This window comes from Solanum lycopersicum, chromosome 12, assembly GCF_036512215.1.
Source record: "Solanum lycopersicum chromosome 12, SLM_r2.1".
Taxonomy (NCBI): Eukaryota; Viridiplantae; Streptophyta; class Magnoliopsida; order Solanales; family Solanaceae; genus Solanum; species Solanum lycopersicum.
The window spans coordinates 7,864,740-7,936,828 of record NC_090811.1 but is presented as its reverse complement, the minus strand read 5'-3'; the positions used below and the strand labels follow the sequence as shown (position 1 = coordinate 7,936,828).

General features: G+C 37.7%; 5 protein-coding genes across 5 annotated transcripts; 3 read left to right on the top strand and 2 right to left on the bottom strand.

Annotated features, from left to right (window-relative positions):
• Positions 1-3,883: 3,883 nt before the first annotated feature.
• Positions 3,884-6,932, top strand: LOC138340192 (uncharacterized). Its single transcript, XM_069291885.1, has 3 exons — positions 3,884-3,983; positions 6,407-6,492; positions 6,618-6,932. Exons 1-3 carry the CDS (start codon positions 3,884-3,886, stop codon positions 6,930-6,932), a joined length of 501 nt encoding a protein of 166 aa, XP_069147986.1.
• Positions 6,933-10,931: 3,999 nt separating this feature from the next.
• Positions 10,932-11,566, top strand: LOC138340191 (uncharacterized mitochondrial protein AtMg00810-like). Its single transcript, XM_069291884.1, has 2 exons — positions 10,932-11,284; positions 11,368-11,566. Exons 1-2 carry the CDS (start codon positions 10,932-10,934, stop codon positions 11,564-11,566), a joined length of 552 nt encoding a protein of 183 aa, XP_069147985.1.
• A 5,358-nt stretch (positions 11,567-16,924) lies between these two features.
• Positions 16,925-17,554, bottom strand: LOC101254363 (mitogen-activated protein kinase kinase kinase 20-like). Its single transcript, XM_004252101.1, has one exon. The coding sequence runs from the start codon at positions 17,552-17,554 to the stop codon at positions 16,925-16,927; it is 630 nt and encodes a 209-aa protein (XP_004252149.1).
• Positions 17,555-33,773: 16,219 nt separating this feature from the next.
• On the bottom strand, positions 33,774-62,096 carry LOC101254064 (mitogen-activated protein kinase kinase kinase 20-like). The gene is made up of 4 exons (XM_069291883.1): positions 61,972-62,096; positions 60,759-60,901; positions 60,375-60,684; positions 33,774-34,002 (listed from the first exon to the last, which is right to left on the bottom strand). Exons 1-4 carry the CDS (start codon positions 62,094-62,096, stop codon positions 33,774-33,776), a joined length of 807 nt encoding a protein of 268 aa, XP_069147984.1.
• A 2,784-nt stretch (positions 62,097-64,880) lies between these two features.
• LOC138340190 (uncharacterized mitochondrial protein AtMg00810-like) lies at positions 64,881-65,449 on the top strand. Its single transcript, XM_069291882.1, has 2 exons — positions 64,881-64,977; positions 65,112-65,449. Exons 1-2 carry the CDS (start codon positions 64,881-64,883, stop codon positions 65,447-65,449), a joined length of 435 nt encoding a protein of 144 aa, XP_069147983.1.
• The last annotated feature ends 6,640 nt before the right edge of the window (positions 65,450-72,089 follow it).

The window sequence follows — 72,089 nt, the reverse complement described above, 5'->3', positions numbered from 1 at the left end:
GCCAATTACTGTTTTTGTCTTATCAAGTAGCCCAAATTTGTAGATCAACTACTAATGCTAGTTTTATTATTTACTCCATTGTAGATATATAATCTGAAAGAAAGACGGTTAACTCATTGTAATATCCAATTCTGTGCAACAAGGTATGCAAGGCTATTCAATTTCCTATTTCTTTGGCATGAATCCAACACTTGTATTACAAAGTAAGCTTTCTACGTGCCCTTGGTAGTGACAGACCCATAGTTGCAGTTCCTACTACAAGAGCATTGAACTGAGTACTCTAATATGAGTTTATTACTAAATGTACGTGCTTACTCTACCAAGTATTAACATAAAAGATTTAAATGTTTTTCATTGTCAAAGTGCCCTTGGCACGTGTTCCCCTTATATAAATCAAAATGATACTAGATTACACATGATACATATGTTTATATGCTGGATATACAAGATTTCCACATCTTGCCAACTTCGATTGTCTATTTCATCATATATATCATCTTTCACATGTTTATATGTTCCCTTTATTGGGTATTACTCCTATTGTGTTAGACTATAATGTTACCTCACAAGATTCCTACTTGCTCTATTGTATATTTTATATTGTACTTTCTTGGAATATGTATCCGTCCTTAAGTTGAATCTGTCCACATTCCCATTTGATTCCATGTTCATATAAACCTTGTATTTGATATTAGTTAGTGAGTATTTGAAATCATATAGAGTTCAAATCTCTTGCTGAATTTTAAATGTATTCACTTGATATGTGCTTCAATTTGAGATGTCAAAATGCTTACTGAGTCATATAAGCTCCTAAGTATTACATTGGTGTCACATTTGCTTCCCACGTCATTGTCATTATCGCAAGTGCATATTTGTATGTCTTCTACTACTGGTCCATAATTCCAAATCTTAACAATGATTATGACCATCAAAACAACAATTTCAAAAGAGTCATGATCTATCAAAAGAACAATCTCAAAAGAATTGTGAACATCAAAACAACAATCTCAAGATTAGTGAATCTAAGTGAAGCAATTTGTATAATTAGGGTGGTAGCCCAGGGCAAAATGTCTTGCATGAGCATATCCCAATTTGTATAGAAGGGTGGCAGTTCAGGGGAGAAAGACTAGCATGGGCATATCCCAATTTGTGAAATTATGAGGACAACATCCCAAGGGTTAAAATGCCTAGCATAAGTCATCTTCTTCTACTACTGATCAGCTGATTGTATCATGCTCTTTATAAAGATTATAACTTACATCAAAGTAAAGAAAATAATTTAACATATATACACAATTCCACAAGTATAATCAAATGTGGTCTCTAATCCTTATCTATTGGTATTTGATTTCACTTGAACTCTCATTTTTCATATGCTTGTATTATGAGTTACATATTCAGTACATTCTTTCGTACTGACGTCCCTTATTGGGGACGCTGCATTTCATGTTGAAGGTACATGTACTTAACTAATATATCTCTCCCACATGATACACAAAAGTTGTTGATGAACTCCATGTTGATTTGGGGCTTTTCCGAGTCTTTACTATGCATATTTTCATAGTGCATTCATAGTTTCACTTGTCACATGTATCGGTTTAGCTATTCTACATGTATTGTATACAAAACTTATCATTATTAAATCTATTTGCACAGTAGTTTATTATCTCATCATAGGTCACTTGTAAAACATGTATTCATATGGTACTTGTTTGTCTCACCTAGGGTTGGGGTGTGACAGTGACTCTCTCCCTAACATGATTTCAAATAAGTTAGAAGAACATTTGCATTTTTTGTTTTGTTAAAACTTTTTGATTATTTTTCATTTGTCTATACAAAAGAGAGCAAAAAATGGGACTTTCCTTCTTCAATGGAGCCATGCATTGAACGCTAAAATCACGTTATGAAAAGCATGAATAAACTTTCAATTCTTTTGGCATGAGTTTGACATGGCCTATGTTATATATATCTATATTCAATTAAAATCTTCATTAAAATTGTTGATTAAATTTTTTACCCTCTATTTAAATATTTTATAATAAATAAAATTGTTAAATATAATTTACTTATATAATTAAATTCCTAATATTTAATACTCCTTCTGTCCCTTTTTATGTGGGACTCTTCCCTTTTTAGTTTGTATGAAAAAAATGTCACCTTACTCTAATTAAAAAGGGATAAGGCACAAGTACCCCCTGTCACCTTACTGTAATTAGAAAGGGATAAGGCACAATACCCCCCTTGACTATGGTCGAAATTCCAGAGCCGCACCTTAACTAAAATAAGGTCCTATTACCCCCCAAACTTTTTTATAATTTTGTACACCTTTTGACTTAAGTTAATGACCAAGAACTATTATGGGTTTTACTTGACATTGGTTTCTCCACCACGACCATCATATAGAAGCCTGACAGTTTTTGTCTATTATAATAGGTAGTTGTAGACTTTTGTAAGGACTTAACTTCCAAGAACACCAAACAAACAAAAAGTCTCAGGTTTTGTAGATTTCTACCTCTTGTTCATTCCCCCTCCCCCTTCCCCTGCTGCCGCATAACAATTCGTCACCACTATCAATGTAAATTTAGGTAGAATTGACGTTATCGGGTGAAAGAGGAATCACCATATTCTTACCAATTCATCCCTCCTCCTCGACTGTTGAGAAATCCATATCTGCTGGCGCCGTTGCCGGATTCCTTGTATCCACATCCTCTTCCTCCTCCTCTTCCTTCATCTCCTCCTACACCTTCTCCAACACGCACCTACCTATATCCCTTTATCCTTCGTCTTTTTCAACCGTCTCAGCCACTGTCTCTCTGCTGATAAATTGGTATGTTCCACTATCCCCTCCTCCATCTTCTCAGCCACGATTTTGTCTGCTTTAATTAGCAGTTGTACCAAATGAGTATTTCCTTTGGGTTATTAACCTCGAGAAAGCATTAAAAACTTGGACAAAGGCATTTAACACTTAATTTCACCTTTGATTTATATGTATCACAAATAGTTTTGCCCAACTTGTTGTAGGATTCTTACCAGTAGTTGGAGCACCATCAAAATCCGCAAGCACAATCAGGTTTTTTATACATTGAAACATACCATTACTTGTTCATGTTATCTCTAGCACCTAAAGATTGCTATAATCTAATGACTCCATGAATTTTTTTATAAAAGAAAAAAGAAAAGAGTCGCAACAATTACAAATTTATTACCACTCCCATTTTTGCTGTCTTCTTTTGATAAGGAACGTTATTTCATTGACTAGAAAGAGATTAAAAGATTACATGTATACAAGAGATGGTAAGAAAAGATAGCAATGCCAGATGGGCACTAGATTGCTATCTTTTCTTACCATCTTGTAGACATGAATTCTCTTGCTCTCTTTCTAGTTAATGAAATGACATTTCTTTTCAAAAAAAGACTACAAAAGCACGAGTGGTAATAAATTTGTGATTGCTTGTGACACTTTTCTCTTTTCTTTTATAAAAAAACTCATGGATTCATCAGATCATAGCAATCTCTTGGTACTGCAGACAACATGAACAAGTAATGTTATTTGTTAGGTATAAAGACCGAGTTGTACTTGCAAATTCCGATGGTGCTCTAACTGCTGGTTTAAAAGCCTAAAACAAGTTGGATAAAATTGTTCGTGATGCATATGAATCACAGGTGAAATTATTGTTTAAATGCCTTCCTCCAAGTTTTTCATTCTTTCTCAAGGTTAATAATCCAAAGTAAAGACTCATTTGGTGCAATTGCTAATTGAAGAAGGTAGAATCGTGGCTGAGAAGGTGGAGGAGGGGACAAAGGCTGATACCGATTTATCATTGGAGAGAACTGTGGCTGACACGGTTTAGAAAAAGATGAAGGAGTAGTGGTGGAGGTAGGAATGGCATCGGAGAAGGTGGATGACGAGACAAAGCAGGAGGATGAGGAGGATGTATACAAGGAATTCGGCGGAGGCAGCGACATATATGGATTTCTCGACAGTGGATGAGGAGCGATGTATTGTAAGGAATATGCAGATCCCTCTTTCACCCAATAACCCTAATTCTTCAAGAATTGAGACATCGATGGTGGTGGAAAATTGCTACGTGCCGGCGCCGGCAGAGTCTACAAGTCCACACCTTTTGTTAGATATGATGTTCTTTGATGTTGAATCCCGATAAGTATCTATGGATTCCTACTATATCAAACAAAAAATGAGGGCTTTTAGAATTTTACATCTATGACATTCTCATCACTGTATCACTTGACATTAGGTTTCTCCGCCACAATCACCACAAAATAATTTTTGCCAACGATGATGTCTCAATTCACATAAAATTTGGGGTACCAGTGAATGAAGGATCGTCATACTTGTACCAATACATTTCTCTTCTTCCACTGTGGAGAAATTTATATTCACCACTTTGTCAGAATTGAAAAGTGTTTGGAAATTACTTGCTCTATTTTTTTGTTAGATATTTGATTTGAAATACCCAATTATTGATTTTGAGAATGCATATATACCATTCTTGATTCGATTCCAACAATGGAAAACAACTAGACTATTTATAATTGATTAATGAATGATTTCACCTAATAACTCTAAAATCTATTTTACACATTTGTTAATTTTAAAAAGAGAGTTAATCGCAATCAAATTTTAAACCCTAATAATTTGTGAAAAAATATTTAAGAAAGGCCTAAGACATGGTAAGTTAGGAACTTATGGAAAATGCACTCATTAGATATGAATTTCCTAAAAGCTTTACAGAGTTGGTAATGATATGTGTAACTTTACCATATTTTACCGTAATAGTAAATGGTGAAGGGCATGAATTTTTTGCTGGCAAGAGAGTTTTACGACAAGGGGATCCAATGTCTCCTATCTGGTTTGTCCTTGTAATGGAGTAGTTGTCTAGGGTCTTAAAGTGCATGAGTTACCTGGCTTTCATTTTCATCCAATGTGTAAGCATCTTAAGTTGAATCGTTTAATCTTTGTCGATGATCTAAATCTCTTGAAAAGGTAACACTAGTTCTGTGGATAGAGTGATGGAAACTTTAACTCATTTTAGTGAAGTAACGAGTTTTGTGGCCAATGTAGATAAATCTAACTTGTTTTTATCTGGAGTAGACGATAGGAACTTGTAGATAATTGTTAGGAATGACTGGGTTCCCTCTAAGACATATTCCAATGAGATATCTTGGGCTTCCGTTGTCCTCCAAGAAGTAGAAGATAGTGGATTCCCAACTTCTAATAGAAAAGATCACTAACCGAATTAAAATTAGTCAGTATAATTCAAATTGGGACTACTATTTTGCTCTTTATAAATAGTTTATAGGGGTTTGTACTCATTCTACCCCAAAGTATTCTCAATGAGGTTGATAGAATTTGTAGGAGCTATCTTTGGGGGAGTAATGAAGAGAGGTGGAAAGTGTCGCATGGAAGAAGATTTGTTATCCATATGAGTTTGGAGGATTGCAGTAATTGGAATGTTGTATCAGTAGACAAATTGTTATTGATAGGAGGCTCTCCTCAAGATGTTTTGATGACTCCTCACAAGTGCAGGGACCCGGTCCTCTGCAGAGTATGAAGAAAACCAGTCTCATCTGCGAAAAGTATAGACAACTCTAAAAAGTTGTCTGCGTCAGGGAGGTTGGTGTAGAGTAGAGTATTTCTCCAATCAAAACCAAATAGGTTGTTTTGTTTGATGGAAAACAAATCTTGATGATATATATCAAACAAAACACAACATATTACTGATTCATTCAAAAAGGGAAAATACTTTCAAACAACAAGATATTGATCAAAAGGCTTTCAGTTCTTCTTGTTAGTTGCTATTTTTATATTTGCTTATCAAATTTTAGGATTCGTTTCGAACTTGATAGAAACGTATCAAACCTTGGTATTTCATTGTAAGTTCTTAAGCTATGGTTAACTTAGGTTCTTACTGAGCACTGTTGTATCTACTCGTGCTTAGCTAAGTATTAAGGTGTATTGCTTAGTGAAGAGACTATAGGGTTAGTCTCTTGTTTTGTTACCAACTTTTACTTTTGCTTGATTGAAGACTAGTGAAAGTGGTTGTTGAAAAGTCATGTTGAGAACATGTCGTGGTTTTACTCTCTTGAGAAAGGAGGTTTCCAAGTAAAAATGATTATTTCTTTTACTTTTTGCTTGTGTTCTTTACTTACTATGCATTAGTGTTACGGGGACCAGGTCCCATTTAAGAAAAGTGGAAGCGTACATTCTAACAATTGGTATCAGAGCTTTATTTTTCACTTTGGTTAACACCAAGAAAAGAAAGATCCTAGAGGAATGACTGCGCACTAAATCTGGAGGAAGGACAATCATCCACAAGACCACCTCGTTTCAATGTTCAATACTATTGGTGTTGGAAAAATTGAATGCATGACTACATTAGTGCAGAGGATTCAGAGTTGTGGGATGTTATCCTGGATGGTCCTTATGTTCCATTTAAGGAGGTGAAGGATGGAAGTCTCACCACCTTCATGGTTAAGACCAGAAAGGAGTTCACTGAGATTGATAGGAAAAAGTATGAAAAGAACTACAAAGAGAAATAATCCTAGTCTGTGGTATTGATGTTGATGAGTATAATAGAATCTCATCTTGTGAATAGGCAAAGAAGATTAGGGATTTTCTTCAAACTACTCATGAAGGAACCAAGAGGGTGAAGAAATCAAAGGTGGAGATGCTTAATACTCAATATGAAAACTTTGTGATGAAGTATGGTGAAACCATTTTTGAAATGAATTCTCGTTTTACTACCATTACAAATGAGCTCAGAGGTTTGGGAGAACCAATTCCTGTGTGCAAGAAGGTCCAAAAAATCCTCAAGGTTCTTTCTAAATCTTGGGAAAGCAGGGTGGATGTAATCACCGAGGCAAAAGATTTGATGGCCTTGCCTATGGACGAGCGTATAGGAAATCTGTAGAGTTATGAGCTATATAGGAAGCAGGGAGGAAGAAGGAAGGATTCAAAGAAAGAAAAGACCATTGCACTAAAATCCTCTCAAAGTGAGATGACTGAAGAAAAAGATGAGATGGTGTACGTGACAAAGAGGTTTCAAAAGACCATAAGAAATATGGAGAATTCAAAAGAAAGTATCAACCAGCAGAGTAGCAACAACAAACGACCTTTGACACAAATGTGGTAAGCCTGGTCATTTTATGAGAGACTGCCTAAGTCAAAAGCCGAAATCTCATAAAGTTAGATATCATAAGAAGGACCTGGTCCCAGAAAATTTTCGAAGGAAGGAACATGCTCACCAGGTTGTAAAAAAGGGCCTTTGTCATATTGGGTGATGATTTGAGTGAGCCAGAGGAAGAAGCAGAAGATCATGATGATGTCTTTGTGATGGCCATTGAAGATGATGCAAACATTTTAATCTCAATCTTCTCCTTAATGGCAAAATCAGATGATGAGGAAGATGCGAACAAGGCTATCTTTGAATTAAAAGATGATCTTGGTAACCTATTTGCTGGAAGCCTGAGGAAATTTGCTGCTCTTCTAATTGACTCTGTAGAAGAGCAATCTACTGAAGCTTAATGTTGACTGAAAAATTAAGTTTTTTGAAAATGAAAATGCAGCTTTTCTAACACATATTTCTGAAATGAGTAGAAGAATAGAGATTTTGGAGTCTAACAACAAAATTTATGAAGAAGAGCCTAGTACCTCTAAAAATGATAAAAGAAAACTTAGCATCTGAGGAAGAACTGGAGGATAACCTTAAAATATCTGAATCTAAGGTAGCTACTTCTCTTGAAACTAATTCTCAGCTAAGAAGAGATCTTAAGAAAATCAAAGAAGAGTTAAGTCATGTTGAATGCCTTGAATCGGACCCGTTACAACCGAAAGAACGGGGGTCTCGCTGCCCGGTCAGCGAGTCGGGGGGTTCAGAAGGGCGACGCGCCCCCTGGCCTGGGGGTCTGGGGAGGGGGAGTCGCCCCCAGCCCGACAGTATACAATGTTGTTGTATTGGGCCCTTAATTATCTTTCAATTCTGTATTTTGGGCCCAAGCCTGTTAGGGCGTAGCTTAGCACTATATAAAGACGCTATGGCAAATCCTATTCTGTATTCTGTTCTTGCCTCTCCATAATAAAACTGCTCCCCCTCTTCCTGTGGACGTAGCCAATTTATTGGTGAACCACATAAATCTGTTGTCTTGTTTTTCACGTTTATATTTTCTTGCATTATCTCGAATTCCGCATAACAAGTCATTCTCTGAAATGGACTGACTCTTTCAAGATCCTTTCGAATCTCCTTAAACAAATTTTCAATGGGAAAAGAGGTCTAAGGAAAAGGAAAATAGAACCACCATATAATCCCCATAACAAATATATGTTTGTGGCTGATAACCTCTTGTGCACCCATTGTGGAAAAATGGACTTTTGAAGGAAAGGTGTGATAAATTGAAGGAGGCTAATGAAAGGCATGTGAAGTTTGTGAAATCAGATAATTGTCAGACTAATAGGGAATGGGGATCTAGTTTTTGTGATCAGTCTGTCAGTCATGACAAACCTATGAAAAAATTATAAAGAGGACCTGGTTCTTGCTACCATTCGGGTAAAACATTTTCATCGCCTTAGACTGGAAAATTTTATTGTTAAGTCTTTTGATAGTTACTGGGAACTCTGTATGAAGTGGGTTCCTAAGACTAACAAGTAACTCTTGTGCACAAGAGAAGAAGGGGTCAGTGCTGGTACATGGATATAGGATGCTCTACGCACATGACAGGGGACACTTCAAACTTTCTCTCTTTGAAGGAACATGAAGGTGGTGGTGTATCTTTTGGAGGCGAAAAGAAAGGTTCTATTCTTGGAATTGGAAGGATAGGGAAGTCTGATAGTAATTTAATCAACAACATACTCTATGTGGAAGAGCTCAAGTATAATCTTTTGAGTATATCTCAGATCTGTGATAGAGTAAATGAAGTCAAGTTCATGGCAGACAATTGCTTCGTTACAAACCGCATAACAGGGAAGGTGGTGATGTCTGCTACAAGAGTAAAGAATATGTATGTAGCAGATCTAGACTCCATCGAAGAAGATGATATTTCGTGTCTAAGTGCTCCAACTGATGAATTTGATCTATGGCATAAATGTCGTGGTCATGTTAGTTCTACTCTTCTCAACAAGCCGGTTGTTGGGGACCTGGTCCGCGGACTTCCCAAGTTGATGTTTACAAATGGTAAAGTTTGTAATGCTTCTGCAAAGGGTAAACAAACAAAGTCTTCATTCAAAGTCAAGAACGGATTCAACACATCAAGACCTCTTGAGCTGCTTCACATAGAATTGTGTGGACCAATCAAAGTGTTGAGCAGAGGAGATAAGAAACTCATTCTTGTTGTTGTTGATGATTTTACCAGGTAGACATGGGTAATGTTTATGAGAACAAAGAATGAGACAGCTAGACAATTAATTATGTTCTTCAAGGCTGTTCAATCAAAGTTAAATTGCAAGATTAGAAGCATCAGATCTGACCATGGCACAGAATTTAAAAAATCTCAGATTGAAAGTTTCTGTGGTGAACATGGAATAAATCACAACTTCTCAGCACTTAGAACTCCTCAGCAAAATGGAGTGGTAGAGATAAAGAACCAAACACTAGTAGAGATTGCAAGAACTGTGCTGATTGACTCTCAACTTGCCATGAATTTCTTGGCTGAAGCAGTTAACACAACGTGTTATATGACCAACATATGTCTTATTAGGTCTCAAATCAAGAAACCCCTTATGAACTATTAAATGATATGAAACCTTTGATAGCTCATCTCAAACTGTTTAGTTGAAATGTTTTATTCTGAACAATGGAAAGAATGATCTTGGAAAGTTTGATGCCAGAAGTGACGAAGGTGCTTTTATGGGATATTCCTCTACCAGTAAGGCGTATGGAGTGTTCAATTAAAGAACTCACTGTGTGGAGGAAAATGTGGATGTCAAATTTGATGAGTTCAGAACAAAGGATGACAATATTGATGATCGTGAAGTGGAAGAGCTGACTGAAGATAATGAGATCACTCAAGGAGTGGAAGTAACTCATGCTGAACCTGTTGATGAGCCTGGTCCTCTCGACATTATTCCAGATATTGGGTCTCATACTTCAAATGAAAGTGAAGGTAATTCTGATGTTGATAGAGAAGAAGAGATTATTAGAAAGGCTGGGTGGAAACATCAATCTTTACATCCACTAGACAATCTAATCTTTCCCCAGGATTCAGGAATTGAAACTAGGTCAAAGGCACGTAACTTGGTTGCATATTCAACGTTCATATCTCTAAATGAACCAAAGAGTATCAAAGAAGCTTTAAAGGATCCTGACTGGCTGGTGTATATGCAAGAGAAGCTTCATCAGTTTGAACGAAGTAAAGTGTAACACCTGGTCCCCCCGGCCATTTGAAAGAACTATTATCAGAACTCAATGGGTATTAAGAAACAAACTTGATGAGTATGGAACTATTGTCAGAAATAAATAAGTCAAGATTGGTGTTGCAAGGTCATAATCAAGAGGAAGGAATCGATTACGAAGAAACCATTGCACCTATTGCAGAAATGAAGGCAATCAGAATTCTAATTGCTTTTGTTGTACACAAAGATTTCAAACTATTTTAGATGGATGTGAAGAGTTCCTTTCGGAATGACAATTTTAAGGAGGAAGTGTATGCTAAGCAGCCTCCAGGCTTTAAAGACTCTGAGTTGCCTGATCATTTACTGAAGTTGGAAAAAGCTTTGTATGGGTTGAAGTAAGCTCCTTGAGTCTGGTATGAGAGGCTATCAAAGTTCTTTTTAACCAATGAGTTAAAAAGAGGTAAGGTAGACAACATTATATTTCTAAAAACTACAGGAAAATTACCGTTGATTGTGAAGGTTTATGTTGATGATATAATTTCTGGAGTAACATCAGATTGTATGCGCCTGGAGTTTTGCTGAGTTGATGAGCTGCGAGCTTGAGATGAGCATGATGGGCGAACTTACATTCTTTCTAGGACTACAGATTAAACAATCCTCTCAAGGGACTTCCATATGCCAAGAGAAATACATCAAAGAGTTGCTCAACAAGTTCAAAATGCTTGATGCAAAAGTTCTAGACATGCCTATGAACATAAGTGTAAGAATTGATAAAGACAAAGCAGGCAAAGAGGTTAAACAAACCATGTATAGAAAGATCATTGGATCACTTCTATATTTGACAGCTAGAAGACCTGATATAATGTTTAGTGTGGGGATGTGCGCTAGATTTCAAGCTGCACCAAAGGAATTACACCTGAAAGCTGCAAAAAGGGTTTTGTGATATCTGAAGGGAATGCAGGACCTGGTCCTTTTCTATCTAATAGGTGACTCATTTGAACTTATTGGTTATGCTGATGCAGATTATGCAGGTTTTGTGGAGGATCAAAAGAGTACCTCAAGAATGGCACATTTCTTGGGATCAGCTCTAATGTCATGGGGAACGAAGAAGCAGAACTCGGTGGTTTTATCTACTGCTTAAGCGGAGTACGTTGCTACTGCTGCATGTTGTGCCCAAATCTTGTGGATCAAGCAACAATTGGAGGATTTTGGGGTTCTTAGAGAGACAATTCTTCTCTTGTGTGACAATATTAGTGCAATGAATATGGCTAAGAATCTAGTTCAACACAAAAGAACGAAACATATTTATGTGAGGCATCACTTCCTGCGAGACAACGTAGAAAAAATGAATGTGTTGATGAGGTTCTGCAGCACTGAGGATCAACTGGCTGACATCTTCATAATGCCAATGGGAAAGGAAATTTTCTTCAAAAATAGACTGAGACTTGGAATGTTTAAGTTCACGTGAATTTTTAACAGGGCTACTCAAGAAACTCCTAATTGATTATTCTTAGGAGGACATGTATGTATGTTTGAATTAACAATGATTACTCGAGAATTCACTATTTGTACCTTACTGCAGGTATACACTAATGGTATAAATAGCTTAATAGATGATTTTACTACACAAAATCGGGCAGACAAAATACGAAGTGGACCTAGTCGCTCATAAGGTTAGTATTATTTCATACTACACTGACAAATGTCTGCATCAATGGCACATGTCCTCGTCTTGTTCATCGCGTCAGTTTTAAAGGTCCTTTCAATTTCAAACAAAGAGTCGGCACTGTTTGAGGACCCAATACTCTTTTGTTTTAAATACCCCATTAACTCCTTAACAATTCATAAAATCTTCTAAGCGTTCTTTTTCTGATCGATTTTTTCTGCAATCTTACTTCTTATTCTCTGTTTCTCAAAATGTCTAAGTCTAATTCTTTGTCACAAGTTCCTATCTCCCCAAAAATCAAAAAACCCAGTTTATTTGATTTCTAAATCCCCATTGTAAAAGAGTCATCTTTGACCCCATGTGTGGAGATAGAACACAGGCTGGGTCTGTGTTGCCTGTGAATCTAGTTGAAGGTGGGTCTGCTCCACCTAGAATGGACAAAGTACCTTGTTCTCCTACACTAGTGTTGTCTGAAGAAAATTCTCATACTTTTGAGGCATAATCAGTTCCTAAACCTACTTCCAAACCAGGGTCTGATGAAATAGATGGTTCATCTATGGTTGTGTTATCCTTGATGTCGCAAAGGTTGTTCGAAGGGGATGTACCTTAGGAAAAGGGACCAGAATCCTGTATTCTCACAGTAGGGGCAGATCGCTAGCGATACAAAGTTTGGCTTCACTTAGGGCTGAATCTTATCCCTCACTGTTGAACAAGACGTTTAGGTCCCCAAAACCGGTCCTCGCTAAAAGTTAACTAATCTTTGACCACACTCCCTAGTTGTTTGATGTGGAATATGAAGGGGGAGGAAGACAAGGAAGAAGTTCCTTTAAGATTGAAAAGGCAAGAAACAAGAGGTAGTAATCTTTCTCTTGCCAGTGGCCCTGACCAAGAGACTGCGGCGGGAAACAATGATAATGTTGTTCATACTCGTGCTGACAGTGATGCAGAAAGGAAAAGAAAAGGGAAAGGGAAGTCGATCAAATCTACTATGAAGGAAGGTAGACAACAATATGACACCCCAAGTGTCACACAAAAGGTTCTGGGTAGTGCCATGTTGGCCAATGCAGTACAGACACAGAAAAAGACGGCAAAGAATTCGAGGGGTGGTTCAAGAGGACCCAGTTATATACCTTGTCCCCATTGAGAATAGTGACTCAAAATCTGAGGAAGTTTCCAAGTATGTGTCAAAGCGAAGAAGGGAGCCAAGGGGTGAAAATGAGAGATTCAATGAGAGTCAAAAGAACTCAAAGAAACCTCTAGTGAAGAAGGTAAAAAAGGTGATAGCCCGGAAGAAGAGAAAATTTGAAGTTTCACTCGTAAAGGGACCTGGTCCCAGTGTAAAGTCTGATGGAACTGACATGACAAGAGAAGAAAGAGTTGAGAAGATGAAATTGCAAAATGTTCTGAATAGTCAAGTGTTTGCTAAAGATATTCTAACAGATCATGGTATGGGAGCTCTTGTTGACTCTGTTACTATCCAAGAATGGGGACATTTGTTCGAACCTCCACTCTCATATCTCCATGAACTAGAGGTTCACGAGTTCTATTACAAAATGGACTTGCTTGTTGAAGGGAGTATTTTTACTTCTGTTAAGAGGGTATCGATAAGTTTGAATGAGGAAATATTGGGGATTATCTTCGATGTGCCTACTATAGAATATGATCTATTGTAGGGTGTAGGCCTTAGACAGTATTCACCTCAATGAAAGCAAAACCTAAGAAGGAACGGGTACCCAAAAAGTACCTCAGGGCGAGTATCAATTGACCTTTGAGTTTGTTAACAAGGTCATGGTGCCTAGGTCGGAGAAACATACAGTTACGTCTATTGCAGATCACTTTCTGATGGAAAAATTAAGTGATCTTGAAGTGATAATCTCCAGGCAATCATGGGTCTAGCATATGCATTGTGTTATGACATGGAAGAAGGGGAATCATGGAATTCCATATGGGTATTTTCTCAATTAGGTGTTCAATCACTTTGAGGTGCCCTTAGGGATGGGAGTACCAGGTACTGTCAAACAAATGTTTTCCAAGTCTACTCTCTAAGATTGTGAGTGCATTGAAGGAGAAGCACCAGGTCGCTCACAAGTTGCAACAGTCCTTGAGCAACAAGTGTTTCTTAAGCGGGAAGTGGATGATCTCACTATTCTCTTGGCTGTTAAGGAAGTTTAAGTGGTCACTCTTAAGTCTGAGCTTCAGAAGGTGATTTCAAGAGGACCTGGTCCTAGTCAGGACAATAGGGAAGAATTAATCAAGTTGAAAGCTCAAATGACCACCTAAAAGCTACGAATGCCTTACTTAGTGAGGAAATTCAAGCTCTCAACAAGTAACTCATTAAGGCAATTGAGGATGCCAATGAGAGAGTGTTTTTGCTTCTTTGAACCCTTAATCCCTCTCTCCCTTCGTGCTAAATGTTTCCTGCTGTGTCTTCCAGTCTAATTGTACTCCTTTCTCTTCAAGTGGCTCGATGTAGTCTTTTGATTAATTTTAAGTGGCCAATATTAATATGATCAAATCATAATTCTGTTTTTATGCACTATTTCTGCGTATTATTATCATGTCTTTTTTATTACATTCACATGTTCGGTGTGGTTATAACCCTGGATTCTCTTATTCTCGTGTGTTGATTTTCGTATGTTTATTGTCCCTCCTTTTCAATGATGTCAAAAGGGGGAAGATTTGTATTAGTCGTTCAACGGTGATGGGAATCCTGGTGTAAGGGGGAATCTATGTAAGGGGGAATCCTGGTGTAAGGGGGAATCATGGTTTAAGGGGGAATGATGTCCGGAAATAATGTTTTATGTATTTTTTGAATGAATGTGTGATGAACAAATGCAGGTTGGTTTGTCCTCATCAAAAAGGGGAAAATTGATATGAGGCTCTCCTCAAAATGTTTTGATGATTCATCACAAGTGCATGTACCCGGTCTTCTGCAGAGTATGAAGAAAACCAGTCTTATCTGCAAAAAGTACAGACAACTGTAAAAAGTTGTCTGCATCTGGGAGGTTGGTGAGGAGCAAAGTACTTCTCTAATAAAAACCGACTAGGTTGTTTTGTTTGATGGACAATAAATCTTGACGATATATATCAAACAAAACACAAATATAACTCATTCATTCAAAAACGGAAAATAATTTCAAGCATCAAGTTATAGGATTCGTTTCGAACTTGGTAGAAACCTATCAAACCTTGGGTTTTTCATTGTAAGTGATTGGGTTACAGGTAACTTAGGTTCTTACTGAACAGTGTTGTATCTGCTTGTGCTCAGCTAAGTAATAGGGTGTATTGCTTAGTAAAGAGACTATAGGGTTAGTCTCTTATTTTCTTACCGACTTTTACTGATACTTGATTGAAGATTAGTAAAATTGGTTCTTGAAAAATTTTGTTCAAAATAGGTCGTGGTTTTACTCCCTTGAGCAAGGAGGTTTCCAAGTAAAAGTGATTATCTCTTTTACTTTTTGTTTGTGTTCTTTACTTACTGTGCATTAGAGTTACGGGGACCAAGTCCTATTTAAGTTAAGTGGACGCATAAATTCCAACAGTTATGCCAGTTATCAGAAAAATAGAATACGTTGTAGGTGAAATGAGTACATGAGATCTATATAAGGAATGATGATTCCATTTGGGAACATATATATTCGGCCTCTAGATTGCAGTTTCTATTGAAAAAAGTTAAATGTACTGCCGAACAACAAAAGGAACTGGTATTTACAAGAGAGGTATAATCTAACTTATTATGGTCAATATTGAATCTATGCCAGCTACAATGCAATGCTGGGTGAATTGAACATGTTGATCTTATTACCGAATTTTGTTACCGACTACAAGAAGAGGATGTTATGCTTGAACATTCCTATTGATAATGAGATATGTTGTTTATGACACAGCCAAGTGATGGAGACCAAGTTGAATCTCTTTATCCACTACACTTGGTTGGGACAAGTGAAAGTTGGTATTTACCTTGGGCTAACATACAGGTGCATATAGGTGAGTTGCGATAGGTACTAGAAATAACCAAGAGGAAACATTGGAGGCAATTCTATAAGAAGTGGTTGCAGCAATTTGGAGTGTTATAGTTTACCATACTTTGAGGGAAATAAACAGGAGGTTGTATAGAGGCACAATTGTGAATAGTGACATAGTAATTGCACAGATAAAAAACAGAATTTATAGAGAGAATGGCATTGTTTAGGGGATCTAACAAGACTCATAAAAGTAATAGGTTGATTCAATATTTTTCTATGTAACTATTTTCTTTTCTAGTTGGAGGCTAAAAGACATAAAACCTTCTTATAAGGTGGTTATGGATTTAGGTGCTCAATAGATGTAATGGTCCTTTTATTTGTTAATGATGTTTACAATTTACCAAAAAACCCTAATAATTTTGAAAAACATCGACTTGTGAAATCATATAGTATTATTTATTTTTCTTTTGTACACGTTGTTCCTAACTTTTTTTATCTTTTATCTTGTTTGATGTTTAGGATAAGTGCAAAATATCCATCAATCAAATAATAAAATAAATATGTGCAACTGATTCTTATCAAAATTGCCGGAAAAATGAATCGCCATTCATTTCTCATATCAAAAAGTCGATAGAAACCATCCTTTTCTGATTCACCTGCAGTCCTGAACTCAAGAATCACAAGAATATTAAATTAGAATGAGATTCCAACATTGGCTAAAAATTAAGATCGGTACCACTAACCTTACCAAAATCATCATCTATTTCTAAGGTCAAAGAGTCAGCAAAAACCCTCCGTTTTCATTTCACCAACAGTCAACAACCACAAGAATCTTAAGTTAGAATAAGATTCAATTTTGACAAAAAAATATCAATCAAATCAATTAATAAAATGAATTTGTACCACTAATACTTACCGACACATAATCACCATCTGCATCTTCCCATATCAATGTCCCATAATCAGCTCATAGACAGTACATCCAAGAACCCAAATATTAACCCGTGGGCTATACTCAGTGTTAATAACGGATTTCAGTGCCATATACCTTTCTATTCCCCTGATTACTTCTTGTTTTTGGTTCATGCCCTGTTCCAATGTCACGGATAGCCCGAAATTACCAATCTTGGCAATTTTGTCCATGCCCACAAGGAGAATATTGCCAGGCTTGATGTCACAGTAAATAATTCCATTGTTGTGAATGCAACTAAGCCCTAAAAGAACATTCTTCCTGTGTTTCTTATCTTCAAACTGCAACAGTGAATTGCAGTTCTGACGATGATCAGCAAGGCTTCCTCCAGAAGCATACTCGAGCAATAAGTTGTAAAGATTGACGTTATCATCAAAAGAGACATTAGATCCAAAATAGTGAACAATGTAAGGAGAATGTTTGAACATTAGGAGGATTTCGACTTCTTCTTTCAACGATTGAGAAGCATTAAAGTCGCACGATTTGAGAGCAATGAGAGAGGGGAGAGTAACACCACAAAATAGTGCATTTGAAGTAGAAGCTAACGAGATGGCTCCAAATCCACCTTCATGAAGAGTTGTGCCTCTCTTCCACGATAATCCTGTCATTGGAAATTAAGAATTGGATGTACAATATCTTTGTTATATATTATATTATACATACTAATGAGAGTAATTTATAGGTCACGTTACACCTTTTCTTTTCTAATACCAAATGGAGTAATAGACCACTTAGTTTTGACTCCCAATAAAGTTTCCAACCATTTAAAGACGGATATAGAAGGAGGCCATCACTGTTTTCCAACCAGTGGTTTGTCTAAGTTGGTTAATTGCCAAATTTGTTGTCCCTTTTAGCAATTTAGCTTCAAAATGACTCTTTTGGCTCCAAAATACTGGACTTCCTATGACAAACAACTTACATTATATTGACGGCTCACTTAAACTGTCATTTAGTTTAGCTGTGAACGAGTCCACAACCACTCACTTTGAACAATTTAAATGCCTTCATGTAATATATCAATATTCTAGTTCTAGCTGCTAGAACTAGAAATTTGTTATGGAGTTTTATATCCATAGATAAAAATAGTGATGGTCCTCTCAATTTATTCCTGCTAGGATTGAAAATCTTGTATTTTGCATACCCATATAATTGAGTCATCCATAAGCTCTCACCACATTGTGCAAATCAAGTATCCAAAATGTTCAAACATTCTGGGAATCTAACTAGCACAAGCTCCAATACAACTCTTATTATGAATAAGAAGTAAAAAAATCAAGAATAAACTCTCAAGAACACCTTTTAGGATCAAAGATTAAAAATTCTATCTGGAAGCGCAAGTTTCTGCATTAAAATCAAATGAAAGAATTCTACATTAGCACTTTGTTCCATAATGACTCAACGTTAATGAATCAAGATATGAAATTTATGTATTTTTGATAATACTCAAAGATGAAAACTTTAACATACCTAAGTAACTTGAACTTGAAGCTCATAATTTCCCAAGCTTTCTTGCTCTTCTTGAACTTCTTTGGCATTATTCTCTACACCAGAGCCATTTTCCATTCTGTAGCGGTGTATTATGATCAATATTAGTGTCGTATATCTCCAATACTCTCAGGAATCTCTTCCAATACATCCAACCCATAGAGTAGTAGTTCCTCACGCATTGGAAAATTATCACTACCTGTTTCCCACCTTACTAGACATTCAGATTTGATTTGTAGATATATTAATTTACGAAACGCAACATCTTTGGTTTCCAATCAGTTCCGTTGAATGCAGTATTCGTTTTGAGCACGTCAAGGTTCGTTAAATTTGCCAACAAATTCATAATATCCCATGGTAATATAGTAAATGTTAATGTCAACATCTTGATATTAGGAGGGAAATTATCCCTAGAGAAAATCATCAGGTCAATGGTTTCAGCTCTGCCCTTAGAAAATCCAGCTCGATATGTAGCGTCTCCAGCTCCTCTAGAAGAATGAGAAAATAAAGAATATCATGCCATTAAGGATGGCCAGAAGTATCTAAAATACTAAGCTTTTTTTAGATTGGGTGTTCTTCTTATGATTTTGAAAACAAAAGAAGAGTCATGGAGAAGAAGTGTTTGCAAGTTTTTGAGAAACAAAGGTTGTTCTAATTCAAGAGGATCATATATATAGTGTCATATATGATCCAAATATCTTATCTCTATCATTCTCCAGATATCCAGTGGGTGCTTCAGAGTCGCCGGTTCAAGGCTTCCAATAATTATGGTCTCTAGATTTCTCAATTTGGCTAGTGAAAGAGCATTCTCAATATTTGCAGCAACATATCTCAAATGTACAAGCTGAGGTATTACACAACCAAAATATTTTGAGACTGATAGTACATCCAACACCTTAAGCAACTTGAATTGTGAAATGGTGGAACTTGTAATACTAATGTTATGCCTTCAGAAATAATTATCTTCTGTTGTAATAAAGGTGCGGGTTATACTTGTAATACCACTTCTATGCCTTTTTGGTTAAACTCGCGGATGTTGATGTTTAGATATAACATTCACTCTCCATTGATCACATATGACTTCTAAGTACATGGGAACATTCTCATTCATGAAATGCACTACATTTTCACTATGAACTTCTCTTACGCGTAGTTGGCGAACAAGATCGTGAATTTCGCAAGTTCTCATCTTTCCATCAGCCCTTTGTTTACCAACCAAAATTAGACTTCTATCAATTAACTCTTCGAGATACTCCTCTGCCATAACTTCTAACCTTTTACTACTTCTTTCTCTTAAGCATTGCTCAGCAATCCATAACCTAATTAATCAACTTGGAAATGTTGATCTCCATTTCTTTTTGAAAGCCTCCAACATAAAGAAAACAAGACCTCAAATATTGGGGCAAGTAACAGTAGCTTAAAGAAATAATAATTTGTCAGTGAATAGATTCCAACTATTTTTTAAACTTAGGAAAGACTATACTATGAGGCGGAAAATCAGGACAACTGACATAATTAGCAACATATTTAAGTCGAGTGGTTAATAGAATTCGGTTTCTATTGTCATCATTTGGAAATATTCTTCTCATTTGGTCCCATGCCTCGATACTCCAAATATCATATATGACAATTAGAAATCTCCTACCCTTAAGACCTCTATACACAGTCTCCATTAGTTGATCATTACTCATTTCTCTGTTGTCTTCAGTTATCTCTCATTGTATTCTTCATAGATAGTGACTCATGCATGTTTATCAAATCAAGAACGAATAGATGAATCATCATAACGTTTCCTGGCAAGAGTTTTCTTACCTATACTGACCATTTCAAAAGTTGGTATGACAGTTAACTCGTTTGTATAGGAAATAAGGCGATCAAGTATGGTGTTGAAGTCATCCTCCATCCCGACAAAATACTTTCCTCAATTGTATATTTTTCTTGTGAGGAGGGAGTTGTCGCTAATTCTCCAGAGTTGCTTTCATGCGTGTTAACATCGATCAGCATCACCTCTTTGTTGAGAAAATAAACTTGTTCTTCAACGTTCAACAATTCTTCATAACAGGATCTACAAGCCTTTTGTTGGTTATCCTCATGATATGCTAGAAGGATGTTTCTTAGACTTGAATCAACTCTATATTCCGCTTTGTATACTACATTCCTTGTCCTCTTTTCCACAACCTTGTAATAGAAACTCGATATATTAATTATTGTTATAAAAAAAATATAACACCAGTAAGATTTAGATAAATATACTAGTGATCAATTACATACCTTAAGAGTTTCAGTATCCTTTGTAGTATTGTCAAGGAAATGTTGCAGAGCAGAAATATTTTGACAGAGAGATCCGACATGTTGTTGTGTACAACATTAACAAACCAAAAATTCATTATGTTTGAAGATTTGCTTCAATGTATACATAAGTGAAGAGAGGGCAGCATAAGCCATTTTTATTTTTGTTTGTTTGATTGATAACTAAAAGAGATTGAGAAAATCTGCAATATTCTATCTTTTAGTGATTGTAGACCAAGCAGAGCTAGAATACCAGGTACAGGTTCGCCAATCCCAATAACTTTTGCTCCCAATAACTTTTGCTCAATAGTATATTTATATTAAAAAAAATATCAAATATATACAAATATTAAGTTTAGAACTTAGTTATTATCATCCATATAAAATTCAGAACGTATAATACTGTAATTCTAGCTTCGCCTCTGAATTTACCATACAAGAGAAAAAGAAAAACAGAACATAGCGTTAACTGGGCCTTGTCTAATTGTAAACAAGCACCAGACTATAGAACATTCAAGGCATCGGAGTATCTCTCGATGCATATCTGAAATTAAATATAGACATTATTAGTATTATGAGCACGTAATCAAATTAAATTGAATGATGACCATGTTATCTGGCACTAGTAGACTTGTACATTTGTTGAGCTCCATAATAATTATCCTCTTTCACAACCTTCTATAACTTATCACTATTTGTCACGACCCAAACCGAGCCGCGATTGGCACCCACACTTACCCTCCTATGTGAGGGAACCAACCAATCTAAACCTTAACATTTCAATGTAATATCAACATAAAGTAATGTGGAAGACTTAAACTCATTAAGAAAAACCAATTCAATAACTATTATTTCCCAAAATCTGGAAGTCATCATCAGAAGAACATCTACTTCAAATTACTAAATCTAAGAGTTTCTAAGAAGCTAAAAATTCATAAAAGCTAGTCCATGCCGAAACTTCAAGGCATCGAGACATGAAGAGGATGATCCAGTCCAAGCTAGAAGCATTAGCTCACCCTGATATCCGGAGTAATGAAGACTGGCTAGAGTTACTATTGAGTCGAAGATGACGGCACGTTTGCTGCACTCCACAAATAAATAAGAAGAAAACATAAAAGTAGGGGTCAGTACAAAACACGGGTACTGAGTAGATATCATCGGCCAACTCAAAATAGAAAACAATATGCACCAAGTAACATCATAAAATCAACTATGATACTCAACATGTAGCAATAGCAAGTACTATATCATTAACAATTACCGTCAAGTTCACACATGAGGACTCAAGCCTCAATACCGTACTCATTTGGGAATTATGTTCATTAGATTGAGTATATTAAAATCTTTCAAGATTCATTATCTTTATTTCTCTTGTGTCGGTACGTGACACTCCGCTCCCTCATATTCATTAATCCTCTTGTGTCAGTACGTGACACTCCGATCCCCTAAATCTACGTGTCGGTTCGTGACACCCGATCCCCTAAATCTATTTGTCGGTTCGTGACACCCGATCCCCTAAATCTACATGCCAGTTCGTGACACCCGATCCCCTAAATCTATGTGTCGGTTCGTGACACCCGATCCCCTAATCTCCTTCTATCCATTCATCAAGCCTTCTTTCTTACCAAGGCATCATCAATCTCATTATTTTAGTTCATCACGCCTTCTTTTATACCAAGGCCTCATCATTAAAAAAGTGATTAGGGTTTTGCAAGATTTGGGATTCAATAACTTCATCATGCTTATATAATCACAATTATATAATTACATTCATGCAAGCATACAATTAAGCACATAGCAGGGTTTACAATATTATCAATACATATCATTCGCTATTAAGAGTTTACTACGAATATTGTAAGAGACACCATAACCTACCTCCACCGAAGACGTGATCAAGCAAGCAAATTTTCTCCAAAGCTTTGTGTTTTCCCCTTCTGGATCTACCCTCTCTCTTCTTGTTCTTTCTATTTTCTTTATTCAAACCCTCTTTCTTTTACCCTAATTAGCATATAATTAAGAATAAAAGATGGCAATATTAACCCACTAATTAACTTAAGGTTACCTCTTTTAAGCCCCAAGTAATTAGACTTATTAACATTAACCTACTAACTTTATAATTAAAGCAGGAATAGTCAAAAACGTCCCTTAAAAAGTATAAAGAAATCCGACCCAGACTGGGATTACGCAACCTGCAACGGCCCATCGTGCCTGCGACGGTCCGTCACACATGTGACGGTCCGTCTTGCAATTTCGTTACGAAGTTCAGAGAGTCAATTTTCAGTACCCAATTTTAGATTTTCTAAGTGTTTTGAAACGAGACCCTGCGACGGTCCATCGTGCCCATGACGGTCCGTCGTGGGGTCCGTCGGTTCTGCCAGTTTTTCCAGAATTGAAGTCTGCTGCTCAAAACGACTAAACAGGTCGTTACAATAGATACCAATTTACCCATCGTTCGTCCCCGAACGATCACAAGAAGGAAAACAAGGGCGAAAAGGAGTACCTGAATCTGTAAACAGGTGTGGGTATCTTTCTCGCATATCAGCCTCTTTCTCCCAAGTGGCTTCTTCGACTGGTCGATTCCTCCATTGAACTTTGATGGATGCAATCTCCCTTGATCTCAACTTGCAAATTTCTCTATCTAGAATGGCAACAGGTTCCTCCTCATAAGACAAATTCTCATCAAGCAAAACTGTCCTAACGAATGATGTAGTTTCCATCCCCATGGTATCTTTTCAACATAGACACATGGAATACCTGATGCACTCCGGACAGCCCTGGAGGCAAGGCTAACTCATAAGTCACCTCCCCTACTCGCTTAAGTACTTCAAATGGACCAATATACCTTGGTCTTAGTATACCCCTTTTTCCAAACCGCATCACCCCTTTCATGGGTGAAACCTTCAGCAAGACTTGTTCACCCTCCATGAACTCTAAGTCTCTAACCTTTCGATCTGCGTATTCTTTTTGTCTACTTTGCGCCGCTAGACGCTTTTCTTTAATAGATTTCACTTTATCTAACGATTCTCTCAGAAGGTCAGTACCCCAAGGTCTAACCTCAAATGCATCAAACCACCCAATGGGAGACCTACATCTTCTCCCATATAGTGCCTCAAATGGGGCCATATCAATGCTTGAGTGATAGCTATTGTTGTAGGAGAACTCTGCTAAGGGTAAGAAGCTATCCCAATGACCACCAAATTCTATCACACATGCATGAAACATATCCTCCAACACTTGAATCGTTCACTCAGACTGACCATCAGTCTGAGGATGGAACGCCATACTAAGGTCTAACCTAGTACCCAATTCCGCATGCAATGTTTTCCAAAACTTAGAAGTAAACTGCGTACCTCTATCTGATATGATGGAGAGTGGAACCCCATGCAATCGCACCACTTACGAGATGTAAAGTTTGGCTAACTTCTCTGCATTGTAAGTCACCTTGACCGGAATGAAGTGAGCAGACTTAGTTAACCTATCAATAATTACCCAAATAGAATCAAACTTTCCCAATGTCTTTGGAAGGCCAACCACGAAATCCATTACAATCCTTTCCCACTTCAATTCAGGAATGGGCATTCTCTGAAGTGTTCCTCCGGGCCTTTAGTGTTCATACTTTACTTGTTGACAGTTTGGACATTTGGCAATAAAATCCACAATATCACGCTTCATTCTACTCCACCAAAAGTGTTGCTTTAGGTCACGGTACATCTTGGTTATACCCGGATGTATCGAATACCTTGAACTATGAGCCTCTGTCAGAACAATGTTGGTCAAATCATCGACGCGGGGTACACATACCCTTCCCTTAATCCTCAAAACGCCTTCCTCATCGATTGTCGCTTCTTAAGCCTCTCCTTGCAACACTTTATCTCAGATCCGGATCAATTTTTCATCATTAAACTGCTTTCCCTTAATCTTGTCAAGGAAGGAAGATCTTGCCTTCACACAAGCTAAAAATCCTCCCTTCTCATTTACTTCTAATCTCATAAGGTCGTTACCCAGAATCTGAACTTCTCTAGCCAATAAGCGTCTAGAAGCTTGCAAGTGAGCTAGACTTCCCATGCTTCCCGCCTTTCTACTTAAAGCATCCGCTACAACATTCGCCTTCCCCCGATGATACAAAATAGTGATGTCGTAGTCCTTCAGTAGTTCCATCCATCTCCTCTGTCTCAAGTTCAAATCTTTTTGAGTAAAGACATACTGTAGGCTACGATGATCCGTATAGACCTCACACTTAAACCCATATAAATAGTGTCTCCATTGCTTTAACGCAAACACTACCACGGCCAATTCCAAATCATGAGTTGGATAGTTACGTTCATGGACTTTTAATTGTCTTGAAGCATAAGCAATCACATTCTTCTGTTGCATTAGCACTGCACCCAAACCCGAATAGGATGCATCACAATAGACAATTAAATTCTTACCTTCCACTGGCAAGGTGAGAATTGGTGCAGTAGTCAACAGAGTCTTGAGCTTCTGAAAGCTTTTCTCACACTCATCCGACCATACAAATGGAACATTTTGCTTAGTCAAGTTCGTCAGTTGGAAAGCACTAGAAGAGAATCCCTTGACAAATCGGCGGTAGTAGCTAGCTAACCCAACAAAGCTCCTTATTTCTAACACATTAGTAGGTCTTACCCAATTCTTCACTATCTCAATCTTAGAAGGATCCACCATCACTCCATCCTTAGAAACCACGTGCCCCAAGAAGGACACTGCATCTAGCCAAAACTCACACTTAGAGAACTTGGCATAAAGCTTTTTCTCCCTCAACATTTCCAATACCATTCTCAAATGCTCCTCATGTTTCTCCTTACTTTTAGAGTATATCAGTATATCATCAATAAATACGATCACAAAGAGATCCAAATATGGCTTAAAAATCCCGTTCATCAAACTCATGAATGCAGCAGTGGCATTCGTAAGACCAAAAGACAACACTACAAATTCGTAATGCCCATACCTGGTTCTAAAAGCAGTCTTTGGCACATCCGTTGCCCGTATTTTCAATTGATGATAACCGGATCTCAAGTCAATCTTCGAGAAGACACAAGCACCTTGTAACTAATCGAATAAGTCATTAATGCGAGGAAGAGGATACTTGTTCTTTATGGTTACCTTGTTCAACTGCCGGTAGTCTATGCACATCCGCAAACTCCCATCCTTCTTCTTTACAAAAAAAACCAGAGCACCCCAAGGAGATGCACTTGGTCTAATGAAGCCTTTGCTCAACAACTCTTGAAGTTGGGCTTTTAACTCTCTTAAATCCGCGGGAGCCATTCTATAAGGGGGTATAGAAATGGGGCGAGTACCCGGTTCAAGATCAATACAGAAGTCAATGTCCCTATCTGGTGGCATACCAGGAAGATCTGCAGCGAACACATCCAGAAACTCACGGACCACCGAAACCGACTCAATCGGAGGTACTTGGGTAGTGTCATCCTTGAGATGTGCCAAGAAAGCTAAACACCCTTTACTAACCATTTTCTTAGCACGAAGAAAGGAGATGATACGCACCGGATTGGAAATGTAGTCACCCTCCCACACTAACGGATTTGTCCCAGGCTTGGCTAACGTCACCGTGTTAGCATTACAATCCAAGATCGCAAATTGCGGAGAAAGCCAAGTCATACCAAGAATTACATCAAAATCAACCATTTCTAAGATAACCAAATCTACATAAGTGTTGCTCCCCACAAAGTTCACCAAACAAGACCTATATACCTTTTCAACTACCACAGACTCACCCACCGGAGTAGAAACACGAATAGGCATATCATGTAATTCACAATGTAAATTTAGACCATTAGCAAATGAGGAAGATACATAAGAAAATGTGGATCCAGGATCAAACAATACAGAAGCCATGCAATCACAAACCAGAAGATTACCTGTGATGACAGCATCAGATGTCTCCGCCTCCGATCTCCCAGGGAAAGCATAACAATGGGCCCTTTCGTTTATTTGTCCGTTGCCCCTACTATGTTGTGATGTAGTGGCTCCAGTTTGCCCATCACCCCGGCTGTTTTGGTGACCACCATTACCTCGACCACCACGTCCTCCAGAATAACGGCCTCTACCATGACCACCTCTACCTCTAGCTATTGGGGGTCTATAACTCTGTTTGGGACAATTCCTCCTAATATGTCCAGTCTCCCCACATCCATAACACTTTCTAGAGTCAAGCATAGGTCTCTCAGAGAAGTGTTGACCGGTCTGAGGTGGACCCCCAACTACAGTCTGTAGTGAAGACTGAATGGGTCAAACTGAGTAACCTCCGGAACCCTTTCCTCTAGAGTAAAAACCATTAAACTCACATCCCTTTCGAAACCTCTTTGATGTTGATGCCATGGTGAGTTCATCTGGCTTCACTCCTTCCACCTCTACCACGAAATCTACCACTTCTTGGAAGGATTTTGCCGTAGCCGCTACCTGTAAGACTGAAATCCGCAACTCTGACCTCAACCCCTTCACAAAACGACGAATCCGCTGTTGTGGACTGAAACAAAGTTGAGTGGCATATCTTGATAGTGCACGAAACTTAGCCTCATATGCATTGACCGACATCCTACCTTGCTCTAGGCTCAAGAACTCATCCCTTTTCCTATCCCTCAAAGTCCGGGGGATATACTTCTTCATAAACAAGCTAGAGATTGAGGCCCAAGTCATAGGTGGTGCCTCCGTTGGTTGACACTCAACAAGTGACCGCCACCATATTTTGGCATTCCCTTGAAAATGATAACTCACGAACTCAACACCAAACCGTTCTGCTATACCCATCTTGTGTAGTAGCTCATGACAGTCAACCAGAAAATCGTAAGCAGCCTCAGATTCAGCACCCTTGAAGACTGGAGGTTTCAATTTCAAGAACTTACTGAAAAGTTCATGCTGATCATTTGTCATTATAGGCCCAGTAGTCAGACGTGGAAACGTGCCTATGTCCAATGAGGCATCCATACGATGAGCCATAGTGGCTGCATGTTGTACCTCTGAAATCGGAGGTGTTTGTGCAGAAAACACTGGAGGGGCCTGACCCTGATCAGACAACCCACTAAGATAAGTGAGAACCTGATTGATCATCTCTGGGGTAGGTTGGGGTGGCAATTCCTCATTTTGCACTTGTTCATTCTCCCCTTCCTCATCCTCTCTTACCACTTCCTCAGTCGGTGGGGGAGTCACCGCCCTAGTATCAGACGGGCTAGGTGCTCGTCCTCTTCCTCTAGAGGACGTCCTCCCACGACCTCTACCACGGCCTCTTGCCGCTGCTTTTCCTCGAGCTACAGCCCCAGTGGCTGGCTCGGACGCTTCTTGTCTTGCTGATGTTGGTGTTGGCGTAGTTGTTGCTCTAGTTCTAACCATCTGTGAAACAGAGTGAAGATGGTCAGATACCAATTTGTATCACCTAGATACCAATTGGACCCAAGTAATAACACGAAAGAAAGAATGGAATTTTCCGAAAGTCTTATAGCCCCTCAAAGAAAAGTAAAGGCGTCCCCCTACCGTTCCTTAAGACTCTACTAGACTCGTTCTTGTGTGATGAGACCAACGAACCTAATGCTCTGATACCAAGTTTGTCACGACCCAAAACCGAGCCGCGACTGGCACCCACACTTACCCTCCTGTGTGAGCGAACCAACCAATCTAAACCTTAACATTTCAATGTAATATCAACATAAAGTAATGCGGAAGACTTAAACTCATTAATAAAAACCAATTCAATAACTATTATTTCCCAAAATCTAGAATTCATCATCACAAGAACATCTACTTCAAATTACTAAATCTAAGAGTTTCTAAGAAGCTAAAAATTCATAAAAGCTAGTCCATGCCGGAACTTCAAGGCATCGAGACATGAAGAGGAAGATCCAGTCCAAGCTAGACGCATTAGCTCACCCTGATATCCGGAGTAATGAAGACTGGCTAGAGTTACTGTTGAGTCGAAGACGACGGCACGTTTGCTGCACTCCACAAATAAACAAGAAGAAAATATCAAAGTAGGGGTCAGTACAAAACATGGGTACTGAGTAGATATCATTGGCCAACTCAAAATAGAAAACAATATGCACCAAGTAACATCATAAAATCAACTATGATACTCAACATGTAGCAACAACAAGTACTATATCATTAACAATTACCGTCAAGTTCACACATGAGGACTCAAGCCTCAATACCGTACTCATTTGGGAATTATGTTCATTAGATTGAGTAGATTAACATCTTTCAAGATTCATTATCTTTATTTCTCTTGTGTCGGTACGTGACACTCTGCTCCCTCATACTCATTAATCCTCTTGTGTCAGTACGTGACACTCCGATCCCCTAAATCTACGTGTCGGTTCGTGACACCCGATCCCCTAAATCTACGTGTCGGTTCGTGACACCGGATCCCCTAAATCTACGTGTCGGTTCGTGACACCCGATCCCTTAAATCTACGTGTCGGTTCGTGACACCCGATCCCCTAAATCTACGTGCCGGTTCGTGACACCCGATCCCCTAAATCTACGTGTCGGTTCGTGACACCCGATCCCCTAATCTCCTTCTATCCATTCATCAAGCCTTCTTTCTTACCAAGGCATCATCAATCTCATTATTTTAGTTCATCACGCCTTCTTTTATACCAAGGCTTCATCATTAACAAAGAGATTAGGGTTTTGCAAGATTTGGGATTCAATAACTTCATCATGCTTATATAATCACAATTATATAATTACATTCATGCAAGCATACAATTAAGCACATAGCAGGGTTTACAATATTATCAATACATATCATTCGCTATTAAGAGTTTACTACGAATATCGTAAGAGAAACCATAACCTACCTCCACCGAAGACTAGTGATCAAGCAAGCAAATTTTCTCCAAAGCTTTGTGTTTTCCCCTTCTCGATCGACCCTCTCTCTTCTTGTTCTTTCTATTTTCTTTATTCAAACCCTCTTTCTTTTACCCTAATTAGCATATAATTAAGAATAAAATATGGCAATAATAAGCCACTAATTAACTTAAGGTTACCTCTTTTAACCCCCAAGTAATTAGACTTATTAACATTAACCTACTAACTTTATAATTAAAGCAGGAATAGTCAAAAACGTCCCATAAAACGTATAAAGAAATCCGACCCAGACTGGGATTACGCAACCTGCAACGGCCCGTCGTGCCTGCGACGGTCCGTCCTGCAGGTCGTCGCAAGGTTCAGAGACTCAATTTCCACCAAAGAGTCTGTGACGGTCCGTCACACATGTGACGGTCCATCCTGCCTTTTCGTTACGAAGTTCAGAGAGTCGATTTTTAGTACCTAATTTCAGATTTTCTAAGTGTTTTGAAACGAGACCCTGCGACAGTCTGTCGTGCCCATGACGGTCCATCGTGGGGTCCATCATTTCTGCCAATTTTTCCAGAATTGAAGTCTGTTGCTCAAAATGACTAAACAGGTCGTTACACTATTCTGCGATTATCCAAATCAAAGTCAATGAGTCAATGAAATAGAAGTCAAATAAGTAAAGATAAATCGTTAAGTTTTACCTCTTGAGCTGGTGGTTGCATCACTGGTAAGACAGTAACACCTCTTATTCTACATGTACTAGTTCTATTTATCTGACACTTATAAATTGCCTTTTGATATAGCTTTGAACTTGGTTTTTTATGCGACTAGTGACAATATAATAGGTTGAAAGTTGTAATACATTTTCCTTCCAAAACATATATGATTAAGTGAACTCAAAACTAATTCAAACTCGAGATAGTAAAAGGTGGTCTCCGATGTGAAATTCAAAGTGGTCAAGTGTGTGTTAGTGCTACGGTCTTGAAAAGAAACTAAGATTGGGAAAATTGTGTAAAAAATAAGTGAGGTACTTTCTTGACTAAACTACGCAAGTACAAGTAGGTGATACAACTACTTAGAATTTGTGGACTGCATTTTAAGTTAAAAGGGGCAAGTAGTTGATGCACCAACTAGAATAAGTGGACTGCATTTAAGTGAAAAGAGTAAGTAGGTGATGCACCTACTTAAAAACTTGTGGCAGAAATTAAAGAGGTGATGCACCGGCTTGTTTAAAGTAAAGGACCATATTATTCTCCATTTTATGAAGTGAAAACATCCAGAATCTACCTGTAAAGCACTCAAGCTCATCACATTTTCTTTACCACTTATTCTCCAGAAAATTACTACCAAGGAAAGCCATAGAAGCTCCAAGAATTCTGGTCTACAACTTCACCATTAAAACATGAAGGAAACATGTGTTTTTAAAGTAAAAATTGGTTCAAGTGAATAGTATGATCTAACATCAAAGTAAGGGGGAGAGGACAACCTAAACCTTAAAAATCCAAGTCTTAGCTAGTGAGGTTTCGTTCCACCAAGGTAAGCTATGAAAATGTTAATCCCTATCTTGTTTTTGCATTTTTTGTGAAAGTTTGTATGTGTTAATGAAATGATGTGTGCTTGGTCAACACACATGGTAAAAGCTTAGAAAGGATGTGCTTGTTGGGACAGCCATGGAGTGGAGTACCCTTAAATTTTGATTATGAGTTTGTTTTGAGCATCTTAAATATAATGTAGTTGGAACTCACGGGGCGTTGATTGGAAGTCATGAGCTTATATTGTCACTTCCACATTGTGATGCTTAGGTATTGACTCATTCATAGTTGTTGTTCCTAATCCCAAGAGCATTGAAGTGAGTACTCTAATATGAGTTTATTACTAAATGTACGTGCTTATTCTACCAAGTATTAACATACAAGGTTTAAATTTATTTCATTGTCAAAGTTCCCTTGGCACGTGTTCCCTTTATATAAATCAAAATGATCCTAGATTACACATCATACATATGTTTATACGTTAGACATACAAGCTTCCCATATATTACCAACTTACTTCAATTGTCAATTCCATCATATATTTCATCTTTCACAGATTCATATGTTCCCTTTATTGGTTATTACTCCCATTGTGTTAGACTATAGTGTTATCTCACAAGATTCCTACTTGCTCTATGTATATTTTATATGTACTTTCTAGGAATATTTATCCGTCTTTAAGCTTAATCTGTCCACATTCTCCTTTAATTCCATGTTCATGTAAAGCTTGTATTTGATATAAGTCAATGAGTATTTAAATATCATATAGAGTTCAAATCTCTTGGATGAATGTTAAATGTCTTCACTTGATATGTTCTTCAACTTGAGATGTCAAAATGCTTACTGAGTCATATAAGCTTCTAATTATTACATTGATGTCACATTTGTTACCCACGTCATTGTCATTATCGTAAGTGCATATTCATATGTCTTCTACTACTGATCCATAATTCCAAATCTCAACAATGATTATGACCACCAAAACAACAATTTCAAAAGAGTTATGATCTATCAAATGAACAATCTCAAAACAATTGTGGACATCAAATCAACAATCTCAAAGATACAAGAATCTAAGTGAAACAATTTGTATAATTATGGGTGGCAGCCCAGGGAAAAATGTCTTGCATGGGCCGATCCCAGTTGGTATAAAAGGGAGATAGCTTAGGGGCATAAGCCTAGCATGGGAAGATCTCTACTTTTATAGAAGGGTGGCAGTTCAGGGGCGAAAGACTAGCATGGGCGATCCCAGTTTGTGAAATTACGAGGACAACATCCCAGGGGTTAAAATGCCTATGATGAGTCATCCTCTTCTACTATTGATCAACTGGTCATTTGTATCATGTGCCTTATAAAGTTTATAACGTACATCAAAATAAGAAAATAATGTAACATATATACACAATTCCACAAGTATTAGCAAATGTGGTCTCTAATCCTTATCTATTGGTATTTGAAGTACCTGAACTCTCATTTTACATATGGTTGTATTATGACTTACAGATTCGGTACATTCTTTAGTACTGACGTCCTTTATTAGGGACTCTGCATTTGATATTGGAGGTACATGTTATCAACTAATAGATCTCCCCAATAGAAACACATGATACTCACCTATTGCTGATGAGCTCCAAGTTGATTCAGGGCATTGCCAAGTCTTTACTATGAATATTTTCATAGTGTATCATAGCTTCACTTGTCAGATGTATCGGTTCAGCTACTCACATGTATTATATACAAAATTTGTCATTAGTAAATCTATTTGCACAATAGTTTATTTTCTCATCATAGATCACTTGTAAAACATGTAGTCATATGGTACTTGTCTGGCTCACCTAGGGTTGGGGTGTGACACTAACTCTCTTCCTAACATGATTTCAAATAAGTAAGAAGAACAATTGTATCTTTTTTTTTTGTTAAAGCTGTTTAATTATTTTCATTTCTCTATACAAAAAGGAGAAAAGAATGTGACTTTCCTTATTCAATGGGGTCATGCATTGAACGCTAAAATCACGTTATGAAAAGCATGAATAAACTTTCATTTTTTTGCATGAGTTTGCCATGGGCCTATGTTATATATATTTATATTCAATTAAAATCATCATTAAAATTGTTGATCAAGTTTTTTACCCTTTATTAAAATTTTTTATAATAAATAAAATTGTTAATTATAATTTACTTATATAATTAAATTTCTAGTATTTAATACTCCTTCCATCCCTTTTTATGTGGGAATCTTTCCTTTTTAGTTTGTACGAAAAAAAATGTCACCTTACTATAATTTGAAAGGGATAAGGCACAAGTACCCCCCTTGACCATGACCGAAATCCCAGATACACACCTTAACTAAAATAAGGTGCTATTACCCCCCCCCCCCCCAAAAAAAAATAATATTTTTAATTTTGTACACCTTGACATTGGGTTCTCCGCCACGGCCATAATATAGAAGCCCGACACTTTTTGTCTTTTATAATAGGAAGTTGTAGACATTTATGAGGACTTAACTTCCAAGAACACCATATCAAACAAAAAGTCTCAGTTTTGTAGATTTCTACCTCTTGGTCATTCCTCCCACCCCCACCCCCCCACCCCCCGCTGCCGCATAACAATTCGTCACTACCATCAATGTCTCAATTAAGGCAGAATAGGCATTATCGGGTGAAAGAGGGATCACCATATTCGTACCAATTCATCCCTCCTCCTCTGCTGTCGAGAAATCCATATATGTTGCCGCCACCGCCTGATTCCTTGTATCCACATCCTCCTCCTCCTTCATCTTCTCCTCCACCTTCTCCAACACCGTTCCTACCTCCACCCCATTATCCTTCATCTTTTTCTCAACCGTCTCAGCCACTGTTCTCTCCGCTGATAAATCAATATCTACCTCTGTCACCTCCTCCACTTTCTCAGCCACGATTCTATTCGCTTCAATTAGCAATTGCACCACATGAGTATTTCCTTTGGGTTATTAACCTCGACAAAGCATTAAAAACTTGGAGAAAGTCATTTAACCATTAATTTGCCCGGTGATTTATATGTATCACAAATATTTTTGTCCAAATTGTTGTAGGTTTCTGAACCAGTATTTGGAGCACTATTGAAATCCGCAAGCACAACCAGGTCTTTATACTTAGAAACATAGCATTACGTGTTCATGTTATTTCCAGCACCAAAAGATTGATATGATCTAATGACTCCATGAATTTTTTAATAAAAGAAAAGAGAAAAGTGTCACAACAATTACCAATTTATTACCACTCCCATTATTGTTGTCTTCTTTTGATAAAGAACGTTATTTTATTGACTAGAAAGAGAGAAAAAGAATACATGTATACAAGAGATGGTAAGAAAAGATAGTAATGCCAAATGGGTACTAGATTGCTATCTTTTCTTACGATCTCGTATAAATGAATTCTCTTGCTCTCTTTCTAGTTAATGAACATTTCTTTTCAAAATAAGACGGCAGTAGCACGAGTGGTAATAAAGTAGTGATTGCTTGTGACACTTTTCTCTTTTATCTTATAAAAAAACTCATAGTTTCATTAGATCATAACAATCTCTTAGTACTGCAGATAACATGAACAAGTAATGTTATTTGCTAGGTATAAAGACCAGGTTGTGCTTGCGAATTCCGATGGTGCTCCAACTATTGGTTCAAAAACCTATAAAAAGTTGGATAAAACTGTTCGTGATGCATATGAATCGCAAGTGAAATTATGGGTCAAGTGCCTTTCTCCAAGTTCGTAGTGTTTTTTTTCAAGTTATTAAGCCAAAGGAAAGATTCCTTTGGTGCAATTGCTAATTGAAGCAGATAGAATCATGGTTGAGAAGGTGGAGGAGGGGGCAAAGGCAGATACCGATTTATTAGGGGAGAGAACAATGGCTGAGACGGTTGAGAAAAAAACATAGGAGCATGGAGGTAGGCACGGTTTCGGAGAAGGTGGATGAAGAGACGAAGGAGGAGGATGTGGATACAAGGAACTCGGCGGAGGCAGCGACAGATATGGATATCTCGACAGTGTAGGATGAGCGATGTATTGTAAGCAATATGGCGATCCCTCTTTCACCCGATAACCCCAATTCTACCGGAATTGAGACATCGATGGTGGTGGCAAATTGCTACACGATGGCGATGGCAGGGAATGGTTTAGAGGTAGAAGTCTATAAGTCCACACTTTTTGTTAGATATGATTTTCTTTGAGTTGAGTCCCTATAAGTGTCTGTGGCTTTCTACTATATCAAACAAAAAGTGTGGGCTTCTAGGCTTTTACGTCTAAGGCATTCTCTCCTCTATATCACTTGACATTAGGTTTCTCTGCCACAACCATCACAGCATAATTTTTGCCAACATCAATGATGTCTCAATTCACGCAAAATTTGGGTTACCAGTGAATGAAGGATCGTCATATTTGTACCAATACATTTCTCCTCTTCCGCTGTGGAGAAATGCATATTCACCACTTTGTCAGAATTAAAAACTGTTTGGAAATTACGTGCTCTATTTTTTTGTTGGATATTGGGTTTGAAATACCCAATTCTTGATTTTGAGAATGCAAATGTACCATTCTTGATTCGATTCCAACAATGGAAAGCAACTAGACAATTTATAATTGATTAATGAATGATTTCACCTAATAACTCGAAAATCTGTTTGATAAATTTTTTTATTCTAAAAAAGAGAGTTAATCACAATCAAATTTTAAACCCTACTAATTTGATGAAAAAATATTTAAGAAAGGCCTATGACATGGTAACCTGGGAATTTGTGGAGTAAGCACTCATTGGATATGAATTTCCTAAAAGCTTTACAGAGTTGGTAATGATATGTGAAGGGAATGAATTTTTTGCTGGCAAGAGAGGTTTACGACAAGGGGATCCAATGAATCCTCTCTTGTTTGTCCTAGTAACGGAGTATTTATCGACGGTCTTAAAGTGCATGAATTACCTGGCTTTTATTTTCATCTGATGTGTAAGCATCTTAAGTTGACTCATTTAATCTTTGTCGATGATCTAAATCACTTGAAAAGGTGACACTAGTTCTGTGGCTAGAGTGATGGAAACTTTAACTTATTTTAGTGAAGTAACGAGTTTGTGGCTAATGTAGATAAATTTGACCTGTTTGTAGCTAGCGTAGACGATAGGAACTTGTGGACAACTGTTAGAATTGACTGGATTCACTCTAAGACATCTTCCAATGATATATCTTGGGCTTTTCCTGTCATCCAAAAAGTTCAAGAGAGTGGATTCCCAAATTCTAATAGAAAGATCACTAGCCGAATTAAAACTTGTTATATCTCACACCAGTATAATTCAAATTGTGACTACTGTTTTGCTCTTATACATAGTTTATAGGGGTTTGTGTTCATTCAGCCCAAAGTATTCTACAGGAGGTTGATAGAATTTGTAGGAATTATCTTTGGGGGAGTAATTAAGAGAGGAGGAAAGTGTCGCATGGGAGAAGATTTGTTGTCCACATGAGCTTGGAGGGTTGCAATAATTGGAATGTTGCATCAGTAGGCAAATTGTTATAGCAGTTATCAGAAAAACAGAATACGTTGTAGGTTTAATGGGTACATGAGATCTATATATGGAATGATGATTCCATTTGGGAAAATATATATTCTTCCTCTAGATTGCAGTTTGTCCTGGAAAAAGTTAAATATACTGTCGAACAACAAGAGGACTGGTATTTACAAGGGGGTATAATCTAACTCATTCTGGCCAATATTCAATCTCTGCCAGCTAAAATGCAATGAAAGGGTTAATTGAACAAGCTAAAGATAGCTGATCTTATTTGGACGTCTGTGCCAAGGCATCGAATTATAATGTGATTAGCTGTAACGACCTGTTTAGTCATTTTGAGCAGCAGATTTTATTCTGGAAAAATAGGCTGAGGCGACGGACCCAACGACGGACAGTCATGGGCACGACGGACCGTCGCGGGGTCTCGTTTCAAAACACTTAGAAAATCTGAAATTGGGTACTGAAAATCGACTCTCTGAACTTCGTAACGGAGTGGCAGGACGGACCGTCACAGGCCATTCACCCAAAATCAAGTTTTTGAACTATGCGACGGATAGCAGGACGGACCGTCGCAAGCGCGACGGCCCGTCACAGTTTGCATAATCCCACTTGGAGTCGGATTTCTTGTTAAGTTTTAAGGGACGTTTTTTACTATTCTTGCCTTAATTATAAAGTTCGTGGGTTTATATTAATAACTCAAATTCTTGGGGGTTAAAAGAGGTAACCCTAAGTTAATTAGTGGGGTATTATTGCTATCTTTTATTCTTAATTATATACTAATTAGGGTAAAAGAAAGAGGGTTTGAATAAGAAAATAGAAAGAACAAGGGAGAGAGAGAAACGATCGAGAAGAAGAGGAAAACACCAAGCTTTGAGGATTAACTTGCTTGATTTCAATTCTTCGGTGGAGGTAGGTTATGGTTTCATGCTATTCGTAGTAGACTCTCAATAGCGAATGATATGTATTGGTAGTATTGTAAACCGGTCTATAGGCTTAATTGTATGCTTGCATGAATATGATTATGTGATTGTGATAAAACAAGCATGATGAAAACTATTGAATCCCAAATCTTGAAAGAAACTTAAATATACATTATTAATGATGATGCCTTGGTATAAAAGAAGGCTTGATGAATTAAAGTAATGGGATTGATGATGCCTTGGTATAGAGAAGGCTTGATGAATTTATAGAATGATATTAGTGGATCGGAGTGTCACGTTCCGACACATAGTATTAGTGGATCGGAGTGTCACGTTCCGACACATAGAATTAGGGGATCGGAGTGTCACGTTCCGACACATAGAATTAGGGGATCGGAGTGTCACGTACCGACACATGTAGGGGATCAGAGTGTCACGTACCGACACATGTAGGGGATCGGAGTGTCACGTTTCGACACATGTAGGGGATCGGAGTGTCACGTACCGACACATGTAGGGGATCGGAGTGTCACGTTCCGACACATAGAATTAGGGGATCGGAGTGTCACGTACCGACACATAGTAGTAGGGGATCGGAGTGTCACGTACCGACACAAGAGGAGGAAAGATAATGAATCTTGAAAGATTATAATATACTCAACTTAATAAAACTTAATTCCCAAATGAGTATGGTGTTGAGGCTTGAGCCCTCATGGATGAACTTGATGGTACTTATTGATGATTATAGTACTTGTTGTTGCTACATGTTGAGTTTTATAGTTGATTTACGATAGTATTTGATATATACTGTTCCCTATTTTGAGTTGGCCGATGATATCTACTCAGTACCCGTGTTTTGTACTGACCCCTACTTTTATGTTTTTCTTCTTGTTATTTGTGGAGTGCAGCAAACGTGCCGTCATCTTCGACTCAACAGTAACTCAAGCCAGTCTTCGTCACACCGGATCTTCAGGGTGAGCTAACGCTTCTAGCTTGGACTGGGTATTCTTCTTCAAGTCTTGATGCCTTGAACTTCCGGCATGGACTAGCTTCTTATGTATTTTTAGCTTTTAGATACTCTTAGTTTAGTAATTTAAAGGTAGATGTTCTTGTGATGATGACTTCCAGATTCTGGGGATAATGATAAGTTTTTGAGTTATAGAAGTTGATTATTTATTTTTACTTATGAGTTTAAGTCTTCCGCATTACTTTCTGTTTATATTGAAGTGTTAAGGTTAGATTGGTTGGTTCGCTCACATAGGAGGGTAAGTGTGGGTGCCAGCCGCGGCCCGGATTTGGGTCGTGACAAACTTGGTATCAGAGCATTAGGTTCGTTGGTCTCATCACACAAGAACAGATCTAGTAGAGTCTTAAGGAATGGTAGGGGGACGCCTTTACTTTTCCTTGAGAGGCTATAAGACTTTAGGAAAATTTCACTCTTTCATTCTTTCTTTCATGCTACTACTTGAGTCCAATTGGTATCTGACCATCTTAACTCTCTTTCGCAGATGGTTAGAACTAGAGCAACGAATACGCCAACACCAACACCGGCCAGACAAGAAACAACTGAGCCAGCCACTGGGGCTGTGGCTCGAGAAAGAACAGCGGCAAGGGGCCGTGGTAGAGGTCATGGGAGGACGTCCTCTAGAGGAAGAGGACGAGCACCGAGCCCATCTGGTACTAGGGCGGTGACTCCTCCACCGACTGAGGAGGTAATAAGAGAAGGGGAGGATGGGGAAACTGAACAAGTGCAGAATGAGGGATTGCCACCCCAACCTACCCCAGAGATGATCAATCAGGTTCTGGCTTATCTTAGCGGGTTATCTGATCAGGGCCAGACACCCCCAGTGTTTTCTGCACCAGTACCTCAGGCTCCGGAGGTACAACATGCGGCTTTTATGGCTCCCCGCATGGATGTTCCATTGGAAATAGGCACGTTTCCACGTCTGACTACTCGGCCTATAATGACAAATGATCAGCATGAACTTTTCAGTAAGTTCTTGAAATTGAAACCTCCAGTCTTCAAGGGTGCGGAATCTGAGGATGCTTACGATTTTCTGGTTGACTGTCATGAGCTACTACGCAAGATGGGTATAGTAGAACGGTTTGGTGTTGAGTTAGTGAGTTATCCGTTTCAAGGGAACGCCAAAATGTGGTGGCGGTCACATATTGAGTGTCAACCAATAGAGGCACCACCTATGACTTGGGCCTCATTCTCTAGCTTGTTTATGGAGAAGTATATCCCCCAAACTTTGAGGGATGGGAAAAGGGATGAGTTCTTGAGCCTAGAGAAAGGTAGGATGTCGGTCAATGCATATGAGGCTAAGTTTCGTGCATTATCCCGGTATGCCACCCAACTGTGTTTCAGTCCACAAGAGCAAATTCGCCGGTTTGTGAAGGGGTTGAGGTCAGAATTGCGGATTTCAGCCTTACAGATAGCGGCAACGGCAAAATCCTTCAAGGAGGTGGTAGACTTTGTGATAGAAGTGGAAGGAGTGAAGCCAGACGAGTTCACCACAACATCGACATCAAAAAGGTTTCGAAAGGGAGGTGAGTTTAAAGGTGCTTGTGTCTTCTCTAAGATTGACTTGAGATCCGGTTATCATCAATTGAAAATACGGGCAACGGATGTGCCAAAGAATGCTTTTCGAACGAGGTATGGGCATTACGAATTTGTAGTGATGTCCTTTGGTCTTACGAATGCCCCTGCTGCGTTCATGAGCTTGATGAACGGGATTTTTAAGACATATTGGGACCTCTTCGTGATCGTATTTATTGATGATATATTGGTATACTCAAAGAGCAAGAAGGAACATGAAGAGCATTTGAGAATGGTAATGGAAATGTTGAGGGAGAAAAAGCTTTATGCCAAGTTCTCTAAGTGTGAGTTTTGGCTAGATGCAGTGTCCTTCTTGGGGCACGTGGTTTCTAAGGATGGAGTGATGGTGGATCCTTCTAAGATTGAGACAGTGAAGAATTGGGTAAGACCGACTAGTGTGCCAGAAATAAGGAGCTTTGTTGGGTTAGCTAGCTACTACCGCCAATTCGTCAAGGGATTCTCTTCTATTGCTTCCCAATTGACGAACTTGACTAAGCAGAATGTTCCATTTGTATGGTCGGACGAATGTGAGGAAAGCTTTCAGAAGCTCAAGACTTTGTTGACTACCGCACCTATCCTTACCTTGCCAGTAGAGGGTAAGAACTTCATTGTTTATTGTGATGCATCCTATTCTGGTTTGGGCGCAGTACTAATGCAAGAGAAGAGTGTGATTGCTTATGCTTCAAGGCAATTAAAGGTGCATGAACGTAACTATCCAACTCATGATTTGGAATTGGCTGCGGTAGTGTTTGCATTAAAGCAATGGAGACACTACTTATATGGGGTTAAGTGTGAGATCTATACAGATCATCGTAGCCTACAGTATGTCTTTACTCAGAAAGATTTGAACTTGAGACAGAGGAGATGGATGGAGCTACTAAAGGACTACGATATCACTATCTTGTATCATCCGGGAAAGGCGAATGCTGTAGCGGATGCTTTAAGTAGAAAGGTGAAAAGCATGGGAAGTCTAGCTCACTTGCAAGCTTCTAGACGCCCATTGGCTAGAGAGGTTCAGACTCTTGCTAATGACTTGATGAGATTAGAAGTAAATGAGAAGGGAGGATTGTTGGCTTCTGTGGAGGCAAGATCTTTCTTCCTTGACAAGATTAAGGGAAGACAGTCTGATGATGAGAAACTGCGCAGAATTCAAGATAAGGTATTGCGAGGAGAGGCTAAGGAAGCACAAATCGATGAGGAAGGTGTTTTGAGGATCAAGGGAAGGGTATGCATACCCAGCGTCGATGATTTGATCAACACTATTCTGACAGAGGCTCATAGTTCGAGGTATTCGATACATCCGGGTGCAACCAAGATGTACCGTGACCTAAAGCAACACTTTTGGTGGAGTAGAATGAAGCGTGACATTGTGGATTTTATTGCCAAATGTCAAAACTGTCAACAAGTAAAGTATGAACACCAAAGGCCCGGAGGAACACTTCAGAGAATGCCCATTCCGGAATGGAAGTGGGAAAGAATTGCAATGGATTTTGTGGTTGGTCTTCCGAAGACAATGGGTAAGTATGACTCCATTTGGGTGATTGTTGATAGGTTAACTAAATCTGCTCATTTCATTCCGGTCAAGGTGACTTACAATGCAGAAAAGTTAGCCAAACTTTACATCTCGGAAGTGGTGCGATTGCATGGGGTTCCACTATCCATCATATCAGATAGAGGTACGCAGTTTACTTCTATGTTTTGGAAAACATTGCATGCGGATTTGGGTACTAGGTTGGACTTAGTACTGCGTTCCATCCTCAGACCGATGGTCAGTCTGAGCGAACGATTCAAGTGTTGGAGGATATGCTTCGTGCATGTGTGATAGAGTTTGGTGGTCATTGGGATAGCTTCCTACCCTTAGCGGAGTTTTCATACAATAATAGCTATCACTCAAGCATTGATATGGCTCCATTTGAAGCATTGTATAGTAGGAGATGTAGGTCTCCCATTGGTTGGTTTGATGCGTTTGAGGTTAGACCTTGGGGCACTGATCTCTTGAGGGATTCGATGGAAAAAGTGAAGTCTATTCAAGAAAAGCTTCTAGCGGCGCAAAGTAGACAAAAAGAATATGCAGATTGAAAGGTTAGAGACTTAGAGTTCATGGAAGGTGAACAAGTCTTGTTGAAAGTTTCACCAATGAAAGGGGTGATGCGGTTTGGTAAAAGGGGTAAACTAAGTCCAAGGTACATTGGACCATTTGAAGTACTTAGGGGAGTAGGGGAGGTGGCTTATGAGTTAGACTTGCCTCCAGGGCTGTCCGGAGTACATCCGGTATTACATGTGTCGATGTTGAAAAGATACCATGGGGATGGAAACTACATTATCCGTTGGGATTCAGTTTTGCTTGATGAGAACTTGTCTTATGAGGAGGAGCCTGTTGCTATTCTAGATAGAGAAGTTCGCAAGTTGAGGTCAAGAGAGATTGCATCCATCAAGGTGCAATGGAAGAATCGACCGGTTGAAGAAGCCACTTGGGAGAAGGAGGCAGATATGCAAGAAAGATACCCACATCTGTTTACAGATTCAGGTACTCCTTTTCGCCCTTGTTTTCCTTCTTTTGATCGTTCGGGGACGAACGATGGGTAAATTGGTATCTATTGTAACGACCTGTTTAGTTGTTTTGAGCAGCAGATTTTATTCTGGAAAAGCAGGTTGAGGCGACGGACCCAACGACGGACCGTCATGGGCACGACGGACCGTCGCAGGGTCTCGTTTCAAAACACTTAGAAAATCTGAAATTGGGTACTGAAAATCGACTCTCTGAACTTCGTAACAGAGTGGCAGGACGGACCGTCACAGGCCATTCACCCAAAATCAAGTTTTTGAACTATGCGACGGATAGCAGGACGGACCGTCGCAAGCGCGACGGCCCGTCACAGTTTGCATAATCCCACTTGGAGTCGGATTTCTTGTTAAGTTTTAAGGGACGTTTTTTACTATTCTTGCCTTAATTATAAAGTTCGTGGGTTTATATTAATAACTCAAATTCTTGGGGGTTAAAAGAGGTAACCCTAAGTTAATTAGTGGGGTATTATTGCTATCTTTTATTCTTAATTATATACTAATTAGGGTAAAAGAAAGAGGGTTTGAATAAGAAAATAGAAAGAACAAGGGAGAGAGAGAAACGATCGAGAAAAAGAGGAAAACACCAAGCTTTGAGGATTAACTTGCTTGATTTCAATTCTTCGGTGGAGGTAGGTTATGGTTTCATGCTATTCGTAGTAGACTCTCAATAGCGAATGATATGTATTGGTAGTATTGTAAACCGGTCTATAGGCTTAATTGTATGCTTGCATGAATATGATTATGTGATTGTGATAAAACAAGCATGATGAAAACTATTGAATCCCAAATCTTGAAAGAAACTTAAATATACATTATTAATGATGATGCCTTGGTATAAAAGAAGGCTTGATGAATTAAAGTAATGGGATTGATGATGCCTTGGTATAGAGAAGGCTTGATGAATTTATAGAATGATATTAGTGGATCGGAGTGTCACGTTCCGACACATAGTATTAGTGGATCGGAGTGTCACGTTCCGACACATAGAATTAGGGGATCGGAGTGTCACGTTCCGACACATAGAATTAGGGGATCGGAGTGTCACGTACCGACACATGTAGGGGATCGGAGTGTCACGTACCGACACATGTAGGGGATCGGAGTGTCACGTTTCGACACATGTAGGGGATCGGAGTGTCACGTACCGACACATGTAGGGGATCGGAGTGTCACGTTCCGACACATAGAATTAGGGGATCGGAGTGTCACGTACCGACACATAGTAGTAGGGGATCGGAGTGTCACGTACCGACACAAGAGGAGGAAAGATAATGAATCTTGAAAGATGATAATATACTCAACTTAATAAAACTTAATTCCCAAATGAGTATGGTGTTGAGGCTTGAGCCCTCATGGATGAACTTGATGGTACTTATTGATGATTATAGTACTTGTTGTTGCTACATGTTGAGTTTTATAGTTGATTTACGATAGTATTTGATATATACTGTTCCCTATTTTGAGTTGGCCGATGATATCTACTCAGTACCCGTGTTTTGTACTGACCCCTACTTTTATGTTTTTCTTCTTGTTATTTGTGGAGTGCAGCAAACGTGCCGTCATCTTCGACTCAACAGTAACTCAAGCCAGTCTTCGTCACACTGGATCTTCAGGGTGAGCTAACGCTTCTAGCTTGGACTGGGTATTCTTCTTCAAGTCTTGATGCCTTGAACTTCCGGCATGGACTAGCTTCTTATGTATTTTTAGCTTTTAGATACTCTTAGTTTAGTAATTTAAAGGTAGATGTTCTTGTGATGATGACTTCCAGATTCTGGGGATAATGATAAGTTTTTGAGTTATAGAAGTTGATTATTTATTTTTACTTATGAGTTTAAGTCTTCCGCATTACTTTCTGTTTATATTGAAGTGTTAAGGTTAGATTGGTTGGTTCGCTCACATAGGAGGGTAAGTGTGGGTGCCAGCCGCGGCCCGGATTTGGGTCGTGACAAACTTGGTATCAGAGCATTAGGTTCGTTGGTCTCATCACACAAGAACAGGTCTAGTAGAGTCTTAAGGAATGGTAGGGGGACGCCTTTACTTTTCCTTGAGAGGCTATAAGACTTTAGGAAAATTTCACTCTTTCATTCTTTCTTTCATGCTACTACTTGAGTCCAATTGGTATCTGACCATCTTAACTCTCTTTCGCAGATGGTTAGAACTAGAGCAACGAATACGCCAACACCAACACCGGCCAGACAAGAAACAACTGAGCCAGCCACTGGGGCTGTGGCTCGAGAAAGAACAGCGGCAAGGGGCCGTGGTAGAGGTCATGGGAGGACGTCCTCTAGAGGAAGAGGACGAGCACCGAGCCCATCTGGTACTAGGGCGGTGACTCCTCCACCGACTGAGGAGGTAATAAGAGAAGGGGAGGATGGGGAAACTGAACAAGTGCAGAATGAGGGATTGCCACCCCAACCTACCCCAGAGATGATCAATCAGGTTCTGGCTTATCTTAGCGGGTTATCTGATCAGGGCCAGACACCCCCAGTGTTTTCTGCACCAGTACCTCAGGCTCCGGAGGTACAACATGCGGCTTTTATGGCTCCCCGCATGGATGTTCCATTGGAAATAGGCACGTTTCCACGTCTGACTACTCGGCCTATAATGACAAATGATCAGCATGAACTTTTCAGTAAGTTCTTGAAATTGAAACCTCCAGTCTTCAAGGGTGCGGAATCTGAGGATGCTTACGATTTTCTGGTTGACTGTCATGAGCTACTACGCAAGATGGGTATAGTAGAACGGTTTGGTGTTGAGTTCGTGAGTTATCAGTTTCAAGGGAACGCCAAAATGTGGTGGCGGTCACATATTGAGTGTCAACCAATAGAGGCACCACCTATGACTTGGGCCTCATTCTCTAGCTTGTTTATGGAGAAGTATATCCCCCAAACTTTGAGGGATGGGAAAAGGGATGAGTTCTTGAGCCTAGAGAAAGGTAGGATGTCGGTCAATGCATATGAGGCTAAGTTTCGTGCATTATCCCGGTATGCCACCCAACTGTGTTTCAGTCCACAAGAGCAAATTCGCCGGTTTGTGAAGGGGTTGAGGTCAGAATTGCGGATTTCAGCCTTACAGATAGCGGCAACGGCAAAATCCTTCCAAGAGGTGGTAGACTTTGTGATAGAAGTGGAAGGAGTGAAGCCAGACGACTTCACCACAACATCGACATCAAAAAGGTTTCGAAAGGGAGGTGAGTTTAAAGGTGCTTGTGTCTTCTCTAAGATTGACTTGAGATCCGGTTATCATCAATTGAAAATACGGGCAACGGATGTGCCAAAGAATGCTTTTCGAACGAGGTATGGGCATTACGAATTTGTAGTGATGTCCTTTGGTCTTACGAATGCCCCTGCTGCGTTCATGAGCTTGATGAACGGGATTTTTAAGACATATTGGGACCTCTTCGTGATCGTATTTATTGATGATATATTGGTATACTCAAAGAGCAAGAAGGAACATGAAGAGCATTTGAGAATGGTAATGGAAATGTTGAGGGAGAAAAAGCTTTATGCCAAGTTCTCTAAGTGTGAGTTTTGGCTAGATGCAGTGTCCTTCTTGGGGCACGTGGTTTCTAAGGATGGAGTGATGGTGGATCCTTCTAAGATTGAGACAGTGAAGAATTGGGTAAGACCGACTAGTGTGCCAGAAATAAGGAGCTTTGTTGGGTTAGCTAGCTACTACCGCCAATTCGTCAAGGGATTCTCTTCTATTGCTTCCCAATTGACGAACTTGACTAAGCAGAATGTTCCATTTGTATGGTCGGACGAATGTGAGGAAAGCTTTCAGAAGCTCAAGACTTTGTTGACTACCGCACCTATCCTTACCTTGCCAGTAGAGGGTAAGAACTTCATTGTTTATTGTGATGCATCCTATTCTGGTTTGGGCGCAGTACTAATGCAAGAGAAGAGTGTGATTGCTTATGCTTCAAGGCAATTAAAGGTGCATGAACGTAACTATCCAACTCATGATTTGGAATTGGCTGCGGTAGTGTTTGCATTAAAGCAATGGAGACACTACTTATATGGGGTTAAGTGTGAGATCTATACAGATCATCGTAGCCTACAGTATGTCTTTACTCAGAAAGATTTGAACTTGAGACAGAGGAGATGGATGGAGCTACTAAAGGACTACGATATCACTATCTTGTATCATCCGGGAAAGGCGAATGCTGTAGCGGATGCTTTAAGTAGAAAGGTGAAAAGCATGGGAAGTCTAGCTCACTTGCAAGCTTCTAGACGCCCATTGGCTAGAGAGGTTCAGACTCTTGCTAATGACTTGATGAGATTAGAAGTAAATGAGAAGGGAGGATTGTTGGCTTCTGTGGAGGCAAGATCTTTCTTCCTTGACAAGATTAAGGGAAGACAGTCTGATGATGAGAAACTGCGCAGAATTCAAGATAAGGTATTGCGAGGAGAGGCTAAGGAAGCACAAATCGATGAGGAAGGTGTTTTGAGGATCAAGGGAAGGGTATGCATACCCAGCGTCGATGATTTGATCAACACTATTCTGACAGAGGCTCATAGTTCGAGGTATTCGATACATCCGGGTGCAACCAAGATGTACCGTGACCTAAAGCAACACTTTTGGTGGAGTAGAATGAAGCGTGACATTGTGGATTTTATTGCCAAATGTCAAAACTGTCAACAAGTAAAGTATGAACACCAAAGGCCCGGAGGAACACTTCAGAGAATGCCCATTCCGGAATGGAAGTGGGAAAGAATTGCAATGGATTTTGTGGTTGGTCTTCCGAAGACAATGGGTAAGTATGACTCCATTTGGGTGATTGTTGATAGGTTAACTAAATCTGCTCATTTCATTCCGGTCAAGGTGACTTACAATGCAGAAAAGTTAGCCAAACTTTACATCTCGGAAGTGGTGCGATTGCATGGGGTTCCACTATCCATCATATCAGATAGAGGTACGCAGTTTACTTCTATGTTTTGGAAAACATTGCATGCGGATTTGGGTACTAGGTTGGACTTAGTACTGCGTTCCATCCTCAGACCGATGGTCAGTCTGAGCGAACGATTCAAGTGTTGGAGGATATGCTTCGTGCATGTGTGATAGAGTTTGGTGGTCATTGGGATAGCTTCCTACCCTTAGCGGAGTTTTCATACAATAATAGCTATCACTCAAGCATTGATATGGCTCCATTTGAAGCATTGTATAGTAGGAGATGTAGGTCTCCCATTGGTTGGTTTGATGCGTTTGAGGTTAGACCTTGGGGCACTGATCTCTTGAGGGATTCGATGGAAAAAGTGAAGTCTATTCAAGAAAAGCTTCTAGCGGCGCAAAGTAGACAAAAAGAATATGCAGATTGAAAGGTTAGAGACTTAGAGTTCATGGAAGGTGAACAAGTCTTGTTGAAAGTTTCACCAATGAAAGGGGTGATGCGGTTTGGTAAAAGGGGTAAACTAAGTCCAAGGTACATTGGACCATTTGAAGTACTTAGGGGAGTAGGGGAGGTGGCTTATGAGTTAGACTTGCCTCCAGGGCTGTCCGGAGTACATCCGGTATTACATGTGTCGATGTTGAAAAGATACCATGGGGATGGAAACTACATTATCCGTTGGGATTCAGTTTTGCTTGATGAGAACTTGTCTTATGAGGAGGAGCCTGTTGCTATTCTAGATAGAGAAGTTCGCAAGTTGAGGTCAAGAGAGATTGCATCCATCAAGGTGCAATGGAAGAATCGACCGGTTGAAGAAGCCACTTGGGAGAAGGAGGCAGATATGCAAGAAAGATACCCACATCTGTTTACAGATTCAGGTACTCCTTTTCGCCCTTGTTTTCCTTCTTTTGATCGTTCGGGGACGAACGATGGGTAAATTGGTATCTATTGTAACGACCTGTTTAGTTGTTTTGAGCAGCAGATTTTATTCTGGAAAAGCAGGTTGAGGCGACGGACCCAACGACGGACCGTCATGGGCACGACGGACCGTCGCAGGGTCTCGTTTCAAAACACTTAGAAAATCTGAAATTGGGTACTGAAAATCGACTCTCTGAACTTCGTAACGGAGTGGCAGGACGGACCGTCACAGGTGTGACGGACCGTCACAGGCCATTCACCCAAAATCAAGTTTCTGAACTATACGACGGACAGCAGGACGGACCGTCGCAAGCGCGACGGCCCGTCACAGTTTGCATAATCCCAGTTGGAGTCGGATTTCTGGTTAAGTTTTAAGGGACGTTTTTGACTATTCTTGCCTTAATTATAAAGTTCGTGGGTTTATATTAATAACTCAAATTCTTGGGGGTTAAAAGAGGTAACCCTAAGTTAATTAGTAAGGTATTATTGCCATCTTTTATCCTTAATTATATACTAATTAGGGTAAAAGAAAGAGGGTTTGAATAAGAAAATAGAAAGAACAAGAAGGGAGAGAGAGAAACGATCGAGAAGAAGAGGAAAACACCAAGCTTTGAGGATTAACTTGCTTGATTTCAGTTCTTCGGTGGAGGTAGGTTATGGTTTCATGCTATTCGTAGTAGACTCTCAATAGCGAATGATATGTATTGGTAGTATTGTAAACCGGTCTATAGGCTTAATTGTATGCTTGCATGAATATGATTATGTGATTGTGATAAAACAAGCATGATGAAAACTATTGAATCCCAAATCTTGAAAGAAACTTTAATATACATTATTAATGATGATGCCTTGGTATAGAAGAAGGCTTGATGAATTAAAGTAATGGGATTGATGATGCCTTGGTATAGAGAAGGCTTGATGAATTTATAGAATGATATTAGTGGATCGGAGTGTCACGTTCCGACACATAGTATTAGTGGATCGGAGTGTCACGTTCCGACACATAGAATTAGGGGATCGGAGTGTCACGTTCCGACACATAGAATTAGGGGATCGGAGTGTCACGTACCGACACATGTAGGGGATCGGAGTGTCACGTTCCGACACATGTAGGGGATCGGAGTGTCACGTACCGACACATGTAGGGGATCGGAGTGTCACGTTCCGACACATAGAATTAGGGGATCGGAGTGTCACGTACCGACACATAGTAGTAGGGGATCGGAGTGTCACGTACCGACACAAGAGGAGGAAAGATAATGAATCTTGAAAGATGATAATATACTCAACTTAATAAAACTTAATTCCCAAATGAGTATGGTGTTGAGGCTTGAGCCCTCATGGATGAACTTGATGGTACTTATTGATGATTATAGTACTTGTTGTTGCTACATGTTGAGTTTTATAGTTGATTTACGATAGTATTTGATATATACTGTTCCCTATTTTGAGTTGGCCGATGATATCTACTCAGTACCCGTGTTTTGTACTGACCCCTACTTTTATGTTTTTCTTCTTGTTATTTGTGGAGTGCAGCAAACGTGCCGTCATCTTCGACTCAACAGTAACTCAAGCCAGTCTTCGTCACACTGGATCTTCAGGGTGAGCTAACGCTTCTAGCTTGGACTGGGTCTTCTTCTTCAAGTCTTGATGCCTTGAACTTCCGGCATGGACTAGCTTCTTATGTATTTTTAGCTTTTAGATACTCTTAGTTTAGTAATTTAAAGGTAGATGTTCTTGTGATGATGACTTCCAGATTCTGGGGATAATGATAAGTTTTTGAGTTATAGAAGTTGATTATTTATTTTTACTTATGAGTTTAAGTCTTCCGCATTACTTTCTGTTTATATTGAAGTGTTAAGGTTAGATTGGTTGGTTCGCTCACATAGGAGGGTAAGTGTGGGTGCCAGTCGCGGCCCGGATTTGGGTCGTGACATTAGCAGTACATGGCAGGCTACTTATCAAGAAGAGGATGTTATATTTGAACATTCCTATTGATAATGAGATATATTGTTTCTGCCACAGCCAAATGATGGAGACCCAGTTGCATCTGTTTATCCACTACACTTGGTTGAGACAAGTGAAAGTTGGTATTTACCTTGGGCTAACATACAGGTGTATATAGGTGAGTTGTGATAGGTATTAGAAAGAACCAAGAGGAAACATTGGAGGCAATTCTATAAAGAAGTGGTTGCAACAATTTGGAGTGTTATAATTTACCGTACTTGGAGGAAAATAAACAGGAAGTTGTATAGATGCACAATTGTGAATAGTGACATAGTAATTGCACACACAAAAAACAGAATTTATAGAGAGAATGACATTGTTCAGGGGATCTAACAAGACTCATAAAAGTAATGGGTTGATATAATATTTTTCTATGTAACTATTTTCTTGTCCAGTTGGAGGCTAAAAGACATAAAACCTTCTTAGAAGGTGGCAATAGATTTAGGTGATCTATAGATGTAATGGTCCTTATGTTTGTTAATGATTTTTACAGTTTTACCAAAAAACCCTAATAATTTCAAAAAACATCGACTTGTTAAATCAAATAGTATTATTTCTTTTTCTTTTGTAATCGTTGTTCCTTTTTTTTTAATCTTTTGTTTTGTTTAATTTTCACGGTAAGTGCAAAATATCCATCAATCAATAAATTAAATGAATATGTGCAACTAATACTTATTAAAATCGCCGGAAAAAAAAAGAACCGTTCATTTCTCATATCAAAAAGTTGACAAAAACCGTCAGTTTATGACTCACCTGCAGTCTTGCACTCAAGAATCACAAGAATCTTAAATTAGAATGAGATTCCAACATTGTCTAAAAAATTAAGAACCTTACCAAAATCATCATCTATTTCTAAGGTCAAAGAGTCGGCAAAAACCCTCCGTTTTAATTTCTCCGACACTCAACAACCACAAGAATCTTAAGTTAGAATAAGATTTCAACTTTGGCAAAAAAGAATATCAATTAATACAATGAATTTGTGCCACTAATACTTACCGAAATTTCCGATAGAAATCATTGTTTTTTCTAAGATTAAAGAGTCGGCAAAAACCCTTCCTTCATGATTCTCCTGCACTCAAGAACCACAAGAATCTTAAGTTAGAATGGAATTTCAACTCTTGGCTATTAGGTTTATGATAAAATCAATCGGATAACTTACGGAACCGATAGATATGTCATTGAAATAAATTTTTTTATTGTGTCTCTTTTCTTCTTGAATTCTAAGGATGAGCCGTGTGATCGTAACATTATTTATAAGGAGCCAACAAGTGATTTACCCGATGACGCCCATCAAAAAATATAAATTGAGCGAGAAATTTAGGGAAAATACGAAAAAAGTGATTCGTGAAGATATATGAGTTTAACAATGATAACTTGGAAAGAAAAACTTATGTATAAGCACCAAAACCAATAAATTTAAGAGCAAAAATTTATAATCATTATACAAAACATAACTTCTTAATATTTTATTAGTTTAAATTTTTAAATTAAGTAACTTTAACTTCATTTTTTTAAAAAAAAAATCATAAAGAACATCGCCTCAAGATTTAAATATTCAAAAAAATATAATTTACTTTTGATTTATTACTTAATATAGAAAAAAAATTGATAAATGAAATTTTATTGTTGACATTATATTTATTAGTCTTTGAACACATGCGTTGCACGTGTATCCATATATATTGACATAAATTAACGCATGTGTATCCATCTAAATTAGCATAAATTATTTCAAATTATTGGTGTATTAAAAATAGTTTTATAATTAGATTACATGAATACCATTCATTTTCATACAAAAATAGTTAAACATTTGGAATGTACTCGATATCTTCGATATCAATAACAAATTAAAATATGATAGCAGAATATCTCTGCTCCGAATTAAATAAAAGTTGATAATGTTTAGTAATTAAAAATACTATAATTTGTTAACACACATTAATATATGTATATTCTTATCTCATATTTAATACCTGCAAGATAAAGTTCAGAGAGAAAAAGGATAAAAAAAATAAAAATGAAATTGATAAAATAAAATGAAGGCAACAATTAATAATCAAACATATCAAGTATTGATCTTACCTAATTAATTTTATAAAAAATGAGCTTAGAATAAAGAAATAGAGCATCAACGAAGTGACAACTTAAAATATGAACTAGTATCAAAAGTTGAAACATTGAACTTGCCTTTCTCATAATGAGACAAAAGAATAAATAAATAAATAAGGATAAGTATTTTTATCATAAATAGACAAGAGTTAGATAACTGCAAATTAATGATTGATTTTTTGCCAATACACGAACCATGTTAAATTACTTGTAAATTTCAAAATGACCTTCGGAATTGTTAAAAAGATGTGTTATTTTTTTTGTGCATTAGACATTACTGTTTGCACATTAATTTAGTTCCTAAGCATAAATTATTAGAAGAACAATGTTAATTTAGTTAATGAAAATGGTCATTCAATTTTTAAGAAATATTTAATATTTAATTAATTATTTTTGGAAAAAAATTAGGGCAAGAAGTATATAAAGCTAAAATCGATAATATAATATCTAATACTATGAATATATTGATAAATTCCTACTCTAAAATTAATAAATGCATGTAAATATTCATATCCAGATTTGAAGAAATATATATTTTAACATTAGCTCAAATATAGAACATATACATGTCCATCCCTAGAGTTCATCCCGCAACATAATATTTAGTCTTGATCTCGACAATGCCACTCGAGATAACTCATATTGAGTGAGTTTGTTAATTTTTTTAAGAGATAATGCATAAGTACTTCCCTAACCTATTATCGAAATCCCAGTGACAAACCATAACTTAATAAAGATCTTATTACCTTTGATTAATTTTATTCGTATTTTTGTGCACCTTTTATGTTGATGTGGCACCTTCAACCACCCAAGTTGGTTGTGTTTAAACACAGTTGCCCGTCATGTGTGCAAATAGATATTTTTTTATCTTTTAATTAAAAAAAATTTAAAAAAAATAAAAAATATTTCTTAATTTTTTAAAAATATTTTGTAATTTTTTAAAAAATATTTCATATTTATTTTAAAAATATTTCTTTAAAAAATTATTTTTATTTTTTTATCTTGTATTTAAATTAAGTTAATACATATTTTTTTACCTTGTTTCGAAACTATTTTTTTTACTTATATTTATTTCTTTTCTCTTTTATTTTTCTATTGAGTTTATTTTCTTTGTCTTTTGTTTTGATTTTATTTCAAATGTTTTGTATTTGAAATAAATTAATGTTGAATGGATATCAAAAGAAGTGAAGAAAATCAAATAAAACATAAACATATTAAGACATTAAAAGTAAAGAACACTTTTAAATTATTTTTTAAAATACACACAATTTATTAAAAAAAATAAAAGTGAAAAGATAATAAATTAATTGAAAAATATTAAAGTGAAAATAATTTAAAATAAATATTTTACAATGAATGAATTAAAAAAATAAATATATATAAGTTTTATGATACATAAATATGTGTACTAACTAATTATAAAGTTATCAATTAGAAAATGACATGTGTCCAATTTGTGCACTCTTCACTAGTATTCAAGAGAGTGTGCACACTCTCTATGACATCTCACAATTTGTGGTGTATTTATTCTATTTTAAATTAGTTTAAGGGGGTAATTGGACTCTAGTTAAGTTTAGACGTGTCTCTAGAATTTCAGTTATTGTCTAATCGCTACTTATGCAATCTCCTTTTTTTTAATTGAAAAATATGTCAACATTTTCAACAAATAAAAAAGAGAGAAATATGACAAACATGTTATAAAATCAAGCTCATAAGAATATAATCATAAAGAGAAGAAGACAAGAGAAGCAGATAGAAGAAGAGGAATTTTCTTCTTATTCAAGTGTATATTACAATGGTGAATGATATCTCTATTTATAGGTAGAGGAATCAACCAAAAGGTCACGATGTTTAATGTCACATTAGTAGATACATTTCTATCCCAAAAAGATTCAATACCTTGGGAATACATATCCATGATAAGGATAAGTTTATGATAAGCTTAATGGACAATCCACTTAATTCAATGTATTTATCACACTCCCCCTTGGATGTCCATAGATAATTTGCCTCGTTAAAACCTTACTAGGAAAAACTCTATGGGAAAAAATTCTAGTGAAGGAAAAAAAGTACACATGTCTTTTGATACGCACTATTTGTTGCCTCATTAAAAACCTTGCCAGGAAAACCCAATGGGAAAAAACCTCGGTCAAGGAAAAAAGAGTGCAACGCGTATTATACTCCCCCTGATTAAAACATCAATTACTTTCTTGTGATGATGTCTCTAATCTTCGTACATTGTGGTTGGTATATTCTTTCTCAAAGAAAAACCAGACATTTCTTGAATATGGTGTGTCATTTATCTCAACCAGACACACTTTTGACTTGCTTCATGGAGGACTTTTATTTCTGCATAGTAACATTTGCTTCATTGATCGCCAGGATATTATTGTTCCTCCACATGCAAATACATAGCATGCTTGAGATAGAGCATTGTGCGGATCAGATAAATATTATGCATCTGCGTAACTAATCAATTTTGTCTTGGATTCCTCGGAATAGAATAAACCCATAACTATGGTCATTCGAGGATATTCAATCATGTGCTCAACACCATTTCAATTCCTTTTATCGGGGAGAAACTGAATCTTGCCAGTAAATTTATTGCAAAACAAATAACTAGTAAAATATTATTAGTAAGATGCACTAGTGCTCTGATTGCACCAAGATAGAGTTTCAACACCAAGAAACTCTTCATCCTTCTTTTGAGATCAAACTGAATCATCATATATGTCAAGTGATCTCATAATCATCGGGGTACTCAATGAATGCGATTTATCCATATAAAATTGCATTAAAACTTTTCAATGTATGTGCACTGTTAGACAAATATTTCATTTGTCAAATTATCAATCTGTAGGTCAAGACAAAATTTAATCTTACCAAGACCTTTTCATAAAAATACAAGGACAATTAGGGTCATTCTTTTGTACATTTTTCTTCCTTGACTATTTCAATCCAATCCATATAAGGATTCTTGAATCTTTATTGAAAAAGTTTCTTTCAAACTCTTATATGCTTCAGACACCTCGATTGTTTCAAGAATTTTCATATAACCTTCATTCTAGCTAGACATTACAATTATTCATTACATGCATTCAAGTTTTTCATATGTTGTCAGATCAAAACAAACCTCATTGCATCCTTCAAAGGAGAAAACATCTCCAATAATATCAGAATTTCTGTGATAAATCTCTATGCCCCAAGGCACAAACCGTATTTGATATCTTACGGTTATACTATCGCATAATAATTTATTTGTACCCCACTGAAATTATACCTTTATTTATTGACTACCAGTCCAAAATGTCACTTTTCTAAGTGAAACAAAATATACTTGAATTGTAAATTTTACTTGGCCAACCATTTATCTGTCCACACTATATGACAGATTTGAATTCAATATCCTCGTCACAATTTATATCATTGAGTGCTACCTCATATCAAAGATACCGTCGACAGTTATTTGATATCGATTCCAACAAGACATAACTTATCGACATCTCTTCATTTTTCATTATTTTAGGTACCTGAACCTTTTTCAATATTTTATGAAGTGTTATGTCAATGTGCTCTTTTATAGAACTTGCTCATTATCATGACCATATTGATCATTTTTTCCTTCCTTCTTCAAGAAATTTTATACTTGGAATCAATTAGTCTATTACGCTTCCGGCGTATCATAGACTCTGTCCTTCAAGGACTTCATATTGGAGCATTTGCAGCTGAATTATATCATAGGGTCAGTGCATTCATCTGGCAACTGATTTGCAATATTATGCAACTAAATTATCCCTTGAACTTTAAGTTCACATATTTATTTAAAGAGGATCTAGATAATTCATAATTAACTTCACACATAATTTTCAGTTGTCTATCATCTCTCCCCCTAATGTTAGAAAATCTAACATTCATTTCTACTTATTTGGAAGTTCATCTTTGTGCGTGGTGGAGCAATTAAAATCATAACCGCACATTCAACATTTTAGATGAAAATTATATGGTTCCTGACCCTGAACCAATTTTAATGATGAAACCTTGTTGGTTTGATGCATACATGTGTTGCTACATGTTAAATAAAATTATCTCATACCAAATCTTATTTGGGAGTTTTGTTCTCATAACCATGATTTAGATATAATTGGAGGCATACAATTTCTGCTAAATCAACCAGCATTATCAATGTAATTTCATAGTTTGGAATTGTGCTCTTAAATTTTAACAATTCGAGCAAACAACCTTACAAAAACCAATTTGTAAGTTGACAACAAAATACATGTGACCATCGCATAGATGCATCAATCATATAGTTGCAAATGGTCCACATGATAGGTTAACGGGCCCATATTCACTCTTTTATATCTTTCAAAAATTTTAGGGGATTACAATCCCAACTTTAGCTGGTACAATGATCATTTTATCAAGAGAACAAGCAACACAAGAGAATTCTTGAAGAATCTTTATTTCTTCATCATATAAATCACCTGAATTCTCAATCACGTTTGCATCACATTTAATTGGAATGGTCAACCAGTCATGCCAACTGATCTTTATTTCAATACACTTATAATTTACTTTTACATGTGTTTTCATCAACATGTACATGTTTGTATGGAACAAACAAGAGGAAAAGTGGGGTAATAAACATTTATAACCCTCTTCGGTTGTAGTGATTTATAGTTTCAATATTTACTTTTAATTCATCCGAAACTTAAAAAGTTTATTTTAAGACTTAACACAATCCCAATATTATTCCTCTGATAATAGCACAACTCGTTAGATCTGTAATTAATTTTGTGTACTATCACATATTGCATGACACCATCCCTATGGTGAGAATCTCCTTCAAGGAGGAAATTATATTATTATTGTCATGGTCAAAATCATTACGAACAAGCCATCTTTCTTGCTTTACTTTTGTTGTACCATAGGTACACAACCAATGACAAATTTGTATTGCCACACAATAATGACCACAACCCTTATAGGCAAGAACTATTTCTTTCTTTTGCCCTTTCGGTAGTTCACAATAAACATACCATAATGACGTATAAAACGTAAAATACGATTAGCCATTTCTGCCAAATAAAATTTATTTCCTCTCAAATCTCCCGTAGAGATGAGAAGTGACATATATCATTTTTTCTCAAACCTTCCATAGAGGTGAGTTGTGGCATATATCCAACCCATAATGACTTTATCACATCTAGACCCATTCTCTTATAGATAGGTTGAGCATGCACGATACTCATCACAAGTCACATTCTCTTCAAGGAATGGACTAATCATTTATATGTACTTCAAAAATTTGCATTATGATCACATTGTCATGACCTTAAAATTCATCATATTTCCATGACACACCTCAATATCACTTTGAAAGATCTAGTGTACCATCACTTTATCTTCTTGTATCATGATAGAAGATTTATAAACTTGTCAAATTATTGGGTTGACAACATTCACAAGTATAATGACCTTTCATACCATTTTGATAATAAAAATTGCCTTCACATTTTGAAGGACTATTTGAAGAACTCTTAGTGTTTTTCCTTTTATCAATACCTCAATGATGACTATTATAATTTTTTCCCTCCACGCCCTTATTCATATCATTAATTATTTTTCATCTTTCAGACTAATCATTCACTGCTACCACATTCATATGATTGAATGGAGCAAGTCAACAGGCGGATTTAAGAGTTATCACATGTTGCTACCACATTCTTTTCAAGGAATGGAGAAAATTCAATATGATGAATTTCAAGACATTTCATTAAAAATATATTATTTTTCTTAGTCATCATTTTATCATCGCTATGGTGCATTGGCTCAAACTCAATGTCTTACCCATATAAGGCGTGTTACTCCATAAATCTATGGGACTTGAACCCAATCACGGTGCATCAAAACTCTAATTGATGTCTTACCCTTTTGGTGCAATAGAAGTTGAATCTATCGTCTTATCCTCAAATATTTTTCATTATGGTGCATCCAGACTTTAACATGATGTCTTACCCTTTTGGTGAGATGAAACTTGAATCCGTCGTCTTACCCTTAACCAACGGTATAATGAACCGAAGTAAAACATGATTTATTCTTTGAGTCTTTCAAAACAATCAAAATAATATTCAAACTCATGCTATTAAAATTTTATACCTTCTTCCATTTAAGAAGTTTGTATAGCATGTCATATTCAACCAATAGTAGTATATGTCTTCGGCTCCTGATAATTGTTAGTGACTGAATACTATTTTATTCTAAATCATAAAATATTTTAGAAAATACATACATGATTTTATGAATATAATACTTTGATCTTCATAACGAGATCAACCAAAATATGAGCTAAAGAAAAATAAGAACTCACTCTCAATTGGATAGAGACTCGTGCTGATAACGTGTTATTAAATCAAGCTCATAAGAATATAATCATAAAGACAAGAAGACAAGATAAGTAGATAGAAGAAGAAGAATTTTCTTCTTATTCAAGTGTATATTACAATGGTGAATGATATCTCTATTTATAGGTAGAGAAATCAACCAAAAGGTCACCATGATTAATGTCACATTAGTAGATTCATCACCTTGGAAATACATATCCATGATAAGAATAAGTTTATGATAAGTTTAATGGACAATCCACTTAATTCAATGTATTTATAACAAAACAGTAAATATATGAATGAAATATATATAGGTAGAATTAGGATGTGAAAATTTTTATAACTAATTTGTAATATAAAAGTATTTTATTGAAAAATCATGTCTTTTGAATTAGTTTATATAGCACATAAATGAGAGAAAAGAAATAAAGTCACCCAAGTAAATGTTTTCATAATGTATACTATTTCTTTGATAAAGCTTCGATAATCTGACAGTTGGTATTCCCAAAAAAAATATGGTGACAAACAACGTATACAAACATGAATTGAATAAATATATAAATGAAATATGAGTCTTTTTGTCTTTTCATACAACTGTACAAATTCCAACCGGATACTGAAGATGATCATTGCTGCAACATTTCGTAAATACTATAGAGTATTAAGGACCTTTTAAGTTAATTGAATTAGATATAAAACTAAAAGAGGTAATATTAAGAAAAGGAAAAAGATAATATATAATTATTTAATCGTAAATTAATTAGACATATTATATTTTAATTGAGTGTAGGGGTAAATTGGTAAATCAACTTTGAAGTTGGGAGCTTCATACTTTTAATAATATATGATAAGTGTTCTCGTACTTGTTTTAACTTATTTTTACTTGTGACTATTCTTCATATTTATTATTTTCTTCTTAAATTTTAATATCTTTTACTTAAATTTTTTTAAAATTATAAAAATGATCAATTCAAAATCTGAATATTTAAAACATGACATATTACTTTGGATTTATGCCATTTTTAGAAAATAAATAAATAAATAAAATTGTCATATTTGTTAACATTCACTTGTTCTTAGCATTTTCTTATTTGCATATAAATACATTTTTGTATATCCTTCCACAAGTTTTATTCTCTTATCTACTTCCTTAAGATCTGGGAATTGCCTCACGAATTTATGATTGCCCATCTTGAATGTTATCTTCTTGATTGATTTGTCTAGAAGGGGCTTCGAATCCAGCAATTGCCTTGAGAATTTATGACGGTCGAACTTGATTGTTATCTTCTGGTTTGATTTGTGTAGAAGGGACATTGAATCAATTTTCTTCTTCCTTGTTATTGCTGTGTTGGCTATTTTGGATGAATTTTACAGAAAAATATAGTTCAAGAGCTTGTCTGCAGTCCAACGCTTGCTCTGATTCTTCACAAGACATTTTCCCAGAAAATCTTGAGGCTCATTTGAAAACTTTGAATTCTGTAACATTGGTTCCTCAAACTCAATTTTGTCCAACACATAATCCCCATGTGCATCTTCCCACATCAGTGTCCCCGTAATAAGCTCATAGACAGTACATCCAAGAGCCCAAATATCAATTTCTGGGCTATACTCGGTGTTAATCACAAATTCTGGTGCCATATACCTTTGTATTCCCTGATAACTTCCTGTTTTTGGTTCATGCCCTGTTCCAAGGTCACGGAAAGCCCGAAATCACCAATCTTGACAGTTTTGTCCATGCCCACGAGGAAAATATTGCCAGGCTTGATGTCACAGTAAATAATTCCATTGTTGTGAATGCAACTAAGCCCTAAGAGAACATTCTTCCTGTGTTTCTTAAATTCAAACTCCAACAGTGAATTGCAGTTCTGAAGATGATCAGCAAGGCTTTCTCGAAGCATACTCGAGCAATAAGTTGTAAAGATTGAAGTTATCTTCCAAAGAGACATTAGCTCCAAAACAGTGAACAATGTAAGGATAATGTTTGAACATTAAGAGGATTTCGACTTCTTCTTTCAACGATTGAGAAGCATTCAATTTGCATGATTTGAGAGAGGGAAGAATAACACCACAAAATAGTGCATTCGAGGTAGAAGCTAATGAGACGACTCCAAATCCACCTTCAGGAAGAGTTGTGCCTCTCTTCCACGAGTGGTATTATTTATTAACAAATTAATCATGCATTTCCAGTCAACTTGATGAACCCTAACTCCTTAATTCCTTCCTAAATAAGGCAGAGTCATCATATTGAAAACTGAATTACGTTGTTGGTAAATATTCCGATGGTTTTGATGAAATAAATTAGGCCAATTTTTCCGCGGAGAGAATTTTTTGAAGAATAAAAAAATGATTGCCTTTATTGATACTCTTATATAATTTTATTTTATTTAATTGATGTAAACTTAAAATACTTACTAATATTTATTGGTTTATGATGTAAGATGTATAAGGTAAAAATAGCCATGGAGACAATTAACTTTTAAGAAGCACCCTAATAAAATTGTAGGATCATCACGTCTTGTAAAGTAATAACAGATAGTATTAAATAAATAGTATAAAATAATATTACTATTTACTGTGTACTAATCCTAGTCCTATAAGGATTAGTACTCCTTAATCCTAGTCCTATTAGGATTAGTACTCCTTCCTATATCTCCTATATATATCTCCCATGTATTCCCTTATTAGGTTAATACTTCAATACAATCAATATTCCTTCATGGTATCAAGAGCCACAAAACCTAGATCTTCTTTTCTCTAGGTTTTTTTTTCTCTCTTTAGGGCACCGATCGTTCCCTCTCTTCTCTTAGGCAGCGGCAGCCATGACAACCGAGGTGGATCTTCTCGATTCACTTCCTTCTGACATTAAACTCCTTCTCAGGCATCTTCATGGCCTGATTCCCGAAACATTATCAGACATAAATTACCCTACATGGAAAATCACCATTCTTACAGCCCTTGAGGCCAATTACCTTCTCAAATACGTTGATGGAAGCACAGAACCACCGCCGGCAGTCATCTCCGCCACGGACAAATCAGAAAAAACCAATCCGGCCCAATACCGCCTGGAAAGCCGTGGATGGCCAGATCCGATCATGTTTGATTGCGGTAATCTCTCCCACGGTTCAGAAACACGTCCGATCCTACACAACTGCTTCAGCCCTGTGGATGGCCCTCGCAACACGCTATGCATCAATTTCTCACTCTCATATTTTTCAATTGCGTGATCATCTCCACACAATTACCAAAGGCACGAAAACTATGGCGGAGTATTTAGCCATCATCACAGCCCTGGACACCGTGAACGAAATCAGTCTCGAAAAAGATCTCATCATGTGCGTCGTTCAGGACCTCCCATCAGCTTACTCCTCCATTAAACAGGCGGTTCGCATCAGTCCAACGCCCGTTGACCTGGCTACTCTCTCCTCGTGGCTAAAAAGTGAAGAAATCAACGTGGATCTGGAGAGCAAACTTCTTCTCCAACAAGTCGCTGTTATGGAGTCAGCCATCACCCTCACCACAAGCAAGAACTATCGCGGGGGGCGTGGTGGCGGTCGGTAAGGGAGCCGCGGAGGCTACGGTAGAAACAGCGGAGGCCGCGGGTGCGGCGGTCGGCAGGGCAGTCGTCCGCCGTACGACGGTCAGCAGCACGACAGCAACAACAGCCTGCACTCCTTCAGCAGCGGCGGGCAGTCATCTTCCAGTGGCGGGTAGGGAACTTACGAGCGGGATCGTCCAACTTGTCAAATCTATCAGAAAACAGGACACACCGCTGTTCGTTGCTGGTTTCGGTATGAGGAGATCCGAAATAGTGATAACCGTGCCAATTATGCATCTCAAGCTGGCCCTTCCTCTGAATGGCTATTGGATACTAGGGCCAACATGCATGTTACTTCTGATCTATCCAAGCTTAACGCTCCAAATCCATATCATGGCTCCAATGGTATTACTATTGGCAACGGTGAGTCCCTTAATATTTCTCACACTGGCACAGGTACCATTAAAACCCCCACCGCTATCTTTCACCTAGGTAACCTTACCCACGTCCCTTCTATTAAAACCAATCTCCTTTCAGTTCACCAATTCACAAAAGACAATAATTGCTCACTCTTGTTCACCTCTAATGATTTTCAGATCCTAGACAATACTACCAAGAGGGTGATTTTTCAGGGCCCCTATGAGCATGGTCTGTACGTTCTTCCTGGCACAAGTTCGTCTGCCCACCCAGTTTCAGAAAGCGTTCTTGTGGCTCCGGTGGCTCTTTCGGATGATGGCCACAGTCTGTTGTGGCATAGTCGTCTGGGTCACCCGTCTACTCAAATAATAAATTCTTTAATGTCTCAATTAGGTTTTTCTTCCATTCATGTAAACAATTGTGACTCCTGTTCAATTGCTAAATCTCATGATTACCTTTTACTTTATCTGAGAAGCGTACAACTGCACCTTTTCAACTTATTCATTCTGACCTATGGGGTCCTACTGTTGTTCCTTCATTTGCTGGTTTTTGCTATTATATTCTTTTTGTGGATGATTTTACAAAATACACTTGGTTTTACCCACTAAAACACAAATCACATACATACACCACCTTTGTAACTTTTGGAAAAATGGTCAAAACACAATTCAATTCTCATGTTAAACTTTTTCGAAGTGACAATGGAAAGGAATATGTAAATAACGTCTTTGGCCAATTTCTGCAATCCGTGGGAATTATACATCAAACCTCCTGTCCATACACTCCCGAACAGAATGGGGTGGCTGAGCGTAAGCATCGCCATCTCATTGAAACGGTGGTTACTCTTCTACATCAATCTCATCTCCCTGTCTCCTTTTGGGTAGAAGCTCTAGCCACCGCAAACTACCTCATTAACAGAATGCCCAGTCACTCCCTCTCCATCAAATCACCCTATCAACTCCTTTACCAAGAACTTTCCAATTATACCAACCTCCGCGTCTTTGGGAGTCTTGCCTACCCTTGGCTACGGCTTCATATTACTCACAAATTACAACCCCGATCCCGTCCTTGTATTTTTTTGGGCTATCATCCTACCTCCAAGGGTTATCGCTGTCTTGACCCACAAACTCATAAAGTCTACATATCTCGTCATGTCAAATTTGTCGAAAATAAGTTTCCCTACGAGTCTATTTCCTCCTCCACAAATACATCATTCATTGGCGTCCTTCCCCATTTTCCAACATACTCACAGGGTCCCTCACCACCTTCCCCCACACCACCACCCACTACCCAACCACCCCTCATCACCCCTTATACCGTCACCCACAATACACCCGTAACAACCACCCACACTCACAACCAACCCGAACCACCCCATACCCACAACATCTCCAGCCCGATCCGTTTTGGGTCCTTCCCATCCACCCCCAAATCACCACCGCCCGTGCCACCCCCCAATACTCATCCCATGTTAACTCGTGGCAAAGCCGGTATCTTTAAACCCAAAACCTTTCAGGCTACCATACTACCAAATACACCCCTTCCCGATAGTGAACCAACAACCTACTCTGTTGCCTCAAAAATGCTTATTGGCGTCATGCTATGGATGACGAGTTTAAGGCTTTGACTGATCAGAAAACTTGGGTTCTTGTACCGAAGCCCCATGGGCGGCACCTGGTGGGCTGTAAATGGGTGAACAAAATTAAACACAATGCAGATGGCAGTATTTCCAGGTACAAGGCTCGGTTGGTTGCTAAAGGCTACAATCAGGAGTATGAGCTTGATTACTCAGAGACATTCAGTCCTGTTATTCGGCAGGAAACCATTCCCCTGGTACTGTCACTCGCCGTTCGCAACAATTGGCTGATCAATTAGTTGGATGTTTCCAATGCTTTTCTTTATGGCATGCTTGATTAAACTATCTACATGACGCAACCACCGGGCTATGTTGATCTCCGCTTCCCTCAACATGTTTGCAAACTCCAGAAGTCTCTGTATGGGCTCAAGAAAGCCCCCGTGCTTGGTACACACGTCTGAAAACATTCCTCCAAGGACTCGTCTTCACGTGTTGCGTACACGACACGAGTCTGTTTACTCGACATTCAGCACACGGTACAGTCATTCTTCTTGTCTATGTAGATGATATCATTATTACAGGCTCTACTGCAGCTCTCATTCAGGATGTTACTCGAGGTATGCATACTACCTTCAAAATAAAGGACCTTGGCCCATTACATTATTTTCTGGGAATGGAGGTTTGTCGGACAGGCAGCGGCTTATTTCTTCATCAGTCAAAATATGCTCGAGATCTGTTGCAGAGAGCTGGACTGGAAAAATGCACCAGTCAACCAACACCGATGGCAGACTCTTCGTCTAAGAATGGAGCCGACACCCACTTTGCCGATATCACCCACTTCCGCAGCCTCATTGGGGCTCTACAGTATCTGGCCATTACCCGTCCTGACATCCAGTTTGATGTCAACCGAGTTGCTTAGCGCATGCAACAACCAAGTGAACATGATTACCATTGTCTAAAACGCATTCTCAAGTACATTTTTGGCACTCTTGGTCGTGGTTTACTCATTCGACCCGGGGACTTGGAGCTTCGGGGTTTCTCAGATTCAGATTGGGCGAATGATAAAAATGACAGAAAATCTACATCGGGATTTCTCATTTTTTTGGGGCCGAACATGATCTCCTGGTGTACAAAAAAATAACCCAAGGTCTCTCGGTCCTCGACTGAAGCTGAATATCGCGCCCTTGCTCTTCTTGCTGCTAAGACCATGTGGGTCACATATATTCTTCGGGAACTCCGCGGCATTCACACTGTTCCTGCTCTCTATTGTGACAACAAATCAACCATCTGTGTGGCCAAGAATTCCGTCCTACACACCAGAATGAAGCATGTTGATACTGATTGTCTCTTTGTTCGCGATGAAGTTCAGGCCGGCACCATGACTGTGTAGTATGTACCCACTGAAGAACAACCGGCTTATATTCTCACCAAGCCTCTCCCGAGCCAAGAGCACGATTACTTTAGTTCCAAGCTTCCGTTCGCTTCCGCTCAGCTCAGCTTGAGGGGGGATAATAACAGATAGTATTAAATAAATAGTATAAAATAATAATAGTATTTACTGTGTACTAATCCTAGTCCTATTAGGATTAGTACTCCTTAATCCTAGTCCTATTAGGATTAGTACTCCTTCATATATCTCCTATATATATCTCCCATATATTCTCTTATTAGGTTAAAACTTCAATACAATCAATATTCCTTCATAAAGCATTAAATTCTACTTTACTGAATGTTTCAATTTCTAAAAAAATTTTATTTACATAGAAATTAGCAAATCAACTGGTTTTCATATTAGTCTACAAAATCATGTCCTTTTTGTAGAGCTTCAGTATTGCCTACAAACACATGACTGCCTACATTACGCTGTAATGATTCACATTACAATCACAATTCACTATCTTAACTGAATCTTTGTTGTAGTTTTTGGCCATGTTATCTGTTTATAATTGACATCTATAACACATTCAATTGAGTTTAGTGGATACTTTTGTTAAGCAATCTATATTTAAACTAATACTAATGATAACCAAACTTTGCAGAAACAACATATGCCAAAGTTTAGATCATGTAGTAAAAAAATAAATTAATGAATATAAAACATACACTTGTATGAAAGAGAAAGCGAGTCCACTGAATGCATAGTGTCATTTTAAGAAAATTACTCTCCTCTAATATCTGAGGTTTGAAGTGGAATAGATCCTCCAAGGATAAAGTGATTTTATTCAATATTGTATTGATACCCAAAACAATGGTGTCAGCGAACCTTTCAACGATAGTAGAGTACATGAATTTTTCATTTTGAAGAAAAGAAGATGAAGTTCATAAATTTCGTAAGTTAAAAGTCTGAGGAACCAAAGGTATTTAGAGCCAAGAAACACTGGTTCTGAAAGGTTGCTGCTTTTCACAAACCACATGACCATTCATGAAAGTTTTCAACCCTTCAGAACGGCCATGGTTGTTCCTGAAAGTTACAACATTTCAGAATAGTCATTTCCAACGGTGAATAATTCAAGTAAAATGGAAAAGACGTTTTAAACATGGGTCGCGTGGATCTGAGTTGGGTCAGGTCGCTTCAGTTAATTACTTAAATAATTAACTACGTTTCGGCCATTTAACCTAACTTAATTTAATTAAATAATTAAAACAAATTTTTCCAAAAAAAATAATCACTCGATCATTTTTCAAAGCCGAAGTCAAAGTCGAGCGAGCAACGACCACGACGTGAGAGGGTTTCTCTTTCCAACCCTTTTAACAACTAGTAGAACAATTTCTCTACTTAAACACTTAAACTTTTCTTTCCACCACCAATGAGGGGGAAATGTTTTTTTTCTTACTAAAGCATAAGACAACCTTTCACAGTCCTCTTTTCATCTTTCCTTCATTTTTATTAATTCGTACTATATACTCAATAATCCCACACATGAATGTGGAGTTGTTATGACATAAGAAATGCAGGGATGAGTGCGTACTCTACAAGAAATGATTAATTGCATTTGGATAAGTAGGTTTCCTGTTGAGCTTTTCGTGATGAACATACGTAGGATATACTTGTTTAATTGACAAATGTGATATATTTGAATCGTCGAGGTTCGGAGTTTACTGAAACTGTCACACAATCAACCTTTACCATTTATGGTTCTTACAATTATATTTGTTTCACCAATGAAAACCTTCTGATTTCATGAGTATATAGAGAATAGACTTTTTACAATAATTCTCTTTGAAGCGGCTTACACGTCACACTAATATAAGTGATTTCTAACCGTATCCTTGCATAGATACACTATTTTATATAATTAAAAAATGGAGAAAATTATTAAAACCTTTAAGCTTTATTAACTCGTTAGCAAGTCTTACAGTTTTAACCTTGTCCTTGAACATTATCTTCATCACGAAAATAGATTGAGTTTACTGACAATGTTGAAGCGCCAGTCACTATATTTTTTTTTCTCCTTGAACCTACCTCTTGGGATATCCAGTCTTCTAGGTAAATTTACTGTCATGTTGACTTGCCCCAAGCCATAAACCCATTCTTGTCAAGCCCCTAAGCTACCCCCAAGGCGTAACACAGGATCTAGGATCACGAGTCACCCCAAGCTAATCCTCAGTTGGCACATCATAAGCACACTAGATAAAGTGAAGTTGGAAAATATTGTGGGGGAGCTTAAAACATGATAACTGAAATGATAGGGACTACCTATTAACATCTAAATAAATAAATTGAGCTTAATAACACAAAAATATCAAACTCAACTAAAATAAAATCTTAAGTATGTTTGAAATAAAGCCTCTAATTAACTGACTAGAGATGTTGGGACATGTTCTATCTAAATCTAGCAAAACTGAAACTAACGATAGAAAGTATAAAGATAAGCATGTCAATCGTTCTCGAAGAATGAGGTCTCACTAGTGATGTTACTGAACTAGAAAATCGGGAATCGATCTATGCATGATCTGAATGTAGAGGACCTGAACCTACATCACGAGAAAATATAGTGCAGAGTATGTGTCAGTACTTGAAAGATACTGAGCATGAAAGATAGAATAAAGTCGAACAATATACATAACTGAACAAAGCATACTTAGCAATGATATAAGATGAACATTTTAATGTACTGAAAATACTAAATATGAACTAAACCAAATGCAATGATAAAGTTTATAACATGTTGATTCTGAATATGTAACTGATAACCTTGTTAATGCACTAGAGTCTAAATGTGGGAGCTACTAACAATCGATATAAAATCAAAAGAGCTAAATGTGGAGTCCAATATATACGTCTCATCGAGAGGACCCAGTATACCCCGCCAGAGGTATAGATGCATGACTAACGTGATCACTAAGTTGTTGCCCATATAAGGTGACTTTTAACCTAAGAGGGCACGTTATCATTTTTCATCTTTCCTCTTTTCTCTCAACTTTGTCTTGTAGATAATTAAATTAACATATGGGATAAGAATATAATTATATTAATTTGTGTTTATAATTATAGTATTTTAAATTACTAAATATTCTCAGCTTTTATTTCAAGAGATACTTTACTGTCATATTTTAATTTGTTATTGGTATCCAAGAGTGGATGCCAAACATGTGAACTAATTTATTTTTAAAAAAAATGAACGATAATCATGTAATTTAATTATAAAAATATTTTTATACCATGATAATTTGAATCAATTTTACCAATTAAGATAGGGTACACGTGCAACACATGTGTCCGAGAACTAGTATTATTATAAGAGAAAAACTCTTTAACTTTGAAGTTGAATTATGATTTGCCCCTATAGTAAATTGAAATGTAATTAATTTTTTATAAAATATTAATATAAAAAAATCAAAATCAAAATCAAATTAAATGTCTAATTTTCAACAAAAAAAATGTGTAGGTGGAAACTGAAATCATATTATAGAATTTATTTACAAAACATGTCCTAACTTTATTACATGATAAAGATATATGTAACTATATTATATTTAGAGAAAAGACATAAAGTCACTATTCAAGATGTTTCGAATTTTTAAAAGGACATCTTAATTTTGTAACTGTCCTATTACCCCACTAAACAATATTAAACATATATTATTATATCATTTTTCGATCAATCCCAAATTCTAAGAAGCAACCATGTTCACACACCAATCATTACATGACACGTATTAATTTAATTTAAAATGTAATTTTTTTTTCATTTCAAGTTTTGTCACGACCCAAATCAGGCCGCGACTGGCACCCACACTTACCCTCCTATGTGAGCGAACCGACCAATCTAAACCTTAACATTTCAATGTAATATCAACATAAAGTAATGCGGAAGACTTAAACTCATTAATAAACCAATTCAATATTATTATTTCCCAAAATCTGGAAGTCATCATCACAAGAACATCTATAATCAAATAACTAAACTAAGAGTATTCTAAAAAGCTAAAAATACATAAGAAGCTAGTCCATGCCGGAAGTTCAAGGCATCAAGACTTGAAGATGAAGATCCAGTCCAAGCTAGAAGCATTAGCTCACCCTGAATTTCCGATGTAGTAAGACTGGCTTGAATTACTGTTGAGTCGAAGATGACGGCACGTTTGCTGCACTCCACAAATAAACAAGAAGAAAACAATAAAAGTAGGGGTCAGTACAAAACACGGGTACTGAGTAGATATCATCGGCCAACTCAAAATAGAAAACAGTATGTATTAAGCAATATCATAAAATCAACTAATATCCTTAGCATGCAGCATTTACAGTTACCATAACCCTTGGTTACAACACCAAGCACATCAATGAGGACTCACACCTCCTCATCATACTCATTTGGGAATTCAGTTCATTAGATTGAATATATTAACATATTTCAAGATTCATTATCTTTATTCCCCTCGTGTCGGTACGTGACACTCCGCTTCTCAATATACTATCCTGGTGTCGGAACGTGACACTCCGATCCTCATTCTATCCTGGTACCGGAACGTGGCACCCGATCCATATTCTATCCTGGTGTCGGAACGTGACACCCGATCCTCATATACTATCCTGGTACCGGAACATGGCACCCGATCCATATTCTATCCTGGTGTCGGAACGTGACACTCCGATCCTCATATTCTATCCTGGTACCGGAACGTGGCACCCGATCCCCTAATCTCACTACTTTCGTTCATCAAGCCTTCTTTTATACCAAGGCATCATCATTAACAAAGTAGATTAGGGTTTCTTTTCAAGATTTGGGATTCAATAGCTTCATCATGCTTATTTATTCATAATTACATAATCACATCATTCATGCAAGCATACAATTAAGCATATAGAAGGGTTTACAATACTACTAACACATATCATTCACTATTAAGAGTTTACTACGAATAGCATGAAAACCATAACCTACCTCCACTGAAGAATTGCGATCAACAAGCTATCTTCTCAAAATCCTTGCTATCCTCTTCGTTTCTCTCTCTCTCTACTCGTTCGCTTTCTTTTTCTGTCTCTCTTTGTTCTTTCTATTTTTCTTATTCAAACCCTCTTTCTTTTACCCTAATTAGTATATAATTAAGAATAAAAGATGGCAATAATATCCCACTAATTAACTTAAGGTTACCTCTTTTAACCCCCAAGAATTTGAGTTATTAATATAAACCCACGAAATATATAATTATAGCAGGAATAGTCCAAAATGCCCCTTTAAAACTTAACCAGAAATCCGACTCCAACTGGGATTACGCAAGCTGTGACGGGCCATCGCGCCTGCGACGGTCCGTCCTGCTGTCCGTCGCATAGTTCAGAAACTTGATTTTGGGTGAATGGCCTGTGACGGTCCGTCACACCTGTGACGGTCCGTCCTGCCACTCCGTTACGAAGTTCAGAGAGTCGATTTTCAGTACCCAATTTCAGATTTTCTAAGTGTTTGGAAACGAGACCCTGCGACGGTCCGTCGTGCCCATGACGGTCCGTCGTTGGGTTCGTCGCCTCAGCCTGTTTTTCCAGAAATAAAATCTGCTGCTCAAAACGCCTAAACAGGTCGTTACAATAGATACCAATTTACCCATCGTTCGTCCCCGAACAATCACAAGAAGGAAAACAAGGGCGAAAAGGAGTACCTGAATCTGTAAACAGATGTGGGTATTTTTCTCGCATATCCGCCTCCTTCTCCCAAGTAACTTCTTCAACGGGTCGATTCTTCCATTGCACCTTGATGGATGCAATCTCTCTTGACCTCAACTTGCGAACTTCTCTATCTAAAATAGCAACAGGCTCCTCCTCATAAGACAAGTTCTCATCAAGCAAAACTGAATCCCAACGATAATGTAGTTTCCATCCCTATGGTATCTTTTCAACATCGACACATGGAATACCGGATGTACTCCGGACAGCCCTGGAGGCAAGGCTAACACATAAGCCACCTCTCCTACTCGCTTAAGTACTTCAAATGGTCCAATGTACCTTGGACTTAGTTTACCCCTTTTATCAAACCGCATCACCCCTTTCATTGGTGAAACTTTCAACAAGACTTGTTCACCCTCCATGAACTCTAAGTCTCTAACCTTTCGATTTGCATATTCTTTTT

Bases quoted from the DNA above. Each gene is read 5' to 3' on its own strand.
- LOC138340191 (XM_069291884.1), top strand. From the start codon at position 10,932: ATGAGCTGCGAGCTTGAGATGAGCATGATGGGCGAACTTACATTCTTT. The intron at 11,285-11,367 runs GTGATATCTGAA...ATGCTGATGCAG, and splicing joins AAAGCTGCAAAAAGGGTTTT to ATTATGCAGGTTTTGTGGAG.
- LOC138340192 (XM_069291885.1), top strand. From the start codon at position 3,884: ATGGCATCGGAGAAGGTGGATGACGAGACAAAGCAGGAGGATGAGGAG. The intron at 3,984-6,406 runs GTGGATGAGGAG...ACATTAGTGCAG, and splicing joins CATATATGGATTTCTCGACA to AGGATTCAGAGTTGTGGGAT. The intron at 6,493-6,617 runs GTTAAGACCAGA...TCTTGTGAATAG, and splicing joins GAAGTCTCACCACCTTCATG to GCAAAGAAGATTAGGGATTT.
- LOC138340190 (XM_069291882.1), top strand. From the start codon at position 64,881: ATGACGCAACCACCGGGCTATGTTGATCTCCGCTTCCCTCAACATGTT. The intron at 64,978-65,111 runs GTACACACGTCT...TCATTATTACAG, and splicing joins CAAGAAAGCCCCCGTGCTTG to GCTCTACTGCAGCTCTCATT.
- LOC101254064 (XM_069291883.1), bottom strand. From the start codon at position 62,096: ATGATCGGATCTGGCCATCCACGGCTTTCCAGGCGGTATTGGGCCGGA. The intron at 60,902-61,971 runs GTAATTGGCCTC...TTATTGCTCGAG, and splicing joins CCATCAACGTATTTGAGAAG to TATGCTTCGAGAAAGCCTTG. The intron at 60,685-60,758 runs GCAATATTTTCC...ACCTTGGAACAG, and splicing joins TTACTGTGACATCAAGCCTG to GGCATGAACCAAAAACAGGA.
- LOC101254363 (XM_004252101.1), bottom strand. From the start codon at position 17,554: ATGACAGGATTATCGTGGAAGAGAGGCACAACTCTTCATGAAGGTGGA.